Below are 72,089 nucleotides of genomic sequence, written 5' to 3' on the forward strand. Positions count from 1 at the left end.
CGTCGTCACGGGGTCCCCCTTAAATACCCCTTGGGCGGCTCCTCCCCCTAGCTGGGACCCGCCTTTGTTCCCGAAGGTACCCCCCCCCCCCCTTACAGCACCCGTGACATGACGGCATCCTCCGCTGTCAACTCGCTCGCACCTCCCTGTGTACGCTCCCTCATGGTTGCTCACTCTCCTCCTCTACACAAAGGATGACCGATATGCCAGGAACCATCAAAATAAAATGAAATCCCCCTGACCACGATGTAAGCTTGTTGCGTGAGCGCAACCTGATCTGGGGAGTGGCCAAAATTGTTCAAAGCGTCCATTGGTTGGTTGCGATTGCTCGCTGGAGAAACCTGTTGATGATCAACATTGAATTGCAACATTTTTGAAATCGTCATCATACTCACCGTTGATGTATTAAAATATCTGACCGTCATTCGAGAGCACCAAAAATCACCCCTTGCGCACGTTCGCATTCCTATGTTGACAGCCACGGTGCCGAGATGGCACCGGTTGTGCTCCTGCGGAAGCTAGAATGTGATATCGATAATCATCATCAGCCACGGTCAATCCACTGCTGGATGATGGCCCCCCCCAAGTTGCCACCATCTATTACAGTCATGCTATGAAACAATCTGCCTAACACCTGCAAGCGAAGCCGATTCGTTTAATTCATTGACTCAGTATACGATAACACATTCCTGCGGAGGGATCTGATAGGAACGTCGCGTTGCTAAGTCAATGGCCAGGGTCAACGGCGGCGTGGTGTATTCCGCAAATATGCCCGACTGTGAGGGCGGGCACAAGCCGGCGTGAGTAGGTTAAACGTTGAGTTTTATAAGGGCACCACGGGGTGACCAGCCCCTCCCAACCCAGCCCCACCCCTCCCACCCCCCATCCAGCCCCTCCCCACCCAGCCCCTCCCCTCCCCGCCCAGCCCCTCCCCACCCTCCCCACCCAGCCCCTCCCAGGCCCTCCCCAACCTCCCCTCCCCACCCAGCCCCTCCCTGCACGACGGACGGACACAATAATCCCCTGTGGGCTGGTGTAACCAGGAGGTTCCTACCAGTATTGTTTTTAACGCATCGCCATGATGTGCAGCAGAGCACGTGGCTGTGAATGGATACGTGTTGGTTCTGCGTTGCCTCCGAGTGAGAATGTTCATGACGGCATTAGTCGAACTTTCGAGTTATTTTCCCTTTTCAATTAACAAGTGTGATTGTTTGCCTCGGAATATAATTCCTGGGAGAAGTACTTGACGATAATAGTGATTAATTCTCCTATTAAATAAATCAAATTCTTCACTCGCTTAATTACAATGGCTAAATGCGGTAAACACTCCGGAGTTATTTTTGGATCCGCGCGCTACCCCGGTGAGGTTATGGACGTCTTATTTTGAATCCGCTATAATTACTGTGCAATGCAACAAAACAAATGTTCTTTTGTTCTTACCGTCGTCGGGTTCATAATTAAGAGAGGTCTCTTGTTCCCCGCGCCGTGCCAGCGGTCACCTCGCTCGGTTGCCGGCAGCCGGCGATAGCGGTGACGTTTGTTGCGCTCAAGGAAGCGGATGAAGGGATAAAGGGTCACGCACGCGCACCACGTGGCTTTGATTCGGGTTGTAAAACTCCACGTGCTGCAATTCGACTTAATTATATTTTAAACCAGCCGAGTATAAATTATATAAAAAAAAAACATGCAATAATATAAATATAGAGCGCACGATAGACGAAAACTTTACAGGCTGTACTGGCAAATAATAATGAAAACGAAGTGATGTTTGCGAGCACCTATTAAGGGCAGCACAGCACAGAAATGAGTGGGTGTGGCCAGAAAAATGTTTAGCCACCTTTGTCTCCCCCCCCAGTGCTGATCGTTACACACCGTACCAGGTGTGCGTTTAAGGCTAATTGGATCCAGAGGAGGCCCAGGACATGTTCAGATACCACTTTCAACAGTGGGACTCATACATTTAAATCCTATCACAATTGATCAGGATTGTAAGAAAATAATCAAATGACTCGTCTGGATTGGACCAGTGGATGGGATCAGATCGGCTCATAATTGGATTTTGGTCCAGATCTCATACACCTTATCATGGTGATTTAGCCCACGACTGTTGCACTCCGAACGCTTACGCGGAAGAATAACGCAGTTGTGTTGAGAACGCGAGAAAAAAAAGGCACCACCTTCTGTTTCATTTTGAAGCTCGATCTCTGTTTATGAGCAATTTAATTGGTGCATTGATGCCAGAAAACATTACGTTGAAAAATTAGGCAATAAGTGTGAGAACACTTTGAATATTTCATTTTCATTATTTTTTGACTTGCCCCTTGCATTGTTCGCAGGGCTCATCATTAAATGTATTTTTCATTATGCTGGGCCAAATTAACAGCCAGCGTATTAGCTATTAATGGCAATCAAAGAGTATCATTTTAAATCTGTATCCCATTATTGAACCATCCGTTATATTCTCGGCCTTGAATGAAAAAAAAGTTGATGTAATATGGATTCGTAATTTAATGCCCTTTGCTAATCCACTGCTGGATAATGGCCTCCCGATGTCGCGTCCGTCATGGGAGCTGTTTTGACTATACTTCACCACACTGGTCAGTGCAGATTGGTGATGGGTGGGCAGGTGCGATTTTGATATTGCTCGCCACCGGGGTTAACCCTGGCCAGGTATTAAACTCAGGTGGCCAGGTTCATAGAGCAGTATGCTGACCACCACTGAAGCCCCGCTTCAGCCACTATCTTTGTATATCATTCAAAAACAAGGCCCCTCCGTGCTAATGTACGATCAACAAATGCAATTGTTTGCTTTAATCTTGATTTGAAGCTTTCGTGACTGCGGCATCCATATTCTCTGGTTCTTTCGGTAAAGTCACGTAGTTAGAAAAAATAATTAAAGAAAACACGACGTTTCGATCGCAACACAAGCAGCCGTCTTCAGGTGAAGACAAACGGCCGTCTTCAGGTGAAGACGGCCGTTTGTGTTGCTTTATTTTTTGCTTTTATTATTTTTTCTATCTACGTGACTGTACCGAAAGAACCAGAGAATAATTGTTTGCTTTGTTGGATGAATATATATCATCGCTGCTGATCCTACTCGATGGCTATTATTGCTCTGCCACCTGTCACCCATATACCCATTACATTTAATTGCAAACATTAAGCACACCATGTGTGGAATGTGACAATTACAATAAAATGGAAAATGCTTACACACGTTAATCCCTATGGAACCGGTCTAATTAAGTCGGATTCTAATGCATTGTACCTTCCTTCACCTTGGGCTGATTAATTGCCTACAAAATGTTACAATATTTATACAAGCATTCTAACCGGCATGCTAACGATACATAATTCATAATGCCTGCTTGCAAATTTGAAGGCCGACTGCATTCAATATTTTGGTGGGGGCGGTGGGGGGCGGTGTATTTGTTCCGTTCTGTGGCATATGAGGCACTCCAAGGGGGGACTTCTATGTTGTGCCATTCACCAGAAAAATTGTACTACGTGTCACTTAGTAACCTTTAAAATGCACTCGTAAGTTGAAAGTTGACTATTGGGACATTCTCGACAGATCAAAAAGCAGGGGCGTTCTCTTAACTCAGGAGCAATTTGCGGGATGGAGAGAGACAGAGAGAGAGCGAGAGAGCAAGCAGCGAAAGTTCAAATTGCATCAAATTATTTTACATTTCTTTTCATTTTGTGTGAATGCCATTCCATTTCTTCCCAGACGCGAAACAAAACAACTATGTGCTGCCCATTCATTGCTATTGTTGCAGAAAGTGTCTGCCGAGTGGGCAATTTTTCGTCACCCGCCGAGGGGCAGTGTTTTGAGGGTCTTGGCAGGGACGGGTACGCGCAGCCGGTTAAACCCCCTCGTGCTAACGAGCACGAGTGGAGTTGCGAGGAGCGTCCAATGTCAACAAGACAACAGACCGGAGAGCTGACGAGCGCACCGCCGTTGGATCAGTGGAAAGGACGCGGAGATGCGCCAAAATTGTGGGATTGAGATTGGACGCTCTTGGGCACCTCACTGCATTGCCGCGTTCCTGCTGCTCAATAATTGTTTCGTGAATAAAATGCAAATTGAGCAATTGAGCTCTGCTGGGTCTGGCACGCATTATAATTCTGCCTCTTTCCATCCCCTGGTGCAGCCCTTGTATGAATTGGTGTTTGCCTTAATGTAACATTAGTCATTTGTTTTTGCAATGTCCTGTTGTGGACGGGTAAGTATTGGGACATTTCAAGAGGCCGTTTATTATGGTGGGGGTACATTTTAATATCACGAGAAGAAGCTCGCATTAAAGGTAAATGATTATGCCTTTTCAGTTAAGAATGTCCATATTGATTTTGCCATTGATTAACCCACGCCAGTTTGCTGCGCTATAAAACGAATTTGTCGGGAAATGGTTTGCGACCGTCAACTTGTTTATGTCCGCTATCTCTCCACCCCCCTTTTTCGCTTGCAATAAATACCGTTTTTATAATCTCATAGCTGTCAAATTGTACACGCTATGTTCCCCACCCAACCCCACCCCCTTATGGATTGAAATGTATAAAAAGGAGAAACAAGCACTTAAATTAACGGCATCCGGATGTGCCGTTACATAAATTGTTTGATAATCACGCGCTGCCTGAGTGACATTAGAGGCTAGCCTTCACAGTTTACATTTACTGCCCTCTCCACAACTTAATGGAGCCTAGTGAGGGAAAAAAAGAGTGGCCCGGCAATTTGGTTTTCATGGAAACCAGCCATCAGAGAGGTAATCACCGAGGCTCTCAAACATAACCAGCAGTGAAGGTAAATGGATCGAGCGCCGGGGCCTGTCGCATACAGCAGCAATCTCACCGAGTCATTCAGATTAGCAGCCTGCCCTGGATGTAAGCGTAAATAATTAAGCTGTGTTTTGAATGCCATTTAGCCTCGCTGTTCCTCTTAGCCCCTTTTCCCAGCCGTCCACCCTCCCGCTCACCGTTTTGGCACCTTTATTGAAGTTGAATTGGAACACTGGATTAAAATACAGCGTTCGTCCGTGTGTACTGGTGGGATTTAAACAAAATATGTCATTCACTGTCATGAATACGGTGCATGGGTTATTTTTTTGTGTTTTTTTCAAGAATTGTTAAATGTGTATTTATAAATAAATGGTTTCAGGGATAATGCCATCATCAGAATTTAACAATTTGGGAGCTGTAAAAAGTTGGCTCGTAATGTGCCTTATTTAAAGAAATGGTTATTAACGTGACTTAAGCATACTTATTTGTCTACCAGAATGAGGTCATATATTTACATGTAAAAATATTGTTCACATGTTTGTCATGTAAGTTACAAAGTAATTGCTTGTCTTGCTTCCAAGTAAACCCAGAGTACTATTACATATTTTAATTACAACGCTTTGTCACCCCACAGTTCAGAATCAGAATCTTTATTTATTCTGGAAAAATCCGATGAGCTATGAAGCTCTTTTTTCACAGTGGTCCAGTAGGGGCTGGTCAGAAAGTTACAACAACAAACAATACAACAACAACAACAAACGAGAAGAGTGCAAATCATAGGAAAGGAAAACAAATGAGTATACAAGTAAAGCAAAAATAGATAAGTTAAAATTGCAAAAGTGCACAAATTCCCAAACTTGGGCAAGGCAGCAAAATAACGGCCAGAACAATCCCAGACCCCACCAAGACGACGACACACAGTCCCTCAATATAATAACACATCACAATGTTACTAACAGTCATGGGGTTGGAGGTGGGGGGGTTGACCATACTTCACCATGCTAGCCAGTGTGGATTGGTGATGGGTGGGAGGGTGAGGGGGGCAGGAACTGGTTCGAATATCATTCGTCACTGACATAAGCCGTGGCCGGGAATCAAACTAAGGTCGTTGGTATCAGTGCTCTTACTAGTACGCAATCACTTTACCTGCAACAAAAGCAACGGTGTTATAGCTTCAATAGCTATGACTGGCTGGTGGACAAGGTAGTGCAGCGATTGATTCTTGAATCGATCTGTGCAAACCTTTGAGCTTCATGCCTTGATATGTGCGGGGCAATAGAGCTTTTACTCTCACTCTGCCTCTGAGTTCACCATAGAGCATTGCCTCCGATTCTTGAAATATGTGTTTGCGTTATAAATCCCGTTTATATTATGTATATATATTTTACTGGGTGCTCAGGTTTTGTTTGCAAACCAACCACTCATTCATATAATTAGTCCAACATCCAAATAGAAGGCCCTCCTCCTTGAGACTTGACGAGGTTTTCCCGGCTAAATTGCTTTATTACGCATGCTGCTGCATGGACACATGTTGTCATTGCAACACATGGTGACGCCACGCTGGCAAGATGTTAACCACCTCGCCTGGTATACAGGATGTCGTCGGTTCGATCCCGACCACTGACACCTGTGTATTTGGGAGTTTGCGTGTTTCTCTCTCCCTGTGGTCGCGTGGATTTTTATCCGAGTCCTCCGGTTTTTCCCCTCCACATTCATAAACGTGCGTTTATAGTATTTGGCTGCGATACGTTTCAACGTAAAAAGCCACTTCGTTGAGCTATCATTTGTGGCCAGGTCGCGTCTGAAAGAGAAGCTATATAGCTCAGTGGGCCTTACCTGGAATTATTTAAGTTTAGTTTAATTTACATAACGACTGTTGTGAAATTTCGATTTAAAGCTTTCGTGACTGCAGGGATTCATCTTCTTGGTTCTTTCGGTAAAGTCACGTAGAATGGAAATAATAAAATAATAAAAATAAAACATAATAAAACGTCGTGAGAATGATTTTATTATGTTTTATTTTTATTATTTTATTATTTCCATTCTACGTGACTTTACCGAAAGAACCCAGAAGATTACTGTTGTAAAGTTCTAGGACAATGCAAATGGTAGGTAGACCCGACGAGAACAACAACAACTGTGTGAGAATGCAGGAGGGTTAACCAACGTCAAAGCTTTCCCTTTCATCATCACAACGTTTGTCATTGAAGCCCCGCGATGGGCTCCCGGCCGGTTTGCTTGTACCCCCTCGACATCTAAATGAGTGTGCCTCTAAATAACGGGCGGACGGCGGGCATGAACCCGTGAAGGTGAGCGTTCCGGAACACCCCGCGTTCGATTGATCGGCTGCCAGCGGAAATCATCGGGAGATGAGGTCTGCCGCTCGCCGCCACCGCCGCCGCCGAACGTAATGTACGGGCGCCACTGTCGGAGCACGCGGACGCACGCGGATGGGAGACTCAAAATTTCGCCTCCGTGCCGACTAAACTTGTTGGAGGTCAATATATAGAGCGACGTTTTTTTCAATTGTCACGCACAGACTGCTGAGCGGTCGGGGGAAAAAAGAAAGTAGACTTTCTACTTTCTTTTAACGAACGCTTCTAAAAAAAAACAGGGCTGCTCTCGTGCGTGGCTGAGAGAGGCGTTGTAGAAATGCAGACGTGTCAGGATCATTGTCCTCTCCTCGTCTGGCGATGCGCGTGCTTCGGCCGTCGTTTGGAACCTTTGAAATGTTGCAAACCAATAACACGGTTGCGCTTTTAATGTCCATTAAAAGAGATTGGGCTATTATTTGCGGTGTTATGTTTTAAAGGAAGAGTCTTCTTCGCGTGCCCTATTTTGCTTAAATTGAAACGGCGCACACTCATCGATGGATACGTGGGAGGAGGTTTATGGGAACGCGAGCCACTTACCCGCTCGTGGTGGCGAGCGGGCAGGGCGCGCGACGCTTTCGTTCACATACCCTCAGATTGATTCTCCATACACTAAAAATGGAAGAGTCAGATATTATCATTTGCAATGCCAAAGAACATTTTCTTTTCTGTGATTGCGTATTGGGCAAAAAATCCACAGATGCTGATCAACAAGGTCAAGTGACGGAGGGGGGGGGTGTGTACCTCACAAAGAGGGCACGGTGGGTGGGTGCTGTGCCGCTTGGCAGGGGAACGAGGTATAAGAGAAGGGAGGCGGTTGTGGTGGTGGTGGTGGCCTGGTCGTTGGTCTCAGAGATTTGTAGATACATTTTTTTGCGGGGGATGACCTTCGCCTTAGCCTGCTCAGAATATTTTGTTAAGAGCATGCAGACGCTTTGCCTGATTGCTGATTGCGGCAGGCTGTCTATCAGCAGGTATGTTTGTTCTTGAAAAGACCTTTCCAAAACCAGATGCCTCTCGTGGCTTATTACAATCAGCCCCGATTTGCGGAACGAAAGTCAAGAAAGTGGCCGAAGAGCTTAAAATGTTGGCGGATGCCTTAATTTGATGAATACCGCAATCTTTTATACGAGGCTCATTTTTTTTCCACCCCTCTATGAAGTTTGATTTAAACTTTAAATAGCCCTGAGATCTCCGTTTGATCATACCGTTCTGATTTGTATTGTGCATTCATAATGACAGGTTTTTTTGTTCTCAGAAATTGCATAATTGGGCGTGCAAAAGTAACAAGAGACACAGCCAACATTCCACGTATCAACAGGATCCTTCATTCACGCAAGCAAATGGCTGTAAAATTATCCCACCACCCAATTGCATTTTCCATGACTTGAAAGAGAATGCAGGTTTTCCTTTGTTATGTTTAGCGCTCAAGCAAAGCATTGACAACTGCTCACATTTGCACAAAGCTTCTTTAAATGATCATGGCCTGCTGCTGACTAAATGTGATTTTTATTGCACTTTTTTTCCCCAAAGTGATTTAAAAAAAAAAGAACGTTCCGCATGATTGCCCGGTCTCTAGTGAAATGCACTCCTGATTGTCGCCTATTGATTCAGGGATTTCTCATCTCTCATCTCATTTTCCCCGTCCTGGCCGAGCCCGGTGGTTATCGAGTGGAGCGGCTGGGTTTGATGAGCTCCTAATCATTCTCTGTCCTCTGATAGAGTATTTCATCTCTGGCAGATTGGAGCGTGGTTAAGTACCGCTAACCTAAAGGGATTACACGAAATTGAAGCAGACAGCCCCCCATTTGTGTCATTGTTCATAATTTAATGTTTAGTTAAAACCATAATTTTAAAAAAGTGCAGTGTCTGCAAGGCTATTGGTTTTTGAAAATCTATATAAAAATGTGTTGCATTTGTATACCGCAATTCACTTTTTGCCTGCATAATTCAACATCGTGTACTAAGCGTGTCTTTCTGCAACCCATTCTTACGTCAACATTCCCTGTATATGAACGCTGGCTCTGGGGATAGTTGAGTGGTCCTTCGATGCATTTAATGGTTACATTTAATAAGGAATGGGCATTTAAAAATAAAAAGCATGCATATTTACAGAAATCAAAATGTCCCCCTATATTCATATTAAAAGCAGGGCATGGTGTTCATCGCATGGTATCCAGCGCCTATAAAACAAAGACTTGTTTCTGGACATGGGCTACACTGCGGCCAATTAGTGTCAATTGCCGATGTTACAAATTGCAGGGGTTGCAAATTGCAATTACATAGTAAAAGAGGGAGGGGTTGTGAGAAAACAGGGTGGAAATAAATATAGATCGTGAAGCCTCGGCAAGATTTAAGTGTTTTGCTTGGGGACTGTCTCACCTATGACATGATTCATGGGGCTGCCGAGTGGTATTGCTTGTATATTATTATTATTATTATACCACGATATTTCCACCATAAAGAGGATTGCATATTGATTCACCTCCGCACGCGCAAAGCCAGCAGGCATGGTACTTGTGAAGGGAAACAAATTAACTGCATCCCTTTGATCTTGGTATCTGAGCTTCACGATCACAGAGAGAGAGAGAGCATCACTGGTGTCCTACATCGAGCTGGGTTGCTCAATTTAAAAGCCCCGTCATGCCAGGTGATGAAAAATTCACCTTGGATACAGGTGTTGAACTTGCTACAAGATTAGGCCCAGACTGTGATGATATGAGTAGCATATATATAGATACTGTACATGCAAAACACTGTGTACAAGCACAACAACGACAACTCAACAATTTTGACAATGACACTGTCCTAATAAGAATATATATGTAATTAACTATTATTCTATAATATAATAGGTAATACCTGTTCTTCCGACTAGAAGAGACACGACTGAGTCGAGCCGTTACGCAAAGTTAAAGCTTAATGGTGATTTGTGCCCAATTTAGTGAATAAATAAACGATGCGATAAGGAGAATGACAATGGGCTATTATGTTTCATTGATTAATAGCTGAAAAAGAGCACAAAACTATCAGCAAATGTGAAAAGTTTTTGGGGGAAAAGTAATTCCATATTACGGTTTATTGTGTATGGCTTTCTATAGCGACTCGTAAGTCAATGCCAAGGTTTGATCAATCAACATACTGTGTCATATACGAAAGAGGTGGACAAAGTCGCCCACTCATTCTCCATCCCAGGGATTCTATGAATTGTCAAATTCAGGGTTGTAATTCATTTCAAGAATTGATTTGTTTTTTCACATTGTGGTGAATGGTTGTGCCAACATTGACAAAAAAAGTGGGTCACAGGAGCCTATGTTATACAAGGTATATGAATTGATAATAATTATATTATTTTATGCATGAATCCTGAATTCAAATATATAAATGAATAGATGTTTCAATGCAGCGTACCATTCCTAATACACAGCAATGTTTGTGTGTCTGCAAGTGTTCTTGGAGGCGACCCAAGTTCGTTTCCCCGCTCGTGGGGAGCGGTGGTGCTGCGGTTAGCGCTACGCTGCGCTACGAACCTGGCAACCCGGGTTCGATTCTCGCTCACGGCCAACACCAAGTGACGATTATCTGAACCGGTCCTGGGCGTCCCCTAGGTTGATTCGGCCTCAAATAAGGACCTGGTGCAATGTGTGAACATCGCCAATAGGGAGACAAAGGCGGCCGGGCATGGTGATGGCCACCCACCCCCTCGTATGCCGTTCCAGCCTTCATAGGTGCTTGCTAACAGCACTTATCCCAACAGTCTGTTACAGGCTAGACGGGGGATCTTTGTAGGTCGGCCTCGGCAAGGTAAGGTAATTTACCCTTTTTACCGGGTAAAAGGGTAAAGGTAAAGGGTAAAGGTGTCGACATGCCAAGGGGTAAGGTAAAGGGTAGGGTAAAGGTAGCTCGGAAGAATGACACGGTAGGGTAAAGGTAGCGCGAAGTATTACCCGGTAAATACGGTACCTTGTTTACCGCTAAAAGCTCCGTGGCGCAGTCCGTGGCCTCCATTTAATAAGTAAAATTTAAATAAAAAAATAAAACACGCTTTTATGAAATGTACGAGTAATGGCAGAACTCCACGACTCCAGGAAGTGGCCCCGTGGCCAATTACAGCCAACATCAGTTGAGCGTGGACAATTAGACCCAAGCCGAAACATAACATATAAAAAATAATGTTTAAAAGCATGTCTTTTTATGATATAATATAGTGTTGTCATCAGTATGACATAATTATACCAAGTTTGCAGTCGATACCACATTGGAAAGTGGGTTAAAATTGAGTTACAATATTTGAGGATACAACAACGACAACAACAACAGACAGAGTGAGTTAAAAGAAAGCGTGTAAAATTGGAATCGAGAGTATTCTATATGTATAAAGCGCTCTACCAAGTATTTACCGTTATAACCCTTTTTCATGTGTGGTAGTACCCCAGTAATTACCCTGTAATCTGGTAATTTGTATGGGGTAAGGGTAAAAGGTAGGCTCGTTGCTTTTTACCTTTTACCTTACCTGCTAAAGGGTAAAAGGTAAGGTAGAGTGATTGTATTGTGGTAAGGTAAAAGGTAAGGTAAAAGGTAGGCTTGTTTTCTTTTGACATTTTTACTTTTACCTTACCTTGCCGAGGCCTATTTGTAGGCGACCCAAGTTAATTTCCCGCTCACGGCCAACACCATTGACGCATATCTGAACCGGTCCTGGGCCTCCCCTATGTTGACTCAGCCTCAAATGAGTACCTGGCGCGGTGTGTAAAACACAAGCACTGGAGAGACAAAGGCGGCCGGGTGAGGTGCTGCCCCGCCCCCTATCTTCGTGTGCCGTGCCGGCCTTCATAGGTACTCACCAACAGCCTGTATGGTTATACGGGGGACCTTTGCCCTCGTGTGTCTGAGTGCGCGAGAGTTCTCTGCGTTCGTGTTTTTTACCGCATTCTCTTGCCAAACGTAACAAAACGCTTTTGTTGTATTTTTTGTAATATCAAAGAATATTACACGAGACATTTGTCTAGCTGCAGAGTGGGAAACAGAAGCGCAAACACGAACAGCTGTGCTCCCGGCAGGGGGTTTGCATGAGAAAGAACCCGTAGAGCGATAACAGCTGTCTGTTTTTGTGCGGCTCCTTATAGTAAAAAAAAATCGCCTATTGATCCCATGTCCTGCAGCCACTTTGTATATTGATGTTTTTTCCCTGAAATGCAAAGCATTTTTCTCTCTCTCTCTCTGTCTCTATTAAGGTCAGAATAAAGTAAGCATTGCATTGATATAACTAGGGAAACCATATGCTAGAGCAGCAGCAGCATATGCACAGTACCTCAAGGCATCGGAGTAATTTATAACATATAAAGCGGCCCTGGAATGATATGATCCCACGTGATGAATTGCCACGATTCAGGGTCATGATTCGATTCAAGAATCAATTCCTGAGGTGGGCCCGGTGGGTTCAGAGGTCAGAACGCTGTGCCGGCACCGATGAGATTGTGGGGTCACAAGTGTAGCAAGTTTACGGTCCCCCCAGCCTCGTCACCTCTGACTGCACAAATATCCATCGCATTGAAAATGTGGCGTGACACTTAATTGGGTTACCTTTCAGTGATGAGAATTACGACGGGAAATGTCACAGGAGAATGTAGAGGAGGGTGATACCCATCCTGTGTGATGGGTTAGAATGCCACTTGAAGGATTGTGATAGATCTCTTCTGGAGCCTTTTTGGTGACACATGGGGTATCTGAATCAGAATCTTTATTTATACTGGAGGAATCAGATGAGCTATCAAATTCTTTGTCACAGATCTCCAGTCGAGGCGGGTTAGATAGTTACGACAACAAAGAAACATCTAAATGGATTCTTCATCTCGTGACACGACGCCGATGTCATAATTATAATTTTATTGTAAATTATCGTTGCCTTTTTTCTTTAAATAACAAAAAAAATCTTCATTACATCGAGGTTCATTTGAGTGCCCCTACTGGTTGCAGGAGCGACGCGAACCCGTTACACACAACGTATGATCATTATCATCATCATCATCCATGATCAATCCACTGCTGGATGAAGGCCTCACCAAGTTGACGTGCGTGAAAATAAAAACATTCATCCACAGACATCGTGAACTGCATAGTCAATATTAACCGATGAATCGATGTATCATTGCTCATCCAATAAAAAAAGGTCATGGTGGTTAATGTATCTATCATATATTACAAAACAGTTTCAGTAATAAAACTGCGCAGTGCATTTAAAAGTAGCGGATTAAAAAAAAAAAATTAAGGGCTAAATAATGAATGTGGCAGCTATGCACTTCCACTGTAAACAATTTGTCCGCCGTGTACCCACACGCCATGCGATTTTTTATGGTGACACTGATGATATTCATTCCCATTAATCAACCACTTTAATTGGAACAATGTTTACGCAATCATCTACCTCTGGGCAGTTTCCAGTCTGTGCCTGCTGTAGTGTTCCTCATAACCTTGTTATCAGCAAATTGTTTTTAATATATAGACGTGACAAATAAATGACAGGGCTAGAAACGCTCTTTGTCTTTTTTCCAGCACCTCTATCAAATGATACCGTCTCATCCTGCTGATATGATTAACAATCGTAACGTACAGCCCTTTGTCAAGTCAATGTTGGAGCAAGGCCTTCCTGCTGTGCCGTGTGGGTCACAGAAGCTGTTGGACTACACTTCACCATACTGGCCAGTGACCAGTGTGGCATCGTCACACATCAGGGTGAGGGTCGCAAGGACCGGGGCAGGAATCAGCCGCCTCTGATGTGAGCCGCGGCTGGGAATTGAACTCGGGTCACCGAGTGCGACAGTGCAGAATTTAGCGCCATCCTCTCATTGCGCTGACTTCATTGACCTTTTTGTGAAAACTGGCTCCTCTCTTTTGTCGAGAATGTGTCAAGGAGCACCATTGGGAGTTGCCAAACCCAGGCGACGCATGTAGTAATTCTTGAGCGTTTTTTTGTTGCTGTTTAATTTTCACATTTGTTGTGTGTCTTGATGATGAGTTGTTAAGTTTTTGATCATTGTGCTGTACTGATGAGTCCTCTCGAATGGAAGGGGTTCACAGTCGCGTCTTTGTTTCACTGCCGCCCGTTGGTCTGCCACACTTTCTCCATTGAGTCAGTGGTCTAAACGACAAAATGGTCACATGTGTAGTTCTTTTCCGCGAGTGGTCTGCACAAGGCTGAGTGCTTTGTTACAGCAATGCACATCTTTGTGTGTTGATGAATGTATATTTGTTTTCCAGCTTGCACTCATGGTTCTGTTGCGATGGGATTTATTATCATTTTAATAATTGCCACGTGTTTTTATAATTTGTCGCCTGTCAATTTATTCCACACTCTAGTTCCTCGCATCTTTCACCACCTCCACGTTTATCATACTGCTGTCCTCATTGTTCTGTCTCAACCCTTGATTATCATTCCGCATGGCCTGGGGAATCGCACCTCTGCTCTGACCTCAGTGCTGTCAACGTTGGTCTCAGGGCCCCTGTCTAACCATTTCTTGTGCCTTAAACGCCAGTGCACATTACCCGCTGTGACATATGGATCAGAAACGTGGACACCGGCGAAGGAAAATAGAACAAAGCATATCAAAGAGAATGCATGGAAAGGTGCATGTTTGGCAATTGCACTGAGAGACTAAAAATTAACCCGTAAAAACAAAGTTTTTCACTATAAATCCTTTATTTGCGTGTACAATGGGCCACAACCCAGCCCACATTGGTCTTTGAAACGGGCGGCTAGAGTCCTCTCGTCCTCTGGCTTGAGATGGCTGCCACCTATGGGTCAGATGATTGCCTGCCACCATTAAGCAATTGGTAATTAAATATAAAAAAATGTTACCTAAAAAGTGTAAAATTTTGGAAAAAAATTTTCACGAAAAGAAATTGTCACGCACAACGAGTCTGTGTGCAAAATGTCAGCTCGATTGGATCACGGGAAGTGGGTTAAAAAACGACCGAAAGATTTGCACAGTCGTACGCGCGCGCAAGCAAGCAAGCAAGTGAACTTAATATAAAGGATTTAAAAAGGGGGCAAGCATGGATGAGAGAACTTGTGCAAATTAGTGAAATTACATTCACTGTCAAAAAAAGTGGAGGCTTGGGCAGGACACTCCGCTAGAAGTTACGAGGAGATGGAACATTGAAGTTAGCTAGCGTGCGGGTGTTATACGGATTGTTGCATCGCAAGGGCGTGAGAGATGTTGAGATGGCTTGGTGAGATCTTCATCGAGTAGTGAAGAGGTCAGCTGATGATGATGAAAATGATTAATGGCGATGAAGAGACAGGTGTCGTGATAATGCTTTATGTTGAGTGGCCCTTGGTGCGATGTTACAGCTGATAATGTAAAGCATCCACAAGGCAAGTGTACCAGACACAAGCCAAATGGACTGCAGTGCATGCAGCTACATTTACAACCATAGTTTTGACAGGTAGGTATGACCAAAGTAAATTAATAGCCATTCTTGCAGAGGTATTACAGAATATGTCCAATATATTTTCTGGCCAGTTCGTGATTTACGGCCCAGTGTAAATTAATACTTCCGTATTCAATGTCCCAGCAGATGATGGCATTGTTATTGTATGAAAATTGCCTCGAAGAGGTTTTTGGAAAAACAGTATGATTTTTTTAATCTCAATTGTGCAAAGGATAATTTAGATGTATTCAAATAAATTGCAAGCGGATATAATTTGCGGTTCTTCAAAATGTCGGCATAAGTATCCGTTACATAAGCCGTCCTCAAACAAATGTTTGTTGGTTTCTCCAATATCGCTCATACAAGCAGGAAAATAAAAACACATTGAGGAGAGTAATTAACCGCTACTGCTGCAAACTGGTGGCACATGTGCACAGCACAACAATGTGCAGGGTTGGTTTCACTGCGGCTCCACATGAGATTTTGATAGAGTGAAAAATAACATAGCTGGATGTGATATTTTGTGAACGTCAACGATGATGCATTTTTAAATACTTTCCAATTCGTAGTATTCTATAATGTTCAGGAAATGGAGTGAGGACACCTGTTTGTGTGCAGGCGCTAAACGGATTGGGATGGTGATATATTGAGGATCGATGCCTTTATCCAGCAGTGGAATGACTAGGGCTGATGATGACAATTATATTATTTAATGCATATAAGTTCGTACTATAATATTCATTGAACAAAATGAGGATTTGATTTTAACATTATATATATGCTTTGAGAATTCAGCTGGGTTGTTTTTGACACTGCTGCGTACTCGCTAAATAATAATAATGACAACATTAATCACTGTGCTAGATTACGCATTGAGTCATTCGTCCCCCCCCCCACTCAAAGTTATGACACCGCACACCTAATAGAATCAGCAAAAGAACCTTCATTTTTATTCACTTGCTGTTCCAAAGAAAAATCACGCACCCTAATAGAGAGAAGCCTGGCTTTTAATCATCCTTTGAAACCATATCAATGAGAAATAGATTTTGATCTGATCTAGTACCGAAGCGTTCAATCAATCTGCGCGTTGCAGGATAAACATTTCACTCATTCCAGCACTCCATACCATGGGGGTCGGCGTTGATGAATGTCAATAAAATGCGACGAAGGGGCAGAAATTAAACATGCTACGTGAGTCAATTCCGCTCACCGCACGCCCGCCCGCCTCTTGTGCCAACCTGTGCATATTTCCACCAGTCCACCGATATACTTTCTCTGCCCTAACATCTATTGGCATTTGTTGAGTGATGTTGGCATTACAGATAGATCCGAAAAGTGCTTTGAGCAAGGTGGGTCAAGATTACATCATCTGCGACACCCACCGTTTTCACACGTGAAGAGCAGTGCTCAGGCGATGCAGTAAACCGGTCCTTACGTTGGTTGTTTTTGATGACGCTTAATTCGCGAATAATGCACAAACCGCATCGGATTCAATATAACCGACCTACATACAGTATGTACGTACGTTAAACTTCTTTCGCACCATACGTAGCCAACCGTGCTTATCAGAGGTGCGGGGCTCAGTGATCGAATACATCTGAGCGAAGGTCCACTGGGGAGAGATGGATCCATGAAATCAGCTCATGTGCAGGTGCTAGGAGGATTGCTCTATCACAGGGTTCTACGGATCGACTCACAACTGTCATAGGAATGTGGAATTGCCATCACTGCCTCAAGGGCTCGAAATGGAAAATGAGAACGGCCTCAATGTTCATTTCAACAGAGACATTACTTTGACTAACGATGATATACACAGTGTACTACTGACTGTACGCGGCACGTCTTGTATACGATGCAACCGCTTTGTATTTATTTGCACTGTAACTTTATTTATATATATAATAATTCTGCCACGTAACCCTACAAGAAAGGAATTGTATTTTTTTAATAAATACATTCGTCAACGTAAACAAACAGTCGTTATAATCTGTGAACACGGTTGCTGCACTGTGTTTGTACACGGGAACACAGCTTTGTGAGGCTGGTTAAAGTTTAAAAATATATATAATTTAGACTTTAACAGGAAAACGGGTCTCTAAAAAAAAGGGAATATGGCTTCATGTGGAAAAAAAGCCCCGTGAATTTTAATGAATATCCACTGCTCTGATGTGATTTTTATTATATATTAAGCGGATGCAAATCCCTTGACCAGAATTCAGATAGAAAAGCAATTACCAGAGATCAGGCGATGGGATTTATATTAGGGGCTTTTCGGCGTATATTTTAAGCCTCTCAGTTGGTCCCATTTGTCATCTGACAAATTTTTATGTCGGCATTGGTCTCATAAAGTCTGACATCAGTTACCTTAGTAAAATTGCGTCAAGTGAAGATCAGGTCCTGAATAATGTCTCTCTCATTACCGGCAGCATTTAGCCTGGCAGAGGCTCATTTATTGAGCTGTGCTATTGAACTTCCTGACTCCTGAGAATTTCATTTAAACACCAAGCCAGCAGATTGACACCACGGTAATTTATTTTCATCTTTTCTTCACCCTGACGGATGGTTAGCTCTTGCCATGGGAATGTGTCTGCGTGCCTCGCACAGGGCTGAGTGGTAATCCCATGCAGTAAATTACAGTTAGGTGAAACGCGGACGTACATTTCTTCCTGGTTCGTATTTCTGAATATATGGAGCGTAATGTTCCCAAACCTTTGCAGTCTATTAACTCTTTACACAACCTTAATGTTTTTTGAGTTACAGTAATTGGGAACATATTGCAATCTAAAGTAATCATTTACGGGGTTTTCTTCTTTATTCTTAATAAATATATTCTTGTCACACTTGGTAACCGTTATAAATAGTGCAAAACCTTTTCAACCGTATATGACACGATGGGGACGTGCTTTATGAAAAGCGTTTAATATTTTCACACGCGTATTGATTGCATAAATTAAACACTTATTTGGTGAGATTTTTTTTTTATCCGAGCAAATAAGCTGCGGCAGTGCCAATTTAATGAATTTAACGTCTCGTTTTTGCCACAACTTGCATATGTTGACATTTAAATGCTGTTTAAAGGCATAGCCCCAATGCTGGTTCCTTCGCGACGCTTCCAATTTGCTTCCAGCCATTTGCATTCCCAGTGTGCTGGCCGCCAGGAAAATGGTAATCTTTCCCATTGCCTAAATTTCCTTTGCATCCCTGGTCGTTATCCATGTGCAGATGCGTATCGGCGACTAAAACGTGGCGATGTGGCAAGGTATGTGGGGGAGTGGAGGGGGGGAGGTTTGGGAGCGGTAGGAGTGGGGGTGGGTCATTTTCCTGCTCAGATGGCGGCGTGCTGCCTGAACCGAATCTGGCGCGTGCGGTAAACGGGCAGCAGTCCATATCGAGATAAAGAGGAGCGTTGCCACCAAAGCCACCATAGCCACTACCACCAGGGGAACCTCCTTCACCCCATCCCTCGCAAACAACGTGGGAAATAAATAAAGAACAAGCATCATCATCATTGGGATATTACAGACTTGGCACCACACCGCATTGATAAAGCTGACATTTCCTATTTTTTCAGATTTTAATGAGCGCTTCCTTCCCCCCTATGCTGCCTTACAAAAAAATGTCCTTTGCGGTCCAAATGCCCCATTAGACTTCCCGATGGTGAGAATGCAATGTGTCTGCATATTTGACTTCCTGATCTGTTTTTGCAGCGATGTTTTCTCTCTTTTTTTTAAAGAACAGAGAGCGGTTTTGGCATATGTTAGCCTGCAATTATACCAAGGCTCGCAGATTTTTTTTTAAAGCAGCGTGATAGTTTTTCTTTTGCAAATCCGATTTTTTGCCGCAAGAATGCACAATGTTTATTGTAACATAAATAAAGCAACGAATGAAATAATCTAAAAATAATAAATACGAGTACTGTATTGAAATGTGGTGTTTCATAAAAGTAACATAATGCTGCTCTCTGCTGACTATCTAGTCTTTATTTACGCACCCATATTTTAAGTCTTGAGCAAATATTTTGTCTCGAAATGTACAATAAAGCCTTTTCGTATTTACAGTAATTTCATTGGCTGTTGAGAAGTAAAAAAAATGGAAATCAAGTTAGATCTGCGGAGCCTAAAAGGAGAGGAATTTTCTGTATGCAGAGCTGATGGATTTTCTAACAGTTGAAGCTTTCGAACCCAGGAGCAAGATAGATAAGCTGGTGTCCCAGATACCGCTCTGTCAGAGGGAGTTTAGGTTGAAAGATTGTTTTTATTATCAAGCGAGAGCCGCCCCGGGGCCATAATTTATCATGATAAGGTTGTTTATGGATGGCCCCAGCCAGCTCGCGGCGTGTCCAGGAGAGAAATTTACGAGGCTGTTTGGAGAAGTCGCGCATTGCCGAACGGCGGGGTCTGATGGATGGTGGCCCCCGTCTTGCGGAGAAGGCAGATTTATCATGACGTGGGCACACGGGCGCGCGCACGCGTGCACGCACGCACACACACGGGCTTGGGCGCAACGGACGGAGCCGTGCGACTGACCCACCGCCGGCCGCACGGCTGCTTGGCAATTGGTAGGTTTCAGTTGGCAGCAGCCGCAGCTGAGCCCTGTTTCCAAAGGAGTTTAAGCGGCGCGTTGCAGCCACTTGCCCTCTCCAATTGCAGCGCCACCATTAACACGGATTTTTTCCTCTCTCTCTCTCTCTCCCATAAATGAACCTCAGGAAGGTCAAAATCCATTTTGTTTTTGTTTCCTTTCAGATTTTTCTGAGGGGAAAACTAAAAAAAATCAAAATCCATTTGGAAAAATGCCGGGATTTTTTTTGGATGTCCCTGAAAATTATTATCAGTGCTGAGGAATGTAATTCTATTGGGAGATAGGCCCATGGGCTGAACAGTCAGGTAAGTGGAAGTGCTCTCGACAATATTACATACTTATTTCTGTACGATTGATTGCAAATGAAACCCGGGCGAGATTTTTTCCCCTTCGTTTTATTGCTCGTAAATATTGTTTTTCCTCTCCCCCCCCCATCCGTGTAATATTGTGGTGTTATTGCGTCATATATTAAAGCATGTTATAAAAAATTGTTACATTTTCATTTAAAATCTATTCATAGTTAAAACGAATTCCCACCACTCCCCCTGCCCTCAGCCCATAACCGTGGGCCATGGCACTGCACTTGCAACAAGCAGTGGTAGTCTGCAGAAGCACGCTTGCGTGTTTACGCGCCTAATTAACATGCAGCGATTGACGTGCCCTTTATCGAAGCGGTACCATAGAAGACATTCCCCGCGTCTCCTAATCAGAATGTCACTGCCAGTTTTGGGCAGAATCCTCCAATTTAGCAAAAAGCATTTTAGATTTCATGCACAGATGTAGAGGGAGAAAGAGAGAGAGGAAAAAAGTGAGCTGTACACCAAGAAAACAAACTTAAATTTTCGCATGACTCTAATGAGCATTACAAACTTTTTCCTGGACAGCCAAGATTATTAACTCAGCATATACAGCATTGTATTAACAGCCCCCTGCACGTAACGGTGTGCTGTGCGAACACTGGGTACGTTTACGAGGTTGCAATTTTAAGAGATTTAAATAAAAAGTACAGCCTAGAATTGCAAATGAAACCACGAGTCGGTTAACAAAACAGGTCAGGTCCGAACCCTGTGGTGGAGCAGACTGTACGCACAATTACAGGTTCAGCGTTTTAATTGCTTCGTTTCCCATGTGTTGCGTGAAGTCCTCGTGTCGATTCGCATCTCGCTTTCATATGGAAGTTCTTCAACGTCCACTGTGGTGAAAGTACACGTTACTGATTACAGAGTAAGCATTTTCATGAAGTTGAACTTGTAACTTCTTTTAAGGGGGGAGGAGGGGGGGGTTACTAGTTTGCTGCTGTAAGATTGGACACATCAATTTCAAGTTTCTTTTAGATGGCGAAGGGGGGGCGGGGGATGCAATGAAAGTTTAACTATAACATTTTTTGCTGGTGCAAAAAGCATCCAGGGACCGGCATGCCTGCAGAGCACTTCTTGTTTCTGTTGGTGTGATTAGCCCGCCGTGACGGGCAGTGCGGTCCCACAAGAGCACTTTTTGAAGAGACTGGAGCTGATGCCAAGCGATATTCGCTGCAAGCCGGCAACACTAATGGTCCGCTGTCTTAGTCCCAGCGGCAGGCCACTGTCACATGCTGTCCCTGCCAAACTCCACCCTCCTTCTCCTCGCATTCCACGCCACCCGTCCCAAAAAGAACCCCCCCTTTTATCCATTCTTTTAATACCCCCCACCTCACCCGGCCCTAACCCGCCTGCCTCCCCTCGCCACAACAACAACAACAATTGCGTGGCGTGCTGGCACGTGCCGATCGCCATCCCCACCCCTCCCGTCCGCGCGCTGTCAGTGGCGCGCATCGCAAGGCGGTTTGGTGGCACGAAAGCGAAGTCCCGTCCGTCTGTCCGCCTGGACGAGTTGTGGACACTGAGAGCGTCGCGGGCGCGCCCAGCGTCATCCCTTTTGACGGAATCCGCTCCGTCCGTCGGATCATTCGGCGTCTCGGGCAAGTTGGCACGAGGGGTGCAACGGCCGTGAGAAGCCGTCACGTGCGTGGCGTGCTTTTGGAAATGATGCACTTGACATTTTTTTCTCACTGCTTATTTTTTTTATCATACACGTGTGTGTGTTTTTTTATTTTGTATCGCAGAGTTTATGCCAATTGGCGACATTTTATACATTCCGTAATATTTTTTTTAATGTCATTAAATTCAGGGAAAAATGCATTTCGATTTATTTATTTTAAAGCATTTAATGCGCTTTAATGTTTCCCCAGTGCTCTTTGGTTTAAATCAAGTTTCGCAATTTTTTTTTTATAATGAATGGTCGTCAGAAACTGTTATCGTAACTTTTACGTTCAAACCTGTGGCAAAACGTATTGCATTTCCAGTGACATTACCACTTTTTTAATTGCTTGGATAACACATATAAAAGTAATTGCTTTGGTAGTTTTACATACAAATTTGCCTTCCGAGCCGAAACTGTACAGCATTGTGTGCGCAAAAGACACATTTTTGGCATCTCGTGGTGAAATACAGTGCGAAATTCTGATATTCTGCATTGCATCTCACTGATGAAAGGAAAACTTGTAGAAGGGCCATTTGATACGATGGGAAACCCCCAACTCAGTAATGTAGACCTGGATTGCAACACCCATGAAAGCATGTTTCGTTCGTTTTGTATCTGCACCACTGTGGCAGATTGAGTATGCTTCTAACACGCTGCACTGGAAGCACAGTTCTGGGCTTTTTATGAACTCATTAGTGCTGCCAGCAGGGAGAAAGGCTGTTTTCATTTTTTTAATTACAAAGCGAGGCTAAGCGACATTGTAGATGTAAAATTGGATTTAGATAAGCTACATATGAAATTTAACGCTGTTAAAAAATGAAGTTGCGCTTCCCTTGTATTATCTGTTGAACTTCAAATTAACACCCTCTTTTCACGTGCATAACAATGTGCGAATGAACCAGCTCGGGCGACTGCTGCTTTTCGACTGTCTAATTGTCTTGTCAAGCAGCCCATTTACATCATGAGTGGGCGCGCGCGTGTTTACACCTTGGTGTTGACGTGCACGGCTGCCATTTCCCCAGCAAGCCGCCTAATTCCGCGAGAGGAAAAAAAAAGCCCCACCCCCTCCCCCCATTGCTTGAGCCTCTTTTGTTGCACAGCCTCACTCGAAGTGTATTATTGCCGCGTGTCTAACGTGCTTAGTCCTGTGACAGATTAGTGTGTCAAATGGAGAAAAATTATCCCGCAACAAAGACTAAATATTGGAGGGGAAAGATTGAAATTTTAGTGTAATTCGCATTAATATGACGGTGTACAGAAATTGTATTATCATTTATAAAGTGTACAAGGATAACGAATGACCGGATTAAAAAAAAGTTTCAAATATCTCTGAGAGCATGTTGAGTGATTATTTTCTCATTAGGAGCGAGAAACAATAACGTTGAATGCAAAATAACAAACTGTCTTCGTGTCGGCTTGGTTGTCGTGTTCAAAGCAATGAAGTGAATTTGGCATATTTACTGTTATTGAATGTTGCTGCTAAAGCACTCACATAATAGAATGCTACTGTCGAATGTCACAAAAAGTACACCGTCGGTTGTAATTCAGCGGTTTCCAGCAAAGATTACAAGAGCTGGGATCGCATGGCACCAGTGCAGCTTGAATACCACATCGGAGGGGGGGGGGGGACAAGATACAAAGGCAATCCCTGGATCATAAAATAAAATCTTTTGAGTCGCAATCTACAACTAGGCACACACACAGATACATCACTGCGCCCACAAAGCCGTGCGGCCTGTAGGATTTCCCAAGATTTTCACTTTATTTATAAAACAGTTGCATCCAGAGAGCTATACAATCCAATACACTTCCTAATCCGAGGGATTTTAAATCTTATTTTTTCACAGACAAGTCCCCCCCCCCCCCCCCGTGAAAATGCGCCTATAAAACAATGCTCTATCGTTGGCTGTAACAAGGCGAAGCGCCGGAGCCCCGAGCAGGGTGGCTGACATTGCGATTGTCCTGGCGGTACGGCGTAAATCCAGCCCTGCACGCTGAGCGATTTCAATTACACGGCACGCTGGTGATGGAGGGGGTGCGCCAACCCCTGCGATGTGAAACACATTGGGACGGCGCTGTCAGGGCTTTTAACGCTGTTACATTTGCAATATTCCTCCATTTTCCTCCTCACTTGGCTGGCCGCCATCCCATGAAACGGCCCTGACAGTCTGGCTGTATAACAGCAAGCTCGGTGGCATCGTTAGCGTCTGGAGGTGTTAAATGAGGCAGGCCTGCCTGTTACACCCATGCCGGTCACACTGATTTTTTTCCCCCTTTTTCAGGCAAAGCAGGCAAGCCACAATGTGTCCAACTGTGTGTGATCTCCCCCCCCCCCCCCTATGAACAGTTAATTCGCTGTTTTTGAGGAGGTAGGCGATATATGGCGCCGACTTTAGGTGAAATTATAAATTTGAAAAAGGGGTTTGCGCATGCATTTTTGTTATATTTTTCGTCAAAGGACGACCGTTTAATTTAGTGTGCAAGAGATGTGCTGCATATCATGTTGATGACGAGGTACAGACATACCTCTTGATGTACAAATATGTTATCTTTTTGACGGGAATGCATACAGTGATTCGGTAAAAACGTGTTTACCCATCATTAGAATTTAAAAAAGAGAGTGTTTTGACAATATATTGCAAAGACCGTGAATTTATTGTTTAACATTTTTTTTACGTACCATATATGCAGTACTGTAAATATTTAAGTGTAGTTTACTGCATATATGTAGATTATACACACCCAGACTAAATTATTAGTTTTTTTCTGACCACACGTACTGCACCTCCAGCGAATTTTTTTTATTACTTTGTACATTGTAAATGTAAAACTAGTTTACTTTGAATTCTGTGAAAAGAAGCATGAAACGATATTTATAAGGTTTACTTTGCCAAACAAATTTTTTTTTTACAATGTTACAGGTTTTTTTTTTACGTTGAAAATAAATGGTTTTCTGGGGTGGGGGGGGGGCTTGATGGAGGCCTCCAGGATACAGGAGTGGGGGGGGGGCTCTCACGACTAGAGCCGATGGCAAGTGGCAGCGACCCAGATGGTCACTGCAGATCCCATCGAGGTCACGAACGGCAGGCCCCGCACTAAGCCCCGGAGTCCACTACTCTCGGACGAGGGTGTTGGCCCCCTACTCGTTCTCAATGCCCCAACTAAATCATGTACACACACGCAGCCCTTCTGTCAATCCGTTGCTGGACGAGGGCCTCCCCCAATACCGGTCAGGTAAGTGGGGATTATATGACCATACTTCGACATGCTGGTCATTGCCCACCGGTGAAGTCGGGGCAGCATTGATGTGGAAACGTAGAAGTGCAGTGCAGCAATTTAGTTTGCTGCAGTGCCCTCTGCTGACAATATAGCCCCGCCACAGCCGACAACACTTTTTTTTAACGTACGACCATGCTTCATCACACCGCTCCGTGTGGGGTTGGTAAAGTTATATAACTCGTTACGGATGTTAGCGGTCACCGGGGATCACATTAATCTTTGGTAGGGTAATTTGGGATCTACGGATGAAATGTGCCCGACAAATGTGAATTGTTATTATTGTTAGAGCGCAGTGCTCCAAACAACGCGCTACCGCTCCACGCCTGCTACCTGTTATACACTTGACTCCATATTCCAGATTGCCTTTTCTTGGAAATAAAACCCACGGCTGCAACAATTCCCGCATCGGAGCTCCATCGCCAGACAGAGTCGGTCAACTGCATCAGGCTTGTCAACAAGAATTCGGCGATCACGGGGCCAGAGTGTGTTTGAGCATTAGCTGTAGGGGCTGTCTGTTGCCCTGTCCCCGCTCATCAAGTGTTAATTTCAGGCAGCTTTTTTTGTTGTCTTCTTCTTCTTCTCACTTACGACGGTCCTTCAAGTGTAATTTAAATGGCTGTTGTTTCCTGGCAGAACTAACAGATGCAGACCATTTACTGTTCGTCCATTGCCGTTTGTTTCCACTCGAGAGGGAGAAGTGTGCATTAATGGCACTTGTCGCGCTGCGGTGACCTTTTCAGCCCAGAGAAACACACCCCGTAAAAAGCCTCGCTCTGAGCATGCGGTTCAATTTTGAAGGCATACATATGGCTGCGCATTCTCGGAGGACTTTTTAGGGCAGGCAATAAAATGAATTTTATCATATACCCAAGCACTGTCTTCAGAAATTATTACTTTAGTGGTTGATGCTTTTTACCAATCTGACAGGCAGGCAGTTAAACATGAACTCAATAATGAATGAGACTGTGTGGGCTCTCCCTGTGCAATTTGTATAGTGTAATTGTGGAAATAAACCAATATGGCAATACCAGTTCTTTCAGAAATAAAATATTCATTTCACATATACTGTGTAACCTTTATCTTTATCAACCTGGGATATAACATTTATATTTAAATTTCTACTTTTAGCTAGCATTTGATGGTAATTATGATTGATTATACCTTGTACAATTATTTCATTTCCATGGCTTTAAATCTGAAACACTTAATAGCCACAAATTCTTGATCTTGAAAAAAAAACATATGGCTTCGCTAACACCAGCCTAACTATAGGACTGCTATATTTTTTTAGCGGAGCCTCTAAGAATACGGCAATGTTCAGATTCCTTCAAATCACTGTGGTTGCATCGGTAGGGCAGCGTAATTCCAGCCTCTTTGACCTATGTCCGCCCTTTAAAAACCCGAATTTCACATTTGGGCTTGGGAGGGACCTTTGTGCTATTGGGAGCAGGGCGGGGCGTCTCGCCTGGCCGATTGGCTGTGCTCGGGACACGGGCTTGCCCTGACACCCGGGAAATTGAGTCTCGCTCGCTTGGATGCGGCGGATAATGAGCCAGATCAGGGAGAGGCTAAGGCACTCACTGCCTCTCACGCCTCGGCTGCCTTCCTTGCACCGTTCCATTTTAATCACAGCAATTCATACACACCTGCTGCATCCACCGGAACACTGCCGTTATTGTGCGCTAATGACATGCCATCGGCAGGCTACGTTAAAGTGACAGGCAACTGTTTATTCGCTGTGTTGTTGGGGGTCGGTGTGCGTTTCCCTGCGCACGTCTCGAGCGTGATGCTTTTTTTTAGAGGGCTTCACAAGCTCTGGCAAAAATGGGGGGAAAAAAATAAAGATTTACTTTCATTCGTTGGTTGGTGAGCTCAAACGAGGGAATTAAAATGAATGTTCCTGCTTGGGCTTTGCATTGTGACCCCTCGCGTTAATGCCGTGACTTCAATTGTATGATAAGCCGCCATGAAATCCCCCTTAAACCCTTTTGGACACCTGCCCACTTTCTAAAATATGGCAGAACTTGAAAAACTCGAGTCCATGTACATTTGGAGAGACGCAGTGGGGTTAAAATTGAACCCACAAAGCACGCAACGAAGTTTTCTCTAAATGAAACACACAGAGCATTGTGTTCTTTTTTCTAGTACATTATGGCATAGCATTTTCTCGAAATGGTATCCATTAAACGATAAATAGCAAATAACATGCAATTACAGCAATCGCTATAGTTTGCCAAACAAAGCAGGGCCATGCAATTGTGCCTTACCCTAAAGAACACTTTATTGGATTATCTGAGAAAAAAGCATTGATTTCCTTCATGCGCTGCCATAATCGTTGTTGAAATAAACCAACGACACAACTACAAAAACAAACTAGCCATGCTGCACATACAGCAGTGTAGACTGTACCATCAACAACAGATGAGCTGTGTTATTTGTTGTTGTGTGTGATGAAGGCTGAAGGGATGATATTGTCATCTTAGCTGCATGTCCAGCGGGGTGATCCTGGGTAGTAAGCTTCGCAGGGATGGCACAGGCCCCGGTGCAGGCAATGAAATTGTGGCCCCCAGTCAAATCCCCCACCGCCCCCGCCCCCCTGGGTAGCATGGCACGACTGGGCCCCTCCAGTTTGCGAGCTCACTCACAATCGAATGCAGGATCGTTCGCCACTGACGTTGGTCGTGGTCTGCGAATCAAACGCAGGTCGTTCGTCTGTAGCATCAGACTGTGTGCGTACCACTGCTGCCCCTTGCCTGGCGAAGTATGGGCAAATAATTCTAACTACTCTACAAACATATATCTTAAAAACTAACTCGTTATGCATTGTTGCGGAGCATTGTGGATAAACACATATTTCAGCAGAACTCCGTCCTGTATGGCCACAAGATAGGTTTTTGTCCATCGGCCTATCGTCTTTCCAGACCTATATAATCCAGACATATTTGCTGGGTCTCACCAGCAGTCAGACTCTTCTGATGAGACACAGGTCAAAACTGGTCCAGACTTTACTTGACAAATTGCTCCTCGATAATGTTGAACTGGAAACCCAATAGGCTGATGGACCAAAATATTTGTGTATATATACACGGAGACACATAACGGAGTTTTTTTTTTCAAAACGTCCGAACAGTTAAGAATGCAACCTTTATGGTTCCACACGGAGTTCACATCTCACCAGTATCCATTCGTAGGCCAGACGAGTCAGCAGAAGAGCGAACTTCTCGCAATCTGAAGGTTACGAGTTAAAATTCTGGTTGTTGTTTGACTCAGCCCATCGTACCTCATCATACCTCCGATGCATCACTTTGTGGGATAAGTCAACTATGGTAAGACTCGCCCTTGCCAGAGGAATGTGACATTTTCTCCACTCCACTGGCTGTAAACAGGAGATGAGCCGTCACCTCAATGCTCATTCGAGCAGGACATCACTGACTTTGACGTGTGAATCTCCAAACTTCGGCTAATTATTTATTTAAGGAGGAACACGCTGTAGGTTGCGACTGATAGCGAGGTCTTATCGCGTTGTGTTATTTCCACAGGAAGATGCCGCGTCAAGACGTCAATGATACCCGTCTCTAGGTGGCGCCGTCTGTTTGCGCAAAGAATTATGCTGCCACATGCGTCATTGGATGGGGGGAGCGGTGGCGCAGTGGTTAGCGCACTGTGCTATGAAACCAGCGACGTGAGTTAAATTTCCGGCGGTTGTTGTCCAAAGACATGGCTAACATCAATGTCAAGAGGTAATCCGCAACCGACCCGCGAAGTATATGGTCAACAACAACAACAAAAACCCCACCATGACCAAACCAACACTGCATGGCTCTCATTCAGCGGTGGATTGACACAAAGCAGTAGATCCCGTGCGCGTCATTCGTAAAATATAAATGCGTCTCGTGACACGTCAGTTTTCCTGCATCGCTTTCGCCTTCTTCTTTCTGCTTGTACATCTGTCTCTTGTTTGTTGCTGTGGGGTGGTACCTCAACACCGGCCGGCCGTCGTGCGGGACGTTTGGTGGTCAAACGTCCACAGACCACAAGGCGCTCGCTGCCAACATTGGGAGGGCTGATCTGCGCGTTTGTGCACCGCGTGTGTGGGGAGCGCTAGTGCAGCGGTTAGCGCGCGCTACACTAGGAACCCCTCGGTCACCCGAGTTCGATTCCCGCTCACGGCCAACCACCGGAGACGATTATCTCAACCGGTCCTGAGCCTCCCCTAGGTAGACTTAGACTTAAAAGAAGTACTGTACCTGGTATGAAGTTTAAAGATCGCCACTAAAGAGACAAAGGCGGCCGGACGTGGTGCTGGTCATCCACTCCCTCGTGTGCCGTCTCGGCCTTTCTAGGTGCTCGCTATAACAGCATTTGGCCCCAACAGTCTGTTCAGGTTACACGGGGGATCTTTCTCTTGCATTGTCTGTGTCAAAGCGGTAAGCGTGATCTACGATTGTACGAATTAGGGGAACCTGAGTTCGATTCTTGTCCATGGCTACCATCAGTGCCGAATGATATCTGAACCAGTCCTGGACCTCCGATAGGTCAACTCAGCCTTAAATTAGCGTCTGCTGCAATCAGTACTGTACTGGGGAGACAAAGGCAGCCACGATATTTTTTTTCTGGCCACATCACCATTTATCTGAGCTGTGCTGGCCTTAATAGGTGATCGCTAACAACGATGACCCTGATGTACCGTGCCTAGTGTCTGATCCTGTACCATCGCACCTCGGTCTCCATTGCAGATTACATTATAAGGCTGTCAAATCGGCTTTGACTGACTGTATCTGTGAAGATTCGCCATTCATTCCACCATGTCGTTGAAAACATTCATTCAATCGGCCTTTGCAATTTGCCAAGAGGGTTGCAATAAAGACAACGTATATTTTCTAAACACAAAGCAAGTGTCGCTAATTGACCACACGCAATTCCGAGACACTTCCACGTTTTAACTGTAATTAAAATGGACATTAAATGGCCCATTTCCTCAATCGATGCAACTGTTCCGGGCACGGCAGGTTGGCAGTAAAATTGTAGTTATTCTTTGTGTTCTTGGATGGCAGCTTCTGCTGATGGGTGGTGGTGGGTTCGCGGGGGTGGGTTAGTAAGGTGTTTGTGTAAGTACAGCTAAACCGCGCACGTGGGCGCAAAAGCACCCGGCGACCCGAGTTCGATTACCGCTCACGGCTAACGTCGATGACGAATATCCGAACCGGTCACGTGCCCTCCTCCGCTCGGTCGACTCAGCCTTAAATTGAACCGTCGCCATTTGTGGGGATACAAAGGCGGCTGGGCGTGGGGCTAAGCCGGTTCGCTTTCGTGTCTGGTAAACCGGACCGTGATCGGTGGCCCCGCGAACAGATCTTGCCTCGCAACAGTCAATGGCTATACGAGCAAACGCGTGCGCGTGTGTCTCTGTCTGCGCGTGTGTCTCTGTCTGCGCGTGTGTCTCTGTGTGTGCGCGTGTGTCTGTGTGTGCGCGTGTGTCTCTGTCTGCGCGTGTCTCTGTCTGCGCGTGTGTGTCTCTGTGTGTGCGCGTGTCTCTGTGTGTGCGTGTGTGTCTCTGTGTGTGCGCGTGTGTGTCTCTGTGTGTGTCTCTGTGTGTGCGCGTCTCTGTGTGTGCGCGTGTGTGTCTCTGTGTGTCTCTGTGTGTGCGCGTGTGTGTCTCTGTGTGTGCGCGTGTGTGTCTCTGTGTGTGCGCGTGTGTGTCTCTGTGTGTGCGCGTGTGTGTCTCTGTGTGTGCGCGTGTGTGTCTCTGTGTGTGCGCGTGTGTGTCTCTGTGTGTGTCTCTGTGTGTGCGCGTGTGTGTCTCTGTGTGTGCGCGTGTGTGTCTCTGTGTGTGCGCGTGTGTGTCTCTGTGTGTGCGCGTGTGTGTCTCTGTGTGTGCGCGTGTGTCTGTGTGTGCGCGTGTCTGTCTCTGTGTGTGCGCGTCTCTGTGTGCGAGGCGTGCGTTCTTTAACCGGAGACCAAACGTGACAGATTGCCTTCGCCGGCGGGCACACACCCCAGTAAAGCATCGAAACCTAATTAGCTGCCGTTCCGCGGGCGATTGGAGTCTGGTCCTCGGCATGCCGGCTATTTGTCAACACGACCGGCACCCCCCGTGACCTTGACTGACACCCAGCCAAGTGCTTATATAGAGCCGGGAGACATCCTACCCCAACCCCAGCAACTGTTCAACCACTCCCCAGCCTCCCCCCCTCCCCCACAAGACTATTTGATTTGCTTATTCATATTTCCTAAATGTTCTACTCTTTTTTCTCTCTTTGACGCTCTCTCGCTCGCTGCGCAACTGGCGTTGCAAGTGCGTTGCACTTTGTAACTCCAATCAGTGGCAAAGCAACGGTGTCTGGCCGAGCAGAGCCGCTGCCGAACGTTTCCCGAACGTTTCCGAAAGCAAGGGCGGCGGGGGGGGGCAGGCCGGGGCGGGGCTATGCGAGGGAGGCGGGGCTCGAGGGCCAGGGCGGAGCCACGGCGACGGGGGCGGGGTAGGGTGGGTGGGGGCGGAACTCATCAAACACGATTGGCGGGAGTTCGTGCGCATACGTCACGCGCCCACGTGGGGGCGGACACACGAGGCGGACACGGCATTGGTCAGAATCGTCTGCGACATGCAAATCCGGCCTTAGCCCCCCCCTCACCTCCGCACTAGGCTCCGCCCACAACAGCGCAGCTAAGCCCCGCCCCTCCAACTTCCCGCCCACTTTCTCCTTGGCTCCGCCTCCCCTTGGCGGCGTGAGTTTTCGGAAGCGGCGGGGCGCTGGCGGGGGGTGATCATTCCGCGTGTGGTCTCTCAGCCGCCCGCCCGTAGCGGTCGCGGCCGCCGCGTTCCTCCCCTCTCGCTCGCTCGCTGCTTCCTCGTCGCTTCGTTTACCCCGCCGCCGACGTGAATAGCAAACGCCTTCATTACCGCTCTCGTTCCCGTCTGCGTTGTCTCGTACGTTCGAATAGGTTTGTTAAACTACAACGGTAACGGCTAGCAGCTTTAGCCGTCGTGATTTCATTGTGGGGTGGGTGAGGGGTGTTTAAAAAAAAATCGTTTTCGTAGCGTGAGTTTTGTGGCGGGACTATGTTGTGGCTGTAGCAGTTTACATGGCGTGCTTGGGAAGTCCTGTGTACAACGTTACTTTTTAATTCTCACACTCCCCCCCTCAGTAGAAACGCCGTTCTACCGCCACCGGTGGCGGTAGATCTCTCGTCGCTGCGTCCGAATTCGAGCGCGCGCCTCTCTGCCGAAGTGGGGAGACGTAGGGGGAGGGGGGACGGAGGGGGAGGGGGTTGCGTTAAAGAGCGTCCGGCGCGAGACTCGCGGGGGTAAATTTGAGGGGAGGGGAGCCGGGTGATCGAGGAGCGAGGGTGCGTTGGTGGGGGTGGGGGGTAAATTTGAGGGGGGGGGGGCTAGTGAGGGGTGGGGTGAGTGCACGCGCGCGCGACCAAGAGGAACACGAGGAGGGGCGGTGGGCGGGGCTAGGAGACTTGGGGGAGGGCGGGGCTAGGAGACTTGGGGGGGAGGGCGGGGCTACAGGAGGTGTGGGAGGGGGTGGGGATTTTCGTCGTGTTGTAAGTTAAGCAGCAGCGGTGGTGGTAGTGGTGGGGGGGGTGTGTGCTCGGGTGTGGGTGGGAGTTTGGGGGCAAGGGTTGTGGTGGGTGGGTGGGAGGGGGCCCTGCTGCTGCTGCTGCCCTCGTGTGCGCGCTCAGTCTTCGCTACATTGCGGAAACGTCTCGCGCCCGGGATAAAGGATACAACAATAACAAGAGCGGAGGCGGCGGCGGACATCGGCGGTCGTAGTGATGTACCCGCAGGGGAGGCACCCGGTAAGTGACTTGCCGGGGCATTCTCACTTCGCTCTCGCTCGCTCACCCCAGGCTCTCACCCACCCCCCCCACACACTCTCAATCACTCACCCGGCGCACTCACCCACCACACGCGTTCACTGCTCGTTCACTCACCCAGTACCCAGCCACCCGCTCGTGATCGCGCACCCACCGTGTCAACTCACCTATTACGCACTCGCCGTTCGCTTCGTCGTACTTCGGAGTGGAGAGCGTTGCCTAAAGTTGATTAAGATGGGGAGGAGGGGGGGTTGGCTCTTCTCACCCTTACGAAACAGAAAGGCCACTTTGTTCTCGGAAGCGAGCTCGAAGCGACGCTGTACGTTCGCATTTAATGGTGGCGGGGAGGAGGAGGGGGGGTCGGTGTTGGAGGACCTTCATCCAGCCGTAGATTGATGATGACCGACGATGTTGTTCAGAGCCCGCTGCGTGTTTAAACTGTTTGTTTAGTATGAGTAGTCATGGGCAATCGCTAATATCACTTGCCTCGGCCATCTACGAGGCTAAACGGGGTTGGGGGGTGGCTTTGTATGGCGAGGGAGGTGGCTTTTGTGATGCTCAACGCGGGAACTGCGGTTGCCGTGTCGGCCACATGGGTTAGAATCCCGGCCACGGATAGCATCAGCGGTGGCAAGGGGGTTATCGGAACCCGTCACGGGCCTCGCCTACGCTAAGAGGGGCAGGATCGCTTGAATCTGGTGTGTTAGGGGAGGCAAAGACGTCCGTGGGTTCTTTGGCCAGTGGCCACATCCACGTCCTCTTGCACCTTTGCCCGACCACAAGTTGAGTGCTCCTTAGCAGCAATTCGCCTTCACGGTCCCACGAGGCCACGTTGGACGTGCGGTGCTGCACGTGCCACAGTTGACCGCAACTTTAGTCGCTCTACGGATGTTGCTGCGACATTTGCCATCGTAACGAATTTGTTTTTTTCGCTTCCCACACCGATCGTCACACACCCCCCCCCAACGCGAGTCACGATTTAACTCGGAGATGTGAGCAATTGGCAGACGTTTGTTTAATGCGATTTGTCGTTTTGGTTGTTGCTGAAATACAAGTGCGACTAAGTCATTAAGTCGCCCACACGGTGGCGCGGGGTGGGGGGGGGACAAACATTTAACTCTGAAGGTTAAAACTGCAAATGGCCCCGTGGGTCATTATTTGTGTGTGTGTGTGTTATAAGTTGTTTGGCAAGGGCTACACGGTAAACGGAGTGGTGAAAGTTGTTTTTGCGATGCGAAGGGGAGACGGGAGAGAACGGCCCTCGGGTTGATTTCTGGTGGAATACGTCGGAAGGTGACGTTGTTGTGTGTGTGTGGCGTCGTCTTGTAGGCGCCCCATCAGGCGGGGCAGCCCTTTAAATTCACGGTGACAGAAACGTGCGATCGCATCAAAGAAGAGTTCCAGTTTCTGCAGGCGCAGTACCACAGGTACGATCCGAGACATCGCGTGTCAACACATGCGTTAGGCGCACACCGTACACACAGCACAACACAGACACTCACTCGGCACGCTCCAGACGGAAAAACGCGCGTCACATGTGCACACGCGTAACGCAGACCGCACGCACCACACGCGTAACGCACACTCGGCACGCGCCACATGCAACGCACACAGCACGCGCACCGCACACACCACATGCACCACATGCAACGCACACAGCAGACGCAAGGCACACAACGCACACGGCACACACACCGCGCCTAACGCACACGGCTCACTCCACACGCACATACACGGTTGACAGCTCACCGCGCGTAACGCACACACACCGCGCGTAACGCACACACACAACGCGTAACGCACACACACCACACGAAACGCACACACATCACAAGCACGCGCACATACAACACGCAATGCACACACACCTCACGCATGCGCACGCACCACACGCAACGCACACACAACACGCAACGCACATATGACACGCAACGCACACAGCACACGTACCACATGCAACGCACACAGCAGACGCAAGGCACACAACGCACACGGCACACACACCGCGCGTAACGCACACTAGACACACCACACGTGCGCACATACGCAGCACGCAGCACACACAGCACACACACGACGAATGACATAACAAGCACCCTATACAGATGTATACACTATCCACAGAATGACTGTGTAAACTTGGTCAGGCAAACGGACGTGTCCTTAAAAGCATAACAAAACATCTTCTATTTGCTGACATTGAAAATCAGATGGGACGAAAGTGACGTGCTGTTTATGTATGCGTTTCAGAGTGCTGTATGTTTATGTTAGCAAGAGTGTCTTAAGTGTATATTCTGCATGTGTGTTGTCTATCTATATTTGTGTGTTGTATGTGTGTGCATGCCTGTGTTATGTAGGATTTGTGTATAGGTATGTGTGTATGTATGTGTGGATTATATATATGTGTATGTATGTGTGGATTATATATATGTGTTGTAAACTTAGATATTCATACATATATGGGTTTATTTCTTTATGTTTGTGTTGCGTTTGCATGTATTTGTATTATTCTTGTGTCTATACATTTGTGTGAAGACGCACACGTATATGTATGCCTGTGCGGATCACATTTATATTTGCTTGTACGCCTATACAATTGCGCCTCGTCTCATTCCGCAGCCTCAAGCTAGAATGCGAGAAGCTGGCGAGCGAGAAGACAGAAATGCAACGCCACTATGTCATGGTGAGCACTTGGCAACCAACTCGGCCCTTCAAACCGGGAATTGCTGGCCATGGGGGAGCGGTGCGCGTCCTTATTGCTCCATCGCAGGGGGAGCTCCGTTAGCCTGGCTCCCCCCAGGTCTCGGCTCCAGACTCGCGGCTACCCCGCGTGCTCTCTCGGCTCCCAGCTCCAGGCGGCTGAACAACAAAGGCTTGTGGCGAAAGGGAGCGGGTGCACAATTACGCGGCTAATTGATCAGCGCGTTCGGTGGCAGATGGCTGTCACTTGCGGGGCGCGTTTAGTGGAGAAGGCGCCTCACTAAATTGTATTAGCGCCGACAGCCGGGGCGGGCGCGGTAGGGGTATGGGGGGGTAGCGGTGGGATTTCGCTCTCTCATAACATATATAATTAAACTATGTATATATACACATGCACACATGTGTACACATATACGTGCATGTACAAAACGATATATGTGCACGTGGTAATAATTTGGTGTGCCTTTTTGCGCACGTCCGCGAAATGTAATGTTGGACGTGGGAATGCGATTTTGAGAAGTGGGAAGGGATGGTGGGTTGGGGAGGGTTAGAGAGGTTGGAGTGATTGGTAAAGACAAAGTGGGGGACACACTTGTGCGTGCAAGATGGGGTTTGGTCGAGTGTGCTGCGAAAATAAGAAAAGAGTGCCTTTTATGGTGAAATGACACTCGTGTAAGAAGCGCAGATAAGTCCGTCACGCAACAAATTGGTCTAACGGATTTTTCGGCCATTTTAGTCCCGTGGAAATTGGCGAGTGTGTGCCTGAAGGCTTATTTTTTTAACTCACAGTATTAAAAACTCTATAGTTATGGTTAATGGTTTGTTTTAAAAGTGCCTCTTGTGATGCAGCAGCCGATGTAAATTTGTTTTTTGATCGAGCAGGACCCATGGAAGGCACTAAGCTCAGCTGTATCACTGCCAGCAAAATGTGCTCTTTAAATGCCCTCTTGTCTCTCTCTGTCTGTGCACGGCTTGATCTGACGCTGTGTGCCCTGTGGCGTGGTGTCTGCAGTACTACGAGATGTCTTACGGGCTCAATATAGAGATGCACAAGCAGGTATGTGAACCGGTGCGGTTTGTTGAGCGCATGCGTGGCTTTTTGGTTGGCACCGAACTAGCTGTCATTTGCAGCTGCGTGCGTGATGTTCTGCGAGTATGAGCGGTGGTCATGCCAGATGGAGACGATCCAACATTGATGAGTGTTTGTGGCAGTGTATGGGTGGTGAACGTCCGCAATTGAGGTACAAAAGCTCGCCAAAGTACGGGAGGTGACGGGGGTGCGGCATTGAAATTTAGCGGTGTGAGAAGGCGGATAAGGCCGACAATTCATCACTGCGAGTGTCGCCGCACAGATTAGTGCAGCTGAAGATGATGTCGCTGGCACTGGATTATGAAATGAATTGAAAACAACCGGAGTCAGTTTAGAGGCGGATTAAGTGCAGATTAAGGCAGGGCACGAGAAGATCAGAGGACTTGTGGTTGGCTCCATCACCGACATCAGTAGGGGGCACTGTTAGACTGCACGTGTGAACCCATTACTGTGGGTTAGATCAATTAGGTAGGAATTGCCTAATGACTCTTTTAGTACAGGTATGATCAAATTAATTGTTTTCGATGCTTCCACGTTCACTTTGCAATGTAAACATTGCTCTAACATGAATGATGTTCTCTTTGCTTAAATATGACATGCTTTTTTTGTATACGCGCTCATAACTCGCTTGATCTTTGTGACGATCTTCATTCGCGTGGCACTTCGTTTTGAGCTGAAGGGATTAAAAAGAAAGGTCAGGCTAAAAAGAGGTATTCAATCTTTAACTGCCATTTTTTTTTAACTCGATGCAACACTCTGCAGCTTCACAGCTCATCAGCCCTTTTAATCCCTTGGGGAGAGAGAGAGAGAGCGCGCCCAAGCCCGTTCTCTTTTTTAGATGCTCTGATATTGACGTTTGATGCCAGCAAGGTGAATTGCTGACACAGGCGAGCCACTGTGATTGCTGGACCAAGAAGAACTTTGGTGGTAGGAATGGAGGTCACAGGCCGGAGGGCAGGCGATGGATTGACCTTTCACATGGGGAGAGGTCTCCGGGGCAGAGGTCTGTAGATTAATGAACATGTAATGGTGTCCTGGGAGCGGGATGATGGATCCTCCTGTGCTGTCAGCCAAGATCCCTAACAGAGCCCAGCTGGAGTGCTCCGAGTATAATTGCCTCGGAGACTGGGACTAATCGGCTGAGTGGGCCGGTTCTGGCCCCTGCTTGCCTAGTTAGCTGGGGAACAGACCGTTTGCATCTCATTATGTTATAATGAATTCTCTCTAGGAGCCAAAGGTTGTGATGACTACGGAAGATTTTCCAAGCCCCCAGAGATTGTGAGGCTTTTGCCCACACTCGCTAATATTTACTGCTTTCTGTGAATTGGTCGGTTGGATAGTGTAGAATATATATTATTTTAGAAATGTGCATATTGAAAGAGATTGTAAAAAGTTCTGGCTTGCAATTTACATAATGATGTACAATTAGCACTATAACTTTGTTTGAATAGCATTTTATGACATCTTGATCGTTAGCCGTGTAGCCAGACCGAATGTGTCGCAAATCAGACACATTTTCAAACCAAATCCACCCATTTTTAGAGGGTGCTAAACATTGCTTTTTGACAAGCTGTTGGTTTTAAACATAAAAGATGGGTATTAATGTATCGTCTATAACAAAAATGTATTAGGAAAAATAACTAACCTGACGTTTTTAAAAGCTTAGTGTCATGGATAAAATTGGTGCGCACATTTAAGTATGGAGAGAAAAGTGCTTCGCTGAATCATTATAAAGACAATTAAATTAATCTGTGTAGCCTGTCCACAATACTCTGTCTCTGTGACAAAGTGTTATATCTGCAGCTGTCGGGAGATAAAAGTCGAGCTACCCTTCAGCCTAGTCGATTTTGCCTCGGCAGGCCACCTCTGATCTGCTCAATTATTTGATTGGGATCTCAGGGGTTGGGGGTGGGGCGAACCCAGGGCCTGACTCGCGGGTGTCCGATGACGCGCCAGAGTTATTGCAGCCTGGGACTCGCCAAATTGGGTTTCAGCTGTTTCAGCAAGCGGCTCCCGCAGGCGCCTGTGGCCGCTTCATGCGCTGATCGATTTACTTTTATGGGATTTTATTGGCTGTTTTGTGAGGGCCCCCCCCCCATCCTACCCTTGGGTGGTGGAATGGGGTGGGGGGGCGGTGGCTGCGTGAAAAAAAATCCAGTGCCTGAAGCTCTCCAGTAAGGATGATTGAAACAGGGATTTGGCAGGTTTCTAACGACATCCATTTTCCTCGCCTCCCCTACCCACCCGCCCTTTGTAGATAAGATACAAAGGGCTTTGCTAGTGATTAGCTCTAAGGTATAAAGCTTATTTGTTCAGGTGGTTAGAGGTGTGTGCAAGATGACTGTATTAAGTCTTACATCTCTAATTGCGTTATTACGAAGAAATTATACAGACAGTTTTACCACTTAGTCAAACCAGAATGTGTTCAACCGCTACTCCGCAATCAAAAAAGATTAAAGAAGCTGATCATTAGCATCGTGTATAAAAATGGTGTGAATAAAGATCAAAGATAGGTCTCTTATTAAATTTCTGCTAAACCCATTTGCAAATGCTAAAGAAAGCCAGGGCAGACAGTAGCAGGTGTTAATTATATTAGAATCAAGACACGGCCTCAGAAAACTAATAACGATGAAAATGATGATCTGGTTATGCAGCATCATTTGTCTGGATATTTTAATACAAAAAACCATTTCCTTGCCATTATTTCTAGGTTTCTGTTTTTTAGTATGGGTACATTTTGACAGTAACTGGTACATTTGTATACATTTGTATTATGTTAAGACAGAGTAAACTGGAAACCTGTGTAAATGTGTTTTTATGAGTACAGGAACATCTGAGAATGTGTTTAATGTGGTTATAGTAACCCACTGGGAGAGAAAGGTGCCTTGTCTTGCTTTCCATGTGGGTTCATCCCACCTGCATTATTTATGAAGCAAGCTTATTAAGAGTCATCGGATCGGGCGTGCGATGGGTTTGGTGCCACCGTCTCTAGGGTTGGGATGTACCGTTTGTTGGGTCAAAATACTGCAGGGTGCAGAACTTGGTTATTATTGATTCTCTCGTCTGTTGGAACAAAAGCTCTGCCCACATGATTGCCCACTGTGTTGTTAAATGGAGCATATTTTCCCTGGGGAGTTACTTATATATATTGTAAGACTTGGCTTGAACATTTAATTGTGGTCTCTGCATCCATAAATATTCGAGTATATGTATATGTAAATAAAAATGTGAATTCTAGTTTACCCTGTGTAACGAATGCCTGTATGTATTTACGTTATTTTTCGTAAGAAAAAATGTCTTCAACTTGGTCTGCTATTTCTACAATGTTAGAATATGCCTTTAGTGAAGACCCTCAAATTGGCAGCAATCTTCCCAGCTTGCAAAAGCCTATCTGTGAAAGCACAACTATCGGCACCACAGATGCCGTGTTGGCAAGCCCGTGTGTACCAACTGTGTAATCCCTTAATGGCCAATTGATTTTTTTGACATGGCACCACGTGTAGAGCTGCAAAAGTAGAAAAAATGAAATTGAAATGCAGTAATGAATTAAATATAATTGAATTGGGCTTGTTTTTTTTCTTGTTTCAGACTGAAATAGTGAAGCGACTCAATGCAATCTGCGCCCAGGTCATCCCGTTTCTCTCACAAGAGGTACTGTAATGACTCTAACCCAGTTTACTAGTCTCCTGAGAGTTTAGATTGATGGTGTTTGCTTTTTGCTAAGTGATTTCATATTTCAGACGCATGATTTAGCAGTTTTATAGTCGTTAGAACAAATAACAAGTGAGCAAAAGCATGGAGTAATACATTTTTCCACCATGAAGTGAATTTTCATTTGAAATATAAATATTACATATATACTTTGTAGTGGCCAATTTGTGTTCATTTATCTCCACGTAACATTGTACAAAATATGAAGGAATCGAACAAATATAGACGTGGGCACAATAAAAAGTGCTATGCAAAAGCAAACATATGCTTCCCAAGCGCAGTGAGAGTCTAAAAAAGTGACATGCTGTGCGGGAGCTTCAGTAATAATTTGTTGTTTGTTTCTTGTGACTGCAGCACCAACAGCAGGTGATCCAGGCTGTAGAGAGAGCTAAGCAGGTGACTATGTCAGAGCTCAACGCTATCATCGGGGTATGTCCCTCATTACTTAAGTTTGACAATGATGGTACTTGAAAAAACAATTGCAACGTACAATTCATTTGTGCTGCTAATGTCGCACAAATTTTAAAGATTTGTTTATGATATAAAAAAAAACCTTTTGAAATGATTCAATATCACCCTCTTGGACTCTCGAAACGGTTTAAATGTATTTGAAAGTACTTTAGGAAAATGTGATGTTATATTTCATGTATTTTTTTCTGTGTTTATAAATTTGTATGTTGGATTTTTGGAATTGTATAATGTGTTATATTTTTATTCGCAAAGCTGGTGTTATTTGGCCTTCATTTTTTTTCTCTGCGTATGATTGCCTCTGCACAAGACATGCGCACATTTTTTCTGGATATCAACAGATGCGGTTGCTGTCAGACGCTATTTAGACAATATATAAATTCAAACTGTATTGTATTGAGTCGCACAGAAATCCATCGGCTCGCATCGAGATGATAGACTCGCATAGAGAGACCCAATGTCTCGTATACATACCCGTAGACTATGATTGTGTCTACAAAATAATTATGCACATTCTTTCTGTACATCGTCGAGCGATACGGTCGCTTTTAGACGCTATATAGATGCTGTATAAATCTAAACTAAATTGGGTTGACTCGTACAGAATCGGATTGACATGCACGGAAATCATATACTCGCATAGAGACCCATTGACTCGTACACATACCCATATTTCTACAAAATAAATGTGCCACTGTTTCTGTACATCTTCAAGAGATTCGTTGCTTTAAGACGCTGCTTTGTAAATCCATATTGTATCGCCGTATTTATTTTCTGGCTTCTGTTCTCTTCGGTGACAGCACCAGCAGCTGCAGGCGCAGCACCTGGCGCACGCGCACGCGCCGCCCGTGCCGCTGCCCCCGCACCCATCTGGGCTGCAGCCGCCCGGCCTCCCGCCTGTGAGCGTGGGCAGCTCGGGCCTCCTGGCCCTGTCGGGGGCCCTGGCGCCACCTCCGCACATCCCCAGCAAGGAGGACAAGAACCACCACCAGGACAACAACAACCACAGAGGTTTGTGTTCACGGAGGCAATTTTTGTATTAAAAATTAGAATTAGTATCGCACTTGCTTGAGCACAGGCTCAGAAACGGCATGCAGCCAGCAACAAACAGTACTTTTGGAGGAGTGATAGATAATAGGCAGTTTGTTTATTGAATTGAGCAAGGTTGTAAGAACTTGGGAAAAGAAACTGAGAGGGGATCTCAAAGTCAAGCAGTGTGAGTAAAGGAGCTGAAATTGTGGCAGAACATTGAAACACATGTTTTGTTTAATGTCCCCCGTGCAGAGTGCCCTGACCATGCGGCTGTCTCTTATCCATTAGTGCCGTCTCCTTTGTTGATATTGCCTGCATTATTGATGTGTTGTTAACTTGTTCGTCTGCCACACGACAGAATTTGTTTTGTTCATATAGGAAGACTTGCAAGATGAAAATGTACAAATTCACATTGGCAACCCTTGAGCTCCTTTATCACATGAAGCTGCTGAACTATGTGTATATAAGCTTTTACCTTTCATACAGTCATTTAAAAAGAATAAAACTGTGATTGCTTATAAATGAACATTTGAGAAGAAGGTTATCTGTGTTAACAATATCAAGTTGACCTTGTATACCTATTTAATTCCTCGCGGCGTCACACTGAAATTGCACATGCCGTCATTTCACATTTTGTATTATGGCTCCACTGTTGATAATACAATCTTGAGGTTGTAAGTTAGCAATGTGTATTAAAATAAGTCAATGCCCGCATTTACTCGAGATTATGTTCTTCTTTTTGCATGTGAACTGACTGGAACGAACCGAGACAGACAGAGAAGCTAGCACTGTAAGTAATGACATTCAAATGCAGCGCTGTACCTAGACTCCATTTACACACAGCAGAGTGATGTGCAGTGGCTTATACAAAAATCTCTGCGTCAGGTGGAGATTGAGGTAATTGAAGAGTAGTGGCTCTGTAACCAAGCAATGCATTTCTCAAAATAAGTATTTTCCATACTTGTCATGGAGAATTGTTACAACAGGCTTAAGATCACTCTGCTGGGACTATGTAGAGTCTAGGAACAGCTCTGCTTAAAAATGAAATATGATTTTTACACATCAACACTCGGGTTTCATTTTAGGGCGTGTTAAGATTTATGTAGTTTAAAAAAAATGTTTTCAATTTGCCAAAGTGACACGCTAAGCAAATTATGGAATGGGAGTTTTTAAATTATTACAAAAGCAACAAGAAGTCTGCTTTTGCTCTGGATATTTTTTTCCCATAGCTTTCACATCAAACCCAGTAAATTATATTCGGCGCAAAATTTATCTCGACATCTATTGCAATTTACGAACAAACAGCCAACTTGGTATATTTTTCTAAGTGCTACATTTGAACCCTAGCTTGTTTTTTCTGTCTTTGTAATTGCAGTATGACTGTGGAGAGGGTGTTGGTGCCAACCCCCTCTGGTACTTTGTCAGGAAACCAAAACCCCATTAACATTTATATTGAGCAGGGCAGTCTGCTCCATATAAATGACTAAGTAATTACTCCTTTCCGAGACTTGTAGGTAATTAGATCTCCAAAACCCATGTTGTTTTCTTAACTCGTGTGGTTCTTTAGGGAGAGAGTTAAATTGCAATTATGCTTTTTGCCAGACACTTGACGTCATCAATTTGTAAGCTTGTCTTAAAACACATCGGTGAAAAGCGCAGGTTCATTGCTACACAGCCAGCAATTACCTAATGAGTCTAGTGTGATGGATGTCTAGGGGATAATCATTCTGCGAGCATAGTTTGTATTAATAACCTTGGCCACAGAAAATGTCAGCTCTTGTGTGATGGTTATCCTTTGTAAAAGAGTAACTCATTCATGGCTTGGAAATTGGCACACACTTCATACATGTGACAGCTGCTGCTCATCTCTGGTTTAGGATTGGGCTAAAATCATCACCTGTTATCTTAACAGCAGTGTGCGTGCAACTTTGTGTTTTTGCGTTCTGTTTACTGCTGTTGTGGATTGGATTGAAGTTTATTTTTTATAAGTTGCTGACAGTTTTAGTATAATCCAGCAGTCAGGGGTTTTAGATATTACATTTTTCTTGGACTTAGTGGAAGTGGCATAAAAATTGAATAATAAACAAGGCCCATTGTATGAAACACTGACACTGTTGTTTCCTGCACATTGAGTACAGTTCCTTTATTATTTTTTGAGAGTAACTTATCAACAACAAAATGCATGCATTTTGTAGTGGTTGGATATGCATTTGTCTGGTTGAGGTTTGTTTAATGGCAGTTGATATGCCCAGTATAATTTTGCCAAAATAATAAATATTTGCTACGGCATTTCAAAAGGGCAGAATAAGAACTTTCAGACGTTTTAATTCATTGGGGTCCAAAATCCAAGGCTTTTTGTCATTTATATAGATTGTAAAATTACCATTTTTGCTGCTGCTGCGTGAAAAATGCTTGCAATGTTTCTAGTTGCAATTGGTATAAATGTCGCCGCTGCTGCTTGCGTAAATTAATAGGTTTCGAAAATGTTTCAGACATTGACGCAAGGCTGTTTTTTCAGCACAACTGAAATACATTTTTACAGAAACACTTGCAGCATCGTTTGAAATGCCGTAGTTAAAAAAGCAATAAAGCTAACCATGTCGCGAGTAGAGGCTTTGCTTGTGGGATTGATTGAACAGGAACGGTGATCTAGTATTCCAGGTGGCACTGTCTTCACAGATTAAACTTAAAATATATAATTGCTTTGCTTTGCAAGAGACTTCCCTTTCAGAACATTCCTTTTTTGATTTGCTTGTCAATTACTGTAATTGATATGGGCCTAATTGTGCTTAGTTTCGATCCTTTATGTAGCCCTCTAGACGATCCTTTCTGTGGAAATCAAAGTGCCGTTGTTCCACATGAAAGAACCGTTTTAATGTGTATATTTCTCGGTTTGATTCACACATCTTTTCCGGGTTGAGGCAGGCCATGACTTACTGAGTCAACATAGCTTCTGCCGTTTTACAGTGCAGCCAATTGTTCTCTCTGCCGCATTGCCATATTTATTCACACGCAGCCGCACACCAAGATTTTTTTTTTACTATTTGTGTGTAGGATGTGACCAAAGGGTCCTGTCCTTTTCTGTGATGCGACAAGTGGTTGCCTGCAAGTACTTAAGAGTCGGAGATTAATACAATTTTGTACTTAGTTTTGGATGAGAAGTTCTCTGGCAGCTGTGTTTTTTTTATTTCAGGAAATAAATTACAACATTGTATATTGTGAGAGAAATGCTTTCACTATGCTCTTTAAAAATAAAGAACGTGTATATACCAATTTTAGGTTCATAATATTGGAACACAATGGCATTTCAGCTATTCCTTTTTGAGAAATGTCACGGGATCTTTAAAGCTACTGTTAAGCAGATGTAGCATATTCTTAGTAATTCACCCGTGGTATTAACCAGGACGGATCCTGGGCTCAAAACAGCAAATGTCTGAAACAAGTAGCCAAATGTGCTACCGCTTGGATATTTCAACCCTTGGATGTCATTGAAGAAGAATGGAAGCACAAGTGTATAACTGGCATCCCAAAAGGCAGAGGTTTGGCAGGTGGTGTCCATAATGTTTAAAAGGGTAGCACCACAACCCATTGGGGTCTCACCACAGTCGGCACTCAAGTCCACACCAAGGAAAGCAACTGGACAAAGACCAGACCATAATAGATGGGGACGAGTTAACTTGTAAATGTATTTCTTTGAAGTACCACTTTACATTTAAATATCCTTAATATGCTTGGTTCTTAGATTTTTTTGGTAGCATTTATATAATCTATAATGACTTCCTGCAAAGGTGGTAGTATTATATATATAGAAAAACACTAATGCCAGTTTCCCAATGAAAGCAGTAATTGTGGTTGACGAATTCCTGGTTAAGCTGGATGAGTGCGGAAGAGGTGTGGTCCCATTCTGGGGGCAATTGAAAAAGCATTTGTGGATATCCTGTCGAGACCACAAGGCATTCTTTGAATGTCTGCGGCTAACAAGCTCAACATGCTATGTTCGCACTGGCAGGGGCAGCCGCTGGCTTATGAACTGCATTGATTTATGAACTCGGGCGGATTGCGTTTACATACTCGGCTAGCCCAGCTCGCTTCGTGTATAAACAACCCAGGAAATTAGCAAATGCAGGTGCCCAGACTTTTTAGCATAATGGACATGTGTTACTGCATGTCAGAGGCCTATGAGTGTAAAATGAGGCATGTATGTATCTTTAATGTTATCAGCTGGTGCTGCATGTGCACTGCCAGCAAAGTACTTTGTTTGAGCCGAGTCATTTAACCACTTTTCTCGTTTTGGCAAATTTCACACCATGTGTCGCATCCATTGTTAGTCACGTCTATTTAAAAATGTTTGGCATCAGGAACGTATGGGCACATCGTAAGAGAGGTTCATTTCAAATGCATTTGGGCAAATATACCCAAGGCAAAACGATCGCATGTGCCAGATTTAGTACCGAAAAGCCACTTCGGTGTGATTTTAATCACAAATGGCACAATAATCTAGGTCACATACCTATTTGATAACAATGTTAAAATACCTAATGTGTATTTATGCATATCTACTGGATGACAATGTGGTGCTTCTGCCTATGCACTACGTAGCTTTGTGCATTCTTAGGTGTGGTCTTGGGTAATATGCCTTCACCACCATTCATAAACCTATTAAAGCAGTATGATGGCTTATGTCTGCCATTGTGTGTTAGGGGTCATGTCACACATGAGATTGCACAATGAGGCTATTGCAGAGCTCGTGTAATTCTCTGTATCTGACCTTTAAACCATGAATTCATGCGCAGAATATAAGCAGTTTGTGGGTGCACTGTTCAGCACTGAGAAGGTTGGTTATATTTTTTAATGGACACGTTTGAATAAATGCGCAAAAGCAGCACTTTTTTATGATTGCAGAAATACGAAATGTTATCTTTAAGGCCAAATTTACGGGAGTGGCTTGGAAAAGCCGTGGGCTGTCATGTTGGGTATACGGTCGCCTTGGCTGGAAAAACAACTCCTGTTGCATCCAGTTTGCATTTGGACACTGGGTTTTCTGTAAACATCAGCGAGTGGGCTGTCAATTGCGGCCAGCGATTTGTTTTGCTAGAGTAGGTGCCAGCTCGGATTTCGCCGCTCGCATTCAGAGCTAGCGAGCGCAGAAATGAGTGCTACTGCATGGCCAGCGTGCTGTTGGCAGCGTTCGGGATCAGTGGGGAGCAGCCGCCCGAATTGTGGGCAGCGAGAGGGAATGGATGAAGGGTGGTGTATGGTCGGCTGGGCTGAGTGTGCAAAAGGACAAGGGGAGGGAGGCGTTGGTGTTGCTTGGCAGCTCTTGCCGCCTGGTTGCTCATGAAGAAAGGTTTGATTGTCAGCCAACCCAATGAAGGGAGCCTAGAGATTGGTGATGGGGGGGTTGGTGTTTGTGGGTGCGTGCGTGCGTGGAGGGAGTGGAGGTGGGGGGAGTTAACTTCCTAAACCCTTAATAAGCCCAGTGTGCCGGTGCGGGTTTGGAGCATGTCCCATCATTTCCGCCATTTGGGGACACTGGTATGAAGGCAACCGACAACAGTGGTCTCGTGGGTCTGGAGGGAAAGCAGATCGTGATAGAGGCAGTGGTAGTTTGTGCTACCACTGCTCACAGTAATGTGATATATCTCCCATGCAGTATGATGGTGGGCACTCTGTCTGAGGCAAATAGTTATTTATTTTCCATTATGTTATACAAAGTACATATTAGCAATTATATATGCAGTATCTTATCTGAAAATCCTGTTATCTACGAGAACCAAGACATGTGCAGTTCTTCCAGTTATGTGAAATCTCCTAGGATTCGGATCATGTGATGGGACAAAATCATCATCAGCCATGGTTAATCCACTGCTTGATAAACACCCCCCCCCCAACGTTTCCTCCATCTCCTGCGATAATGCAATGTATCAATACACCTGCACGAGCTGATTGAATCGCTATACCTGCTCCGTAGACGTCCTCCAGTATGAATTTGTTTTTCCTTGGTTGATGCTCCGTCATTATTCTTGACCATCGGCCACATCATCCTTAAGTGGTAGCCCACTTAATTTTCAAATCTTTAGTCGCCTTTGACCTGCCTGTATTCTCTAATTAATGTAGTCCTCTTTTTCACAGAGTAATTCCAATCATGCATTTCTTTGTTTCATTTTTATTTGAATGACCAAAGCAGGTTGGACATTTTTTTGGTAATATATAATGGGGATTTATTGCCCAAGTTTTAAGTTTATGTGCTGCAACAGGGGGCCCTCTGTGTTTTGTAATGTTTTTTGTGGGACCATGGTGATGCCTACTTCACTGTCTGAAAAAAGTATTTTATCCCTAACCCTGTCCTCCCACAACATTGCGGTTGAAAGGAATGTTATTGTGTTTACATGAAGGAGAGGAAAGAGTAATGCAATTTGGGTGCATGTGGGGTTGAAATGGTATGAGGATCTGTGTCCATAGACAGTAGAATGTGACGTACATCTAGCAACAGTTTGAAAGTAGTTTGAATTACATTGATGAATTATACATTTACAGCTGTTCAAAATCGACTGCTGGATAAAAGCCTCCCCCATGCTCTGCATTTCATTTGGATTGTTTGACCGGAGGGTGCCATGGTGGCGATATGTTAATGACCTCGCCTGGTATGCAGGGCGCCATGGGTTCGATCCCAACCCTGATGCCTGTATGTTTGGAGTTTTACATGTTCTCCCCGTGGTTGTGTGGATTTTTCTCCAGGGCCTCTGGTTTTTCCCTCCATGTTTAGAAACATGCGTTTAGAGTGTTTGGCAGCAATACATTTGCACGTGATAAGCTACTTTTTTGAGCTATAATTTGTGGCCAGGTTGATTCGGTGGGTCTGACCTGGTAAAATAAAAATAAATCGTTTTAGTTTAGTATTTCACGATGATGGTCAGCACAGGTTGTTGAATGTGGGCAGCACAGACACATTACAGTATAACTATGCATGTGCTGCACTCCCCTCTGCTTACAATATGGCCCTGCAGTCTATAACATGTTTTCCTCCCCGATGGGATTTGGCACATTCCGAGTGATTTGGTCAAAGTCGCGTAATCTATAAATGATCAAAGCAATAAGCGGATCTGTTTAACCCTAAAGGAAATATTTCAGCAGTTCATTTTGTATGAATAATTTTGTTCATTGAGAATAGTGTTTGTGGTCATAAAATGTCTGTATAAGCGTGAAACATTTAGCGCAGTTTTGAGTTTCGTAATGAGAAAATTATACCTTTTTAAAGAATGTATCAGTTTCATGACTTCAACGTCCAACCAAAATAATTGTGCGGTATGTTCTTTCAAACAGTGACGCACCATTGTCCAGTTGCGTTGTTTGCCAGAAATAATTAAAAGTAATGAAAACATCTTGAGTACCTTTTCAAGTGTGGCATTTCAAATTTGCCAGGAATGTTTAGTTTCCAGTTAAAAATTTACTGCTATTTAAATTAACATGCACAACCAGTGTTCCCCATTAATCATTTTTGATGCACCTTAATTTTTCTACCGTACCTCACCTAACAATAATCCATAATCTGCTAATCCTTTGCCTCCAGTGAGCCAGCAATAACTTTTTATTACATTTTACAAGCCTATAATCAAGATGCCCTTTAAGTGAAATATTATTCCAACCTAAAATGCCTCATTGTTTAGCTTTAATCTGGAAATAAAGAAAGTTTAGGAGATTAAGCTGAATCACATGATTGCTTTTTGCTTTTGTACTGAAATTATCACCATGATTACATTGCTGTGACTCAGCTGAGGACTTGTTATATTACTCTTTCATAGAAATACATTTGTTTATACAATGCAGTAATATTTCAATGCCTAATCATGCGATTTGGCATAGACCATTTGAATCTGTACTCCCCTAGGAACTGATAACTTCTGAGTACGAGCCATAAAAACTACAATGTTAAATGCCTCTGCTTGAAGTCTTGGAGGTGATTAACAAATTAACTTGCTAGAGATTATGTTTTCCGACAAACAATTGTGCTGAACCAGTGGTTGCTTGCAATGATCGCACTTAGCATTTTGCCAGCGAATTGTAATTATTTACTGCATGTGAACTCTGTGCTTTTAATTTGCGTCTGTGTATCTTTTTAAATATGGCTTAATTAAGAAAACTGTTTGGTGTTAACAAGACGTGGCCTCATTGTTCATGTCACTTTGGATGCAATTTAATAAGTGCTTGGATTCAGTGAATGTAGATCAAGTACATTCTGACACCGTGTGTTTGGCACCAAAAACAACATTGCAACATTCAAATCGGTGTCGGTAGACAAATCGTTTGTTTGGACAATGATTTTTAATTGGTTTTGAAAAAAAGATAATTCCATCACTAAGCTATTGAAGAAGCCCTTAGCATGATATCTTCAACATTTTTTGTACCTTCCATTTAGTATGGATTAAACAGTGATATAAGGCACTATGAAAACACTTTATGCAATATATTGATTTATTTATAACTAAAAACATTTACGTAGACACTTGGTAATTCAGGATTGATTATGAATCAGTGGTGATGAGGAATTAATGGCTGTTAGGTTAATGATGAAGATAGCAATTGAAATGCATCTCACTTTTGATTCTGCTCATGATTGATGCGCTATTAACGGAGGGAGCCAATAAAAAAGTGTTAATTAGTGTTTTAAAGTGAACTGTATTTGCATCTAATTTAAAAATGAGATTATAACAGAGCTGCATACCATAAATACACAGATGACAGGAATAACCCAAAAAGGCACTCCTTGTTCTCAGTCAAAGATGGCAATTACAGTAATTGTTGTGTAAAAACTTTTTTCTGTTCATAAATAAAATTAATCATCACACTATGTATGAACACATCTATCTCTGCAGAAGTCTTCATTTCACAGCCTGATGTGATCTTTTTTTCCAATTAACAACAAGGGGTTGATGTTTTATTTTTTAATTCTATTGTTCTGCTTTTTTTTATTGCAGAGCAAGTCTGTATCTCCACAAAACAGCCTGCGAGGCAGCGAGAAGCATCGCAACTCTGTTGACTACAGCAACGACAGCAAGAAGAGGAAAGTAGAAGAAAATGATTCTGTCCACCATTACGTGAGTATGAATGCAGCCCTCTCTTATTTTTCAGATATTTTGGTTGTAGGCTGATATTTTTCAAGAGTGGTTTACATTTAGCAAGTGGGATTATTTTTTTGTTTGTTTCAAATTTTACAGGACAGCGATGTGGACAAAAGTGATGACAACTTGGAAGTAGACGTCTCAAATGAGGTTTGTGTTTTTTTTAGCAACACGTGTCCTTATTTCTTCAGATGTTTCTTTTCAATATCAAACGCAAAATAATATTACATTTAACTGAAGTGCTTTATCTCTCTCAAAATCATGGACTCTAGGACCCATCTTCTCCAAGGGGCAGTCCAATACACTCACCTCGTGAAAATGGCTTGGACAGGTCTCTAAATGGGAAGAAGGACACGTCTATCAGCCCAGGGTCTGTGGCCTCCTCCAGTAGTACCCCCTCATCCAAGTCCAAGGACCTACCCCAGGTAACCCAAAGGACCTATATCCATGGGTTAAACATGCTATTAGCAGAAGAAAGCAAGAATGCGTGGAATAAAAAAAAAACTCTTAAATTATTCCATAACATTATTAAAATCGATAATAGGTGACGTTTTGAATGATGGCCCTTTTCGCCTCCCCTATGAAGAATGGCCATTTCTCAAAATGTCACCGAAGATATTTTTCTTCTTTAAGGGGACTTTATTGACGAATGTGAGTTTTGTTATTTGTGCTTATGCACCGCTGCCAAATGCAGTGCATTATCACAAAAAACATTTGCAAAAGACGGTAAGGTTATAATGCTGATCACTATTTCATGATGTATTTTACTTCACGTTTTTGTTTGTAGGTCTAATGGGATATCGTATTAATCTTTATGTTTGGGTGTGTGTCTTTTTTAGAATGATAAAGCAAGCAGCTTGGTGTCCAAGACAAGCACGCCAACCCCACGCAGTGAATTGCCAGGCCCCGGAGCGAGCCTGACTCCAGGCTTGAGGCCTGTTCCTGGAAAGCTGTCTGCAGTCGATCATCTCGGTGTGTGACCCTTTATTTGTTTTAGCTAATGTGGAAATAAAATGTAAAAAATGGCATGTCACTTGGAAGACTGTGAAGGCAAATACAAATTAAGTCTTACCTTGCATCACTAAAATTAGTGCAATATTGGGTGTTGCGTATTAACAGGTTAGACGTGAGCTATTGGTGCAATTTTGACTTTCAAGACCTCACCTGTTCACTTGTCACTAAGCAGTACTCATAAAATGATACTTACTCTCGAGAGTGATAATTGGTTGTGAAGAAAAGTAGTTTTACATATGTTTGTAGATTTTCTTAGTTCTATTGAGAATATAGTGTAGGCGGATTTACTGCAGAGACATTGACGGGTTAGAATGAGAGGTCCTCAGAATGTGCAGGATAGCGTGGTCAGAGTGAGAGCCCAGTGCCTGTTTTTTAATTCTAAAAGCTCCCTACAGCTTGCGTCAAGTGCCCAGGGGAAGTTGCTTATTTTGATTAATCAAGAGAAACCCTATATAGCTGCTGACACCGACATGAAAAAAAATGCTGCAATTAAGTATATTTCTCAGAACCCTCCCAGGAGTGCTTTCTAAGATAATACGTTTAACATGTCGAGTAACACATTGTTTTGCTCTTCCCGTACAGGTGCTGGCCTTAGAAACCCACTGGCCTCAGTTGGCGGGCCGTTTGGCAACCCCTTTGGGATGATTCCACACCCCGGGCTGAACGGAGAGCTGGCCAGCCCCGGGGCGTACGCCAGCCTGCACGGCATGTCCCCGCAGATGAGCGCCATGGCGGCCGCGGCCGCCGCCTACGGACGCTCGCCCATGGTGGGTGCCCGACACGCTCTGCATTGGTCGACTGCGTGGTCACATGACGGGCGTCGCTCGCCTATGGTGGGTGTAACGTGGCACTCGTCATACCTTTGTCTCCCTCTGTATTGGCCGAATGCATGGTCACATGACTGGCGGACGCTTGCGCATGGTGGGTGCCCTGCTTCCTGCAGAGCAACCACTCGCTGTGCTCCGCCGTTTGTCGCTGTTGCAACCCTCTGCAATAAATAGCAAACAATTTATAATCCCCATGTGTGGCTCAGAAAGTACTCTTGTGTTCATGGCAAATCAAGTACATTTATTTCATAGATTAAAAAGTATGCATAGCCAAACAGAGCAATTCAGTACTTAACTAAAAAAAGCATATGTACTAATAATGTACAGGTCAATCCAGTGCTGGATGAAGGCCACCCCATGCCATATTTGTTTATAGGGGTTATTTAACCATACATAACCACACTAGTCAGTGGAGGTTGAAAAAGGAGTGCCCAAGACTGGTTCAGATTTAACTCGCCACTCAAGGATAGTTGTGGTCTGGAATCGAACTCTGGTCACTGAGGGTTCATAGGAGCAGTGTGCAGACCACATTAGCAATTTAATGAGCTAAAGCTGTGGAAGTTGTCCATCTCTCTCTCTCATACTCGCACACTCTTTCCCAGTTGCACAATGTTAAATATACAGTGTTTTCCACACAATGATAGGGACTCGTGAAACGGTGTGGGAGCGTCTCCCTGTTCACAGGCATGGTGTGCTCTACTGCTCTGTAATTATGAGACGTTTGTTGTGCGTACGTTGGATGTATTGCAGGTTGGGTTTGACCCTCACCCCCACATGAGAGCACCTGGCATTCCTCCCAGTCTAGCTGCAGTACCCAGTGGAAAACCGTAAGTGATTTCACGACTAAAAAAACTTCTTGCGTACATCATTTTAACGGCAAACAGATTTTCAGAAACAAAAACATGCAATTGCTTAATTGTGAAATACATATCAACATTCAGTACTTTTGGTTCATTATCTACATTCTGAAATGTATGCCTATGCTTGACCGGCCAAGCATCGTAGCACCATCCACCCCAGCTAGTTATTCACAGCGGTACATGCCTCCTGGAGCAGAAAGGCCCTTGTCCATCTCAATCCGGTGTAGCCAGGTATGATGATGGTGGCCAGCTTTGACAGTTCCGATTACCACACAGTCTTGCTCTGGACGCCATAGGCCAGGGGCATTCTCTCAGTATCTGTTTGACATGACCGGAGAGTAGTAATCTTCTCTTGGCGATCGCAACGTTGATTGTTTCCAAGGCTGGTATGCGTTGTTATTGCGTTGTTAAATTCTGACATCACTTGAGCTTAATAATGTTTTTCGTTTCTCCAGGGCGTACTCGTTCCACGTGAGCGCGGACGGGCAGATGCAGCCTGTGCCGTTCCCTCCGGACGCCCTGATGGGCCCAGGGATCCCGCGTCACGCGCGGCAGATCAGCACGCTGCCGCACGGCGAGGTGGTGTGCGCCGTCACCATCAGCAACCCCACGCGCCACGTCTACACGGGGGGCAAGGGCTGCGTCAAGATCTGGGACATCGGGCAGCCGGGAACCAAGACGCCCGTTTCCCAGCTCGACTGCCTTGTAAGGGGCTCCCGTTCATTGACCACCCAATGTGATGAAGCAACTAAACACTTGCAAAATGCACGAAGTGTAGTGGGTGCGTACTGAGTTACGTAAAGGTGCAGTCCCATATATAATTGCTTGCTCGTGCTACGTCTTGCGGGAGGGCCCTCCAATTGAGGAAGCTCTAAGATAGTCCCTCCAGAGGATATTTGTCCTCGACATTTCCACGTGATAAGCCACGTTGTTGAGCTATCATTTATGGCCAAGAGCTACATAGCTCAGTGGGCCTTACCTGCTAAAATAAAAAAAGTTTAGTTTGATCAGACGTCTTGGCAAAGGTAGAGGGAAAACCCACACTTTACCCCACCACATGTGACTTGCCAATCAACTCATTTTCAGAGTACTTATATTCGACTTGTGGTAAACGTGTATTTGAATGTTTTTTGTTTGTTTCCACCGTAAAACAAAAGAATCGTGAAAATTACATCCGGTCGTGCAAGCTGCTGCCGGACGGGCGCACGCTGATCGTGGGCGGCGAGGCGAGCACCATCTCCATCTGGGACCTCGCGGCTCCGACCCCGCGCATCAAGGCGGAGCTCACGTCGTCGGCGCCCGCGTGCTACGCGCTCGCCATCAGTCCTGACTCCAAGGTGTGCTTCTCCTGCTGCAGCGACGGCAACATCGCCGTGTGGGACCTGCACAACCAGACGCTCGTCAGGTCCGTCGCCAGCCGCTTTCACCAGCAGACACCAGCAGACACCAGCAGACACCAGCAGACACCAGCAGACACCAGCAGACACCAGCAGACACGAACTGCCACGTGTCACGCCGCGCGCCAGGGCCTCCGGCTTCATAAACCGTGCGTGCCCCGGGTTCGACTCGTCCCACAGGCAGTTCCAGGGACACACGGACGGCGCGAGCTGCATCGACATTTCCCACGATGGCACGAAGCTGTGGACAGGAGGCCTGGACAACACCGTCAGGTCGTGGGACCTGCGGGAGGGCAGGCAGCTGCAGCAGCACGACTTCACCTCGCAGGTGTGCTGCCTGCACCCTCTTCTTCTTGCCCTGTCTTGCTTCAGAGTTTAATATATATATTTATTTTATCTAAGCCCCCATCATCTCCCCACCTTATTCCCTGACGAAGCCCAATCTGTCGTCTAATTTGCACAACAGTTGGATTCTGTGTCATTTGGAAAACAAAACTGTTGGCCACAAATCAATGGACCGTGCCTATGCTAACTTCCACTCACCTATTGACAAACATCACTCCTGATTGAAAAGCCACATCCAGCGCCGACAGCTCTAACGCCGGCCACGAAGCCGGGCCAAGAAGGCAGGCCGATGACGCGCGGTGTGAATGAATGTCTCTCCTCGCCCTCGCTAGATCTTCTCGCTGGGCTACTGCCCGACGGGGGAGTGGCTGGCCGTGGGCATGGAGAGCAGCAACGTGGAGGTGCTGCACCACAGCAAGCCCGACAAGTACCAGCTGCACCTGCACGAGAGCTGCGTCCTCTCCATCAAGTTCGCTTATTGTGGTGAGCAGTGAGGGCATGGCACGGTGCTGGCGAGGTGGGAGGAGGGAGGTTGTTTTAATTACGAGCAAAACCTTTGGGTGAAGAGACATTTCTGCATAATGCTGTAGATTACATTCATTCATCGAAAATCTTTATCCAGGGATGTAGTCTCTGATTTTCATTATTGTAAAAAAAAAACTCTTAGAATGTACTTGAACATAGTAGAAAGCAAATTCCCATTACTTAAATACCATTTAACCTCGCATTCAAGCGGAATTTAATATCCCCGCTTTGCATTTCAGGAAAGTGGTTTGTGAGCACGGGAAAAGATAACCTGCTCAATGCCTGGAGAACACCTTACGGGGCCAGCATATTCCAGGTAACTAATTTGATGTCTAATGCGTAAATAAAATCCAGTATGTTTAAAGTGCTTGGGTTTTTTCCTTTTTATATTGTTCAGCAAAATTATGATTGTTGTTTCTTCTTTCTTCCAGTCCAAGGAATCTTCATCAGTCCTGAGCTGTGACATCTCTGTGGATGACAAGTACATAGTTACTGGGTCCGGGGACAAGAAAGCTACTCTGTATGAAGTAATTTACTAAATGTGATTTAAGCAACTCGAAGTTTTAAGAAACATGTATAGGTATGTGATCTTTTTTTTCCTAGCTGAACAAAATATATATATAAAAAATACTGCTTTGTGAACATTAATTGATAGCAGTTATTCAACCAGCGCAGTGGCATTTAGTTTTCAGATTTTTAAAATCAAACCTTCTTTGTAAATAATGGTCTGAATTATGTTGCGTATACGCAGGCCTAAAATGTTTAACTATATTTGTGAGCGTCTCCCATTTGGGTGTGTACAGTTTGAAATATCTAATTGTGGGTTAAACTTTGATATTCTGCTGTTTAGGTCTTGCCTGAATCTTTATTATTGTTGCACTAAACTTGAACGTGTCCCCCTGTGCGCGCTTGTTTAGTCATTTTGGTATCTCAAAAGCTGATGTCTGGATTGTACATTTCCATACTGTTGGCAGCAAACTGCATTGTTGTTGAAGTTTCTTTTGTTACCATATTTTAAAAGACTGCCTTTTACTGTAAAAAATGTATATATTAAATATTTCATTACAACAACGTTGAATCCAGTTTTCATATTTTAATGGTCTTCAAATGGGGTTACTTAAGATGTATGCCTATGCCTGACATGCAGAAAGTATTAGAATTCCAACTGCACCCAGATACTTAATATTATTTATTTCACACATCTGTCCCAGCACTGCAAACGAACGGCAAGCACCAAATTCAGCTATAAAAGATTAATTTGCTGGTTTTATTGCCAGGGGCATGCCCCAGTACCATTGCTGTAGTTTTAAGAATGTTATTCCTTGAAGTAAGGTCACTTTCTTTCGCTGACAAATGACATGTTTACGATACTTTCCTCGGGAGGTATAATAGTGATTTCTGTCATTCTTGTTTTAACTAATAAATAGGCATGTATATCGCTTCAATCTTGCATAATGACTTCAGGCAGTATGCAGCAACTTTGATGTCTGGATTTAAACTTTAATACACTCTCTCCATTTGTCTTACTTACATTGATTTGAAAAGCTAAATTTTTATTTTATTCAAAGTTCTCAACAGCTTTGAACTCCCAGATGTCACCACATGGCTAATAAATTCGACTTCCCAAACATAGTGTGAAATATATTGTACATGTAGTAGTAGCAGCAGCAAGTGTGCCACAAATACAGTATAGGATTTATATAGATGAAGTGTGTCTGCTGAAAACATGCTTGCTGTGGTTTGCACCATGGAACATGAACCCTTTACGTGCATTATTAAGCTTTGAATGTTTTACTATTTTGGGCTATAAGGAGTGTAACAACTTACAAATTACTGTAATCTACAGGCTGTAAGATTCACCTTTTCACCCTATGTTTTAAAGCAAAACCTGGCGGGGGGTGTGTCTTTTAATCTGGAGAATGCGGTAACAAAAAAAAAGTAAATCATGTAAAACGTATGTCAGTTTCATATAAAAATAATAATAAATAAAGTCCAAGAGCGACGTCAGGCTACCGCAGCATTACTTTGTATGCACAGCCCATTTGTCAATCCACTGCTGGATGAGAGCCTGCCCCAGGCCATTACCATTTGCAGGGAATATTTGTTCATACTTCACCATGCTGCTTAGTGTAGGCGGAGACATGAAGCGGAGACATAGGAGCATCGTAAAACATTGGCCATTTCTTCTTGACTTAAAGTTTTCGTGACTGCAGGAATTAATATTCTTTGGGTAAAGTCACGTCGATAGGTAACATTTTTTTGTTTATTTTTCATTAATTTTAACCTATCTATGTGACTTTACCGAAAGACCCAAAGAATATTGGCTATTTTTGCACTGCACTCCACTTCTGACAAACATCACAACAGCCTGCACCATCTGCTTTTTCTATGGCGGTCACCCAACACCAGGCACTATCCAGGCTCAAACCAGCTCAGAGTCCTTAAGGTCTGATGACGTCGGACACATTTTGGGCGATTTGGTCCGAGGGTGAGTTACTTAGCAAACGTGTTAAAATGAGAGAAGGACAAAATGCATGCACAATTATGATTGCTATTGGAGGGAATGTTTGTGGTGTGTTGTTTGTGTATGCATTGTGTTCATGAGCTCGTACATAAAATGCAAATCGTAACCCTTGTGGTCAAACTTTAAATAATTTAACAAAGCGTCAAGTGCCTTTCATTATTTATTTCGTCGTTTCTGAAGAGTGCTGATCTCCCAGGATGTGTGGCTTTGAAGCACATGCCACATTGCACCTTGAATATCCTGCGCTCTGTTCAGGCGTGTGGGCAGACCATGTGACTGCAGATGATGGAGTTTACGTCATGGGATTTTTGACGTATCCATTCTGAATTTAATGCAATGATAATCTAAAACATCAATATCCTCGTGCCAAGTGTTTGTCAATAAGAGCCAAAAGACAACCAGCTCCCCCCTGCCAGATCTAATTCTGAGTTTGACAAACTAAAATACATGTGCTTCTGCACACATAAGTGGAATTTGTCAAGGAAACAAATTAACCTCGTATTTGATGGGATGCGAATCATCACAGTAGGAAGCTTTAGTGTCACTTGCTGCTCAATATGACGTTCAATATAGGGGGAGAAATGTGAAAAAAATTCGGAAGGTTGGCTATTCATTACAGTTTCGTTGCTTAAACAAAAACATCTTTGAACAGAGCTTACTCTTTGAATGGTCCTTAAATATTTCATTGCCTAAAACCACCTTTTTAAGTAGGGCTTTGTGACTGCAGTCTGCCAAAAGGTAGGATTATAGAGATAGGTTCTTGTCTGCACTGCCTGGGCGTAATCCGAATTCCCCGAGGTGGTCAGATGATCAAAATCCTAACCGGTCCCATCATGCACTGGTGTGAAAGCGGCTTAGCGTAAGCCCTTGAGAAGCTTTAGCAACGGGTGATTAATGGAATCCTTTAATCTGCTTTAGCTAGCTGCCGTGGTGTTTCTGAGAAGCTGTTTGGACGAAGGAGCCATCGTGATCTGTTTTGTAATGAGAGGGTTTGAATGTCTTTTGCATGTGGAACAAAAATGAATTGGGGTGGGGGGGGCCCTTTTTCAACATTCGCAGCACGATAATTTAAAATTAAACCCCGTGTTAAACTTATAATGCGAGTATTTTGTTACAATATAGACCTCGGTTATTTCTGAAATGGTCAGTACACTGGTTTTAGACTTCAGAAGTCGCCCGTCCAATTCGATATCCCGGTGCCGCAGTTGTCCACCCATCGGAATAAACAAATACACACCGCAGTAGTGTGATTGACAGGTTGTGTCTGGTAGGATGAATTGTGGGTGCTCCCACCTCTTCAACGACGTCTGGCCGGCGTGAAAGAGTAGGCCAAATGTCGTCTATAGGGGCTCCAGAGGGGTCCCCCTATTGGAGGCCTTTCTGTCAGCAGTGGCTTGAGCGACTCGTTTCAGTGCTGCCCCTTTACCTTTTATAAAGTGTCGGCTTCCAGAAATCACCGTGTCAAAAACATAATTATTAAATCAATAAAATGTAACTGCTGTAAATGTTGTATAATAGTACTTACCACTGAAGCAATTTCTGTTTAAACTCATGCAGTGTTTTTTTAATCTACTTAGGTTAACTTGTAAACGATAACCTTTATAGATTTTTTTTTTCACACAGCATAGCATCAATATTCACAGTGCTCTGTATGCTGGCTCAACCTGGTGAGAATAGCCCTTGTGGTGTAGAGAGTAGTTGGTTCATTGCATTCGCCGTTAGTGTTACGCGTTGCCAGGAGCTGCGTGAGACCACAGCGTTGCTCCGACCTTACACCCAATGCAACTTTCGGCTGGGTTTTACGTGTGCTTCCAAGTACGAAACCAATTGAAGTTTGTTTTGGTAGGGGGAGAGGGGTGGTGGAGGCGGTTTAAACAAGCGAGGTGTAAAAGTGGCGAACCTGCTGCTTGGTGCGTTAGAAGAGAACTCGTCTTGCCCTCTTGCGCGCCTCTCAACGTGCCCAGCGATTCTCGCGGTCCGACACTCGTGCGGTCAAGGGAGGGGCTGGGAGGTCAAGGGAGGGGCTGGGAGGTCAAGGGAGGGGCTGGGAGGATGCCGAGTACAAGCTTGACGGTGGCCACACTGTTTAGCACCTGGGTGTTGCAGAAGGACAGATGATGTGAATGAACGCGAGGACGCACCCTACGCAGATGCCTCTTCTGCACTTCTCACACCCAACAGTGTATATAGCACTGCCACCCGGGTGTTTCCCGCGAATAAAAACGTATGTCGATAACACTGCCCGAAAAAAAGAAAAAAATTTGCGTGCATAATGAGTGACATTTCTCCAGCGTCACGTACATACGCGCAAGTACTGAGCAGATGCTGCTGCTGGCAACTTTATTCGCTTGCGGAGGAAGCGAGCTCCGTTCAGCTCCTGAAGAAGCTCCCCGCGTGTGGAGTGAAACGACGGACGTCGGTGCCGAACAACACGCGCTGCAAATTGGGAATAGGTCACCAAAGTTAGCTACATTTGGTTGGGCCAGATTTTCTTTTGAACGAATGCAGCTTTTACCAAGATTGACCAAAATAAATGTAAGTTTCCATTCGTAAAATGTAACAAGTGTTCATGGCAAACCAATAAACATTCCAGAGATGTATGAAAATACATGATCATGTATTTCTTTCAACACTGGGAGAAAACAAATTACGTGGCCTAAAATCTATGCATTAAATAATGAAGATGAAAATAAAATAAAACAATTATTGCAAAGGTATGCACGTTTTCTTAAAATTTTACCTAAATTTACTGAAAATGTTATGCTTCAACAAATGTCCGCTAAAAGTAATAAATACCCGCACAAAGTGGATATTGGTTTATGTAGAACAAAGATGAATATGATACATTGTGGCAAAAATGCTAAACAAAATAACATTCACCTGGTAGCCTTTGAGTATTGTGCGTTAAAAAGCTGCGCAGATTTTCTTTATTGTATTCTCTGCACTGCGGCTTGCCTACAGGCTGTTATTGCAAATGGGCTCGACTGCAAGGAATACCAAAAAGGATTTAAATAAATAAACAGGCAGTAAAAAAAATCAGCGGTGTTTGTGTTGTGGATGCATAGTACTCAAAAATCATGGTGGAATACATAAATAATAAATCATTAAATAAATTATTTAGGTTGTCTATTCCACCCCCACAGGCCTGCCGTCAATGTTCAGCTCTCGGGCTTACAAAATATCTCATTACATGCGACTGCACACGCCACCAAAAGAGTCGTGTAAAGTGCAGCGGCGTGTTATTCACAACGTTGGCTCACAACGAAGTTGGGCATTGGGCGGAGAGGGATATCCGTGCCGTTCTCTGGAAGGTGCCTTGCCCATTGCTCCTGCAGCAGAGAGTGCTCGAATCTCTGTTACGACGTTTGAGCAAACTCGAGTGCCGAATTTGTTCGGTCCAACAAGCCATGGCCCCTCTTCCAATGCAAGATGGAGCACCACAGAGCCCTTTGGCATTTGAGGAGCGTCCCGCCTCGCGCCGCTCATTCTGGAGATTATGGCTGGAGATTCGTGTTTGTTTTCACCAAAACAATCCGCACCGCTCCGTTGAACCATGAGAAAGTCAACATGCCTTCACACCGTCCCCCGCCCGCTGTTTGTGTAAGGAAGTGAGACAAAAGTCAAACTGGATTTATGTGGTTTGTCATGGGTAGAGGGATATGTAAGGAGCTAAAGAGGGCGAGCTAATGGCTAATAGCGGCTCTGTATATTTTGCTATGGAAATGGGAGTCGGCAATTTAAACAAACCGCACTATAAAAAAGGCGACCCCCGCGGTATGAAACTACAGTATTGGCAACATACACGCCGGGTATTTGTAAGTAAATACACAGCGACGACGTTACATCGGCCAAATGGACTGCGAACAGCACACGTAATCGTCATGATTACGTTTCAACATCGCATCGTTGAGGTGATTATTAAACGGCGAGTGCTCTGAGATTTTGGTGGCAATGCTGTGCACATGTTGTAGCCCGTGGAAAAAGCCAAGTCATTGGTGTAACAGAATTCCGAAATCGCTGGCTGGCAAGTTGCAGACACACTAGCTTGCTTTTTCTCTCTCTCTCTCTTCACGTTAAGTGCCTGTATTGTGAGGCAGGGACACTGCACTTTACCTGTGTCACACAAAGACTGCGATCGCAGTTATTCAGAAGGGTTTCTGTAATGCTATCAGTAAATAAATAATAGATCAGTGAGCCTAGCTCCGGTCCCCTGGACATGAAAGCACTGCGTGTGTGGCACCGAGTGGGGGAAGGTCACCGTGTTTGAACGATTTTGGTTCAGTAAGCCGACAAGAGCTGTAAAAATGGCAAGTATCGATTTACCCATGAGGCTCTCATTTCTCCCCCATAGCCTTCCTGTCTGTCTGGACTCCTGCCCCCCAAAAATCGGTCACTTTTTAAAAGCCTCTTTGATTTTTTTTTTACTGTCTCCAGCTTGATTGAGATTAGAAAGGGGGTCTGTTTAAAAAAAAACGCCTTAGTTTCCCCGCATCGTATTGTCAGTTTGAGCATGTAACAGCTTCCTCACCTCTCTCCACGTGTCGGAAGCACTGCGGTTATTCCTTGTAAAGGGTGTAATTGTTTTGAATTGCTGTGAAATAAGCCGCCAAACTTTCCAGTTTGGAATGTACCAGAAATAACCGCGGCTTCACTCGAGATGTTTGACGATTATACATCCTTTGTTTAGTTCTCTCACATTTTGTTTACGCATGTGCACTTTGTTACACACTGCAATGCAGATTGCGTGTGCATTCACACGCAGATCTGAAACACCATCTGTCCGAATATAGAAAACCATATCAAGCATTCATCACAACTGCCTTGGGTTGAAACTATTGGGCCATTGGCAAACTTTGTAGTAAACATTTAATTTCAGTTCGTAGTAACTCAACTAATCATGGTAGAATCGGCCACATTCCCGCCAAAGGGGCTCTCTTAGCTCGCTCGAGTGGATACCTTGTGCTCCTCTTTATATCTTATCGTAATTACATGCTCGCATTGCCATGTTGCTTTGCATACTTTTATTGTTATAGCCCTTTCTCCATTTCTTCAGGAATGTAAGCGTAAATGACGTTAAGGAAGACTCTCAAGTTCGTGTTATGAATCTCAAGTTTACTTGGCAACAAAGCGAGGTTCAAACGGGCACAGTGAGCCGCCTGTGTTTCTCGTGAGTTTGACACATCTTCGTGTCCTGCCTTGTTACAGTGTATCCGCTTGACTCTCTCGGGACATTAGAGACGTTCCCACGAAATTAACGAACCTGACGCTCTCTGATGCTTCGTGTAATGCGCCGCTAATTGCACAATTTCCACGTAAAGAGGAACGCACGGATTAGAGAACACACGCACGTTAATTACATAATTCAACCGTTCATGAAAGTATAATTAGGTCTGGGCTGGACAAATCGCTAGCAGGAATGACGAAGGATGGTCAGGAATAGTGACGGAATTGCAGCAAAGGAATGGACGCTCACAAGAGGAGATGGAGTGATGAAATCTGCTCGTGTGCAGGTGCTAGGGATATTATTACATCCCAGGATCGTGAGAGGTGGCCGAAGGCTTTGGGAGGCCTTCATCCAGCAGTGGACTGACCATGGCAATGATAAACTACAAAGTAACATTGCTCAGCATGATGTCCTGAAAGCTCATTATAATCCTATTATTTTAAACATAAATATAAGCAAGCACGCCTTAAAGCAAGTGAGTGTTTTTACACAGTGGCCCAAAAGTCAGGACAAACAGGATGAGTTCATTTATGATAATTGTTTTTTTACCCTTTTATCTGGCAATAAAACTGGCACTTTTTTTACAAGGAGTCATGTTTGCATTGATCACAATACCTGCGGTCGGAATGCAAACAAAAAACCCAACTGTGATAATGTATGCACTGTCCTTGAAATTGATTGGTCCACACCCGAGACAGCTTTTCTTAGAGCCTAGTCTCACATGGTGTTGGACCAGATGATGCCAAAGGCGCACAACTCAAAGACAATGCACCATCAGAGTATGAGAGCTCGTGGAAAGCATTTACACCATTGGAACCTCCTTTGCCAGTAGCAAAATATGATAATTGTTTTTTTACCCTTTTATCTAGCAACAAAACTGATACCTATTTTTACAAGGGGTCATGTTTGCATTGACCACAATACCTGCGGTCGGAATGCAAACAAAAAACAAAACTGTGATAATGTATGCACTGTCCTTGAAAATGATTGGTCCACACCCGAGACAGCTTTTCTTAGAGCATAGGCTCACATGGCGTTGAACCAGATGACGCCAAAAGGCACACAACTCAAAAACAATGCACCATCAGAGTATGAGAGCTCAGGGTAAGCATTTACACAATCATTTTCAAGGACAGTGCATACATTATCAGAGTTGTGTTTTTTGTTTGCATTCCGACCGCAGGTATTGTGGTCAATGCAAACATGACTCCTTATAAAAAAAGGTGTCAGTTTTGTTGCCAGATAAAAGTGTAAAAAAACAATTATCATATTTTGCTACTGGCAAAGGAGGTTTCAATGGTGAGTTCATTTATTTTAACGCTGGCATTAAAAAAATGTGTTTATTCTATGAGTTAATATTTTACCTATCATTAATATCTATTCTTCCTTTTCAGATGACATTTAAACGTGGATTTTTTTACGAAAGATGAACGAGTTTAACGAGCGTTTATGTATTTATTCTTTCTTTTTTTAAAGTTCTAAATGATAAATTTTTTTTTAAAAAAATTCACGCATTAATGCCAAAGGAAATCAGTGTGAACATTTGTTAAAATAAAATAAATGGCCCTATGTGATTTGTTCAAATATAATAACACTGTCCTAAATGTTGGGCCACCCTGTGTGTATACTGTATAAAGATATTAGTGTCGTGTTGTGAGGTCTGCATCTAACGCGGTTGACATGGGGATATGAGTAAATTATAATTTGATTTTAACAAGGGGAGTGCTGCATAATGCACTGCACTTTGAACCTGGTGACCTAAGTCCTGACCTAAGTCCTGTTGCTGGTCATGGTTAATATCAGTGATGAGTGATACCTTCACAAAACTGGCCCTCCCCCAACATTACCGACCTTGCACTGACCAACGTGGTGAAGTATGGTCATCCCCCCACCTCCCCCCACTGCAACACTCACATAATAACCATCATCGGGTTCAGATCGCAGTGTCATCATCCAGCAGTGGATTGACAAATATACCGCCAAATATTTATTTAGTACGATTGCGTATTTTAACATGTTGTTGTCTGCATGCTACACACGAGTGCACGTTATATACCGATAATTATGGTAATCGCAGGTAATCTGTGTATTTAATAACAAGCAGTGCATTCCTCATTTGCCGTAATTTACCTAATTCATTTTTGTTTAATTGATATACTTAACCCTAGATGGTAGGATGAAAAAAAATATTATCTGGTTTATTGTCACAATTAAAATGAATTTCGTGAAACGAGCACATCGAGCAAAAAAGAGTGCCCTCTTGTTTCCTTGAAACATGTGGAGTGCGGCTCGTGTTTATTCGACTCATTACTTCTTGACCAATCTCGGTTGTGGCTCGTCTCGGCTGTAATTACCCCTTCGATGTGAAGGTCATCTCAAGAAGCTTTTCTACCATTTTTATGCATCCATTACCGATGTCAATCAGTTTTTTTATGCAGTTTATCCAGCGGTCCCTGGTGTGCGACCTTAATTAGTTTGCAAGCCCCTGGCTAAGGCAAGAGCTTGCTCAGATTCAGATACAAAGACTCCCCAGAGCTCATGCCCAGGATTAATGGAGCCTGGTCAATTTCCACTCTAGCAAACAAGGCTTTCCACTGCCCCATTGCAAATTTAAATGAAGCCTTGTTGGACCTGGGCCAGCCCCCTGTGCTGCCTTATGCTTCCCCCGTCAGGAAGACCATGAAACCCACTTAGTGGCTAATGGAGGAGCAGTGGCTTATGTCAATCATATTGACTTGGCGACTACTTCATTATTTATTTAACGCGAACCGCACAGTGTTAATGCACTCGATTCAGTTATTTGTCTTTACAGCAAGAAACCATATAGTGAGTAATACCCCAGACGGTTTACCATTACACTCTGTGGTCAACATTTGATCTAACCAGGAACTCCACACTTTCTTGGCTCCAGCTTGCTGTGGTGGGTAGACCAATTATAAGATGCTTTACAGCATCGTACATAAATAGCACAGAAAAAAAACAAACCTCATCCTATATTTAGAAAATACCATTTTGCAATTCCACGCTTCACAGAAGTGAATTTGGACGAAGGGGTAAAAATAATCCACTATCATGGTGACGTCACATCACTACTGGCACCGTCACGTTCAATTAAAATATTTTCAATTGCACCAATGTGGCCGGATTTCAGATCTTTAATGTAAAAAAATTAACCCGTAAAAACAAAGTTTTTCACTATAAATCCTTTATATGCGTGGCGGCTAGAGTCCTCTCGTCCTCTCGCTTGAGATGGCTGCCACCTATGGGTCAGATGATTGCCTGCCACCATTAAGCAATTGGTAATTAAACATAATTTATTTTTTCCTAAAAAGTGTAACATTTTGGAAAAAAATTTCCACGAAAATTAATTGTCACGCACAACGAGTCTGTGTAGAAAATGTCAGCTCGATTGGATCACGGGAAGTGGGTTAAAAAACGACCCAAAGATTTGCACGGTCGTAAGCGTGCAAGCAAGCGCGCAAGTGAACTTAATATAAAGGATTTAAAAAACAGACCCTTCTTGTGCAGCCTCTCCCCGTCGTCGCTGAGAAATCACAGAGCCGAGGCCACGTGGCCTCAACAACTTTCTCGCCCTCCCAGCTGGCGGACCGAGCAGCGACAAGTCCTTGGACCGTAGCTGCAAGGATCATCCTGCACCCATCGACCATGACCCTTCGCCGCTAAAGCGCGATCCGCGGGAGTCCTCGCAATCAGATCAAGACGGGCACCGCAGCGATCTCCCCTGGGCATCATTCCACTTTTTTTCTACGTCTTCGTCTTCAAAACTGCGCCACGGGTGTTTTGACCCGGTGGCGATCGAGGAAGCTGGCAGCTGGTCTCTGGAAAATACTGCCCCCCCCCCCATCTTTCCGTCTCCCCACCCCCTCTCTCCGTGTACGTGCATGTCGTTTTGATGTTTACGTATGAGCGGGCTCTCGGCGGTAAGTGTAGACGATTTTTTTTTCGGGAGCCACCAGCTGAAATCCTGTAGCTAGTTCATGGTTACATTTCCCCGCGCATAATAAACCCTGCTCTAGCAACACGCGTCACATTTTTTTTCTCTTTGAAGGGAACAAAAAAAAGTTACCGTAAGATAGTTTTAACGTAAAACACATTTAAACTGCGAAACCGCCGTTCCGATACATGCCAAAGGAAGCTTAAGTCAACAAAAATCCCCACACATGCTGCAGGCAACCAGAGCAATCAAGAGCTGTGGGACTGGCACGACACGTGCGTGACGATCTATCACTCGTCGTTGACACGGCTGGGCAGTCTGGAGGCAAATCGTTGTGCTATTGTTGTGAAGCGTTGGCAATCACCTGCTAACCCCCCCTCTCGTTTGCACGGTGCCGTAGCAATGAATGGCGGCGCCTGAGGCTGGAAGGGTCTTTCAATGGAATTCCCAGAACGGTCCGAAGCCTCATGTGTCCGTCACTGGTGCGTCGCGTGTGTCGTCTGCGTGGTCCCACGGCAAAGCGCTTCGGCGTTTGACGCAAATCGCACACGTGGAGGGGGCCGGGTGCGTGGCCATGAACCAGAGGTCGCAACCGGGTACCCGATACCCGTACCCTACCCGATACCCAGCTACCCGTACCCGGCCGGGTACGGGTACGGCCGGGTACGGGTAGCCGTTTGCGACCCTGGTGCAGCCGGGTACGGGTAGACCGTGAGTCACTTGTGAGTAACTGTTTGTCACTCATTTCCCAACGTCTTGTCTCTTCTCACAATTCAAGTTCCTAGAATCAACCCACCCGCGCCTGCAACATGGTTTCATCCCAGAGGTCGCAATCAGGTACCCGATACCCGTACCCTACCCGTACCCGGCTGGGTACGGGTAGGGTACGGGTACGGCCGGGTACGGGTACCCGTTTGCGACCCTGGTGCGGCCGGGTACGGGTAGACCGTGAGTCACTGGTGAGTAACAGTTTGTCACTCAATTCCCAACGTCTTGTCTCTTCTCAGCTGGGTGGGTACGGGTAGGGTACGGGTAATCGGGTACCTGATTGCGACCTCTGGGATGAAGCCATGTTACAGGCGCGGGTGGGTTGATTCTAGGAACTTGAATTGTACGGCCGGGTACGGGTACGGGTAAGGAATCAAAACCCGTTTGCGACCTCTGCCACGAACACCTTGGGCATGGGGCCCAGTGGCGGCGTGAGTGGCGGCACATCGGGTAATACTCTTTGGTTCTTTCGGTAAAGTGACGTATAAAGAAAAAATAATAAATTAAATACTAGCATACGACGTTTCGATTGCAACACAAGCAATCATCATCAGGTATAAATGAAATAGAAACACAAATCTAGTATACTTAGAAAAGTCATGTAATATAACATAGAGTCGGATAACATAACAGTCAACACCCTACCTGGTTGATTACGTTCTTCCTGAGAATGCTAAATTTGAGAGAGAGATAAAAACAGAACCAGAGACATATAGACAGACATATAAGTAGAGACAGATATCACAGAGACACATAGAGAGAGAGAGACGTACAAAGGCACACAGAGAAACACGCCTCTGTCTCGAGGCCTTAAATAGAGAGAGGGGGCTGGGGCGGAGAGAGAGGGAGGGGTTAGAGAAATTAGCATGTCAATGAGTGGTACGCTGCAGAAATAGAGAGAGAGGGCGGGGGCGGAGAGAGAGGGAGGGGTTAGAGAAATTAGCATGTCAATGAGTGGTACGCTGCAGAAATAGAGAGAGAGGGCGGGGACGGAGAGAGAGGGAGGGGTTAGAGAAATTAGCATGTCAACGAGTGGTACGCTGCAGAAATAGAGAGAGAGGGCGGGGGCGGAGAGAGAGGGAGGGGTTAGAAAAATTAGCATGTCAATGAGTGGTACGCTGCAGAAATAGAGAGAGAGGGCTGGGGCGGAGAGAGAGGGAGGGGTTAGAAAAATTAGCATGTCAACGAGTGGTACGCTGCAGAAATAGAGAGAGAGGGCGGGGGCGGAGAGAGAGGGAGGGGTTAGAGAAATTAGCATGTCAACGAGTGGTACGCTGCAGAAATAGAGAGAGAGGGCGGGGGCGGAGAGAGAGGGAGGGGTTAGAAAAATTAGCATGTCAACGAGTGGTACGCTGCAGAAATAGAGAGAGAGGGCTGGGGCGGAGAGAGAGGGAGGGGTTAGAAAAATTAGCATGTCAACGAGTGGTACGCTGCAGAAATAGAGAGTGCTCTACGACACATTCGGCCACTGTTGAGTCGTGGCATAGCCCAACACGGTGGCGTGTCGCGTGGTTATCGACGAGGCTCGATTATTTCGCCTCGCCGCTCTACGGGAGGTCTGGCGACAAAAAAAAAAGTCACCAAGCTGCAGCATGGACAACATACTCTGGCACGTGTCGTGACGGGCACCGCACGATCCGACCAAGTCCTTCGAGTGGTCGAGTGCTCGCCGAGCCGCGTTGGCTTTCGGTTTCCGAACAAATGCACTCATTGCACACAAAGTGTTTGCCACAAATGAACCACAATACCTTGCCGATCTTGTCAAGGAGCATAAACCATCACGCGAACTCCGGTTATCTTCGCAGCGGCTTTTGGCTTAGCCATCGAACAAAGAGAGTCACTGCATCACGCACTTCTGCGGCCGTCTGGAACGCTCTTCCTTCAGATATTAGGAAACCACTGGGGCTATGCACATTTAAATGTAGGTTGAAAGTTCCATTTCTTTAGAAATGCATTGTGTTTAGTTTATTGTCCTCCACCACACCTCCGATTAGCAAGGTTGGCTACGTACGATGCGAAAGACGTTCAACATACATAGTCTCGTGATGAGTATAGAATAGGCTGACACCAGCCAGAAGTTTCATGAAATGGCTCAACTGATTTTTAAATAGGGCCATTGCCCAAAACGTCAACCGTTAATATATGTTTGTTTCTGTTATTCGGCGGTGTTGGGGATGAATCGTGGTGGGGTTTTAAAAGTATTTATTTGTGCTTGTGCACGACAGCCAACGCAGTTCCTAAATGTGTGTTTATGGAGTGCTGTATAACAATATTATTGCCTCAGATATGATAACGTAACCGTGTGAAACTCATATCCATTTACGTAAAATCAATGGGATTGGCTAATGATGTCTCCATAGGTAATGCATGACATCAATGCGATTGGCTACTGGTGCCCATTTAGGTATTGTATGAGGTCGATATAATTGGCTACTGATGCCTCTATAGGAAATTTAAGAGGTCAATGCGATTGGCTACTGATGTCTCTAACGCAGTGCCTCTGTGCAGAGTAGGAACCCAACGACAACTCGCTGCACTCCTAAATTTCGATTCAAAGCTTTCGTGCCTGCGGGGATTCATATTCTTGGTTCTTTCAGTAAAGTCACGTAGAAGGGAAATAATAAAGTAATACAAATATAAAACAATAGAAATATGTTTTGTTCAAAGTCATGTAGAAGGGAAATAATAAAATAAAAAATATTTAAAACTATATTTTTAAAACATATTTTTATTTTTTTATTATTTCCCTTCCACGTGACTTTGCCGAAAGAACCAAGACTATGAATCCCTGCAGAATTTTATTGTTTTATATTTTTATTATTTTATTATTTCCCTTCTACATGACTTTACCGAAAGAACCAAGACTATGAATCCCTGCAGAATTTTATTGTTTTATATTTTTATTATTTTATTATTTCCCTTCTACGTGACTTTGCCGAAAGAACCAAGACTATGAATCCCTGCAGAATTTTATTGTTTTATATTTTTATAATTTTATTATTTCCCTTCTACGTGACTTTGCCGAAAGAACCAAGACTATGAATCCCTGCAGAATTTTATTGTTTTATATTTTTATTATTTTATTATTTCCCTTCTACGTGACTTTGACGAAAGAACCAAGACTATGAATCCCTGCAGAATTTTATTGTTTTATATTTTTATAATTTTATTATTTCCCTTCTACGTGACTTTACTGAAAGAACCAAGAATATTAATCCCTGCAGAATTTTATTATTTTATATTTTTATT

General features: G+C 44.7%; 1 protein-coding gene across 7 annotated transcripts; it reads left to right on the top strand.

The window, feature by feature from the left end:
• Positions 1 to 32,209: 32,209 nt before the first annotated feature.
• Positions 32,210 to 57,585, top strand: LOC144935470 (transducin-like enhancer protein 4). Of its 7 annotated transcripts, XM_078862148.1 has the most exons (21): positions 32,210 to 32,334; positions 33,147 to 33,263; positions 34,611 to 34,708; positions 35,901 to 35,964; positions 36,994 to 37,038; positions 40,660 to 40,722; positions 41,137 to 41,211; positions 42,051 to 42,261; positions 43,056 to 43,072; positions 51,258 to 51,377; positions 51,498 to 51,551; positions 51,674 to 51,826; positions 52,241 to 52,373; positions 52,998 to 53,248; positions 53,993 to 54,069; positions 54,558 to 54,807; positions 55,260 to 55,507; positions 55,680 to 55,827; positions 56,177 to 56,327; positions 56,609 to 56,685; positions 56,801 to 57,582. In XM_078862148.1, exons 2-21 carry the CDS (start codon positions 33,240 to 33,242, stop codon positions 56,906 to 56,908), a joined length of 2,367 nt encoding a protein of 788 aa, XP_078718274.1. In that variant the 5' UTR covers positions 32,210 to 32,334; positions 33,147 to 33,239; the 3' UTR covers positions 56,909 to 57,582. The 7 variants fall into 7 exon arrangements, with proteins under 7 accessions (XP_078718274.1, XP_078718276.1, XP_078718275.1 ...); XM_078862150.1 differs by lacking the exon at positions 32,210 to 32,334 and having other exon boundaries at positions 33,100 to 33,263; positions 52,998 to 53,182; XM_078862149.1 differs by lacking the exon at positions 32,210 to 32,334 and having other exon boundaries at positions 33,100 to 33,263; positions 41,137 to 41,178.
• Positions 57,586 to 72,089: the final 14,504 nt, after the last annotated feature.

This window comes from Lampetra fluviatilis, chromosome 13 (genome assembly GCF_964198595.1).
Source record: "Lampetra fluviatilis chromosome 13, kcLamFluv1.1, whole genome shotgun sequence".
NCBI lineage: Eukaryota > Metazoa > Chordata > Hyperoartia > Petromyzontiformes > Petromyzontidae > Lampetra > Lampetra fluviatilis.

Excerpts from the sequence above, each read along its gene's own strand:
- LOC144935470 (XM_078862148.1), top strand. The coding sequence starts at position 33,240 with ATGTACCCGCAGGGGAGGCACCCG. Across the intron at positions 33,264-34,610 it reads ACCCGCAGGGGAGGCACCCG|GCGCCCCATCAGGCGGGGCA; the intron begins GTAAGTGACTTG and ends GTCGTCTTGTAG. Across the intron at positions 35,965-36,993 it reads TGCAACGCCACTATGTCATG|TACTACGAGATGTCTTACGG; the intron begins GTGAGCACTTGG and ends TGGTGTCTGCAG.